Here is a 72,089-nt window from a genome sequence, read left to right as displayed (position 1 = left end):
GTGTATTTTTATTGCGAATTATTACTTTCTTTTCACTTACTGAGCTAGTGAGCTCATCCCATGTGTACACCACTTTTAGATGGTCTTGTAGGTTATCCGGCTAAAGAGCTATAGCCAAGACCCACTATGGAGTTTTCAACTGAGGACTGGTGGGTTCCTGAAGATCTTAGGCATGGGGCCGAGTGCCCATGCGAGAGTTATGTTGTGGGACAACAACACTAATACCTACACGGGATTCTTTTTTATTATTTTGTGATGTTACCCCCTTTGTGCTCTAGACGTCTAAATTGTAATTTTTGTGTATATACCACGCCTACGGGCCCACATGTAAATGCATTATGTATTATAATTTGGGTATCAATAGTATTGGGGTATTTACTAGTATATACATATAAGACTTCCGCTGAAATACAAAATTTGCTTTCTTTAGTTGTGGGTATGCTATGTAGTGGTTACTGTATCAGATGATCATGGCAGGCTTTGGGTTAATAGGTGTTAACTCGGTCATCGGTCCCGTTCTATATGAACGGGGTGTGACATCGGTCGTATCAGAGCTTGATGCTCTACCCACTCACAGCATACATGATAGATCCCTTAGAATCTTATAATAGGATCTCGGGGTTGGATAAACATAAAAGCTTTAAAGAACTAAAACTTATAATAAGATAAAAAAAGTCTAAAGTCTTGTATTTCATTTTATGCATGAGAGTAGGACTTAAATAGATTAACAAAAGGTCAATTAGTTGATTCCATAACCATCGAAATTCTTAAATTAATAAAAATTTTGGCAGAATAATGGCGCTATATTGAATTTCCCAAAAAAAAAAAACTACAAAGAAGTCCCTTGGTAAAGCAATTATACAACATAACGAACAAAAATAGGGGTGAGACACTGTCACTACCAAACCACAATAGAATAATCAAAGCAAATAAAACATATCCAAACAATTTCTAAACGTCCACATAAGTACTACCAAGCTCTAAACCATAGAAAGTATAAAAGTACTCAAACTACCATAGAGTTATCACCATAAAAAAGGATAGAAAAGAAGGAAAGTAGAGGATCTCTAGGGCACAGGCAAAGTAGAGGGAGAACTTGCCATTTCATCAATCATCATTGGGCACGGTGGATGTATTTTCCCTTTCAGGCCTCAAATTGTAATGGAAGTTATAGTCATAAAAGTCTAGCTGTTCGTTTGTCAGGATGACCTCCCTTTGCACTCGATGGAAGTTGGTGGTGATACCCTTGGAAACTTTGTCCAAGTCCTCTGCTAGCGTCTGGAAATCAGCCTCCATCCTCCCCAACCTATGCTGTATCATCAACTCCTGGACGAAACTCCTCCATGTGCTCCGAAATCTGATCTTGCCCGTCTTTTAGGGCACTAATGCTATCCACCAATCTCTGAAAATCAAAAGCCCCACCTGAAGGTGGTGGAGCTCTAAAGTGTGGATCAACTGCCCTGGTTTCTAGGGGCTCCTCCTTGAGGATCTCATCCTCATCAATCTCCTCTTCATCAGAATGAGGAATGTGGTCTTTGTCCTCCTCGCTAACATGCTCTCCCTCCATATCCTCTGGCCCTTGTTCTTCCGCCTCCTGTGGTGCACCCATCGGCATTGGTAACCCCATCCTTCTTAAGTTTTCTCTATTGAACCTGTCCCCTGGATACTTCCCCTCCTCACCCAAAAAATCCACTTGAAAGTACTTGAAGACCTTGGTGAGTGATCTTCCATAGGGGAAACTGGAGTCATCAAGGTGAGCAGTGTGGTACTTTATGGTCTTCATCATAACGTAGGGAAGGTAAAGTGGGAAGCACCCTCATCCAAGGCTACATAAATGCAAAAGGCAATGTAGGCTATCATAAAGCTCACCTGGTTCCTATGACCTACTCTGAGGAGTAGGTTAAACTGGGCTAGGCATGCAAACACTCGAGCATCGGCGGTATAAGCTGTCTCAGATGATGGACACTCCTTCCTACAACAAATAGTCCTATAGATATGATCCTGGATCTCTGGGATCAAGTCTGAGCCCACAACCTTTATCCTTGGGGGATTGTAGAAATAGGCACCGCAGCTGAGATACCCAAGATTCCTGCCAATAGATCCACAGTCAATATGATATGTACTCCCTTCACCAGGCTGGTGAGGGAGTACTCCCCATTCTCATAGGAGACTTCCAAATTGCAATAAAAGTATCGGACAAGGTCCTCATAGCATGGACTGTCAGGGTGGAGCATGGGTTGCCAACCCAAGGCTGTGAATTTCTCCATCAACTGAAAAGCTATAAAATCCTCTGTCACCATTGTTTTCTCCATCATAACTGAATGCTTGGAGAAGACCGGCCATGCCACAGCTACATCAAGGCTATGGAACAACCCCTCATCAAAGTCTGTGGGATCGACAGAAGGCTCCCTTGCGGGATGGGCCCACGATGAAGAGGAACATGGGACTGCATTTCTTCCCCTAGAGGTGGTGGTCTTCCTCCTTTTGGAAGATGAGGCATCCTCTTTACCCTTCCTTGACGACATCCTGAAAGCACCAAGGAAATGTTTAAGTGTAAATAACCAAGGAGTATGAAGAGAATGTGATAAGCAATATTATAAAAAGGGGGGGGTGAGATGAACCCTAAGAAAGGTGACATAAGTGATAAAACTTCAAAATTCGATTGCTAATGTCAAAATGCAATGATGCTAAGTGGTGAAATTTAAATGAAGCAAAGAGGTATATATATATATATATATGAAATGATAAATGAGTCAATAATGCTCATCAAATAAATGGAGATGAAAGAAAGTGAGGGCAAGGATATTTTCTCAAGGCCTAAATGCAATATATAGGTAACAGAGAGCACAATGGTGGCAAATGATTTCATTAATATTGAAGGAAAAATGGATAGAAATCCCAAAACAATAACTTGGGAAAAAGTAGGGGATTTTATATGAGTAAAGTTGAGACAATCATAAGAGAAAATTTATGTACTTGCAAGGAATTATTTGAGATAATGTACTACTAATTGAGAAAGGTGGATATGGTTGTATCCATTATTTATAAGAAAAAGGGAGGAAATGAGGAAAAACCCCCAAATTTTTTTTTTAAGGATTTGACCATAAAGGGGTAAATTCATGATAAAAGAAAGGAAAACCTAGGCACACACTAATGGTAATGATTTCTCTACTAATGTGTGTGCATTGGGAGTGAAGAATAGCATTTGAACCATTAATTTTCAATAAAGAAGAAAAATGTAAAGAAAACCCTAAAACAATTAGGGCAAGAATTTTTGAGTTTCTGTCTATAAATCAATCAATCAAGGCCAACAAATCATGGAAAGCATAAATGGATAATCACATTATCAAGGAGTACACATTCCGTGGAAGAAAATAAGCATATGATGAGATTCTAAGTTTCTAAAAGGAAAGAACACCGAAAAACATGATTCTCAAAGAGAAAATAGAGAAAGGGAAACTTACTTGAATACTGGAGGAGATGAAGAAGAATTGAATACCGATTTCGTGAGTGAGGTCTTGAGTCGAAGCGTGGGATAGGTCCCTCAAATCACCCTAGCTCTGAGTTAGAAAGAAAGAAAGAAGAAAGTGGGAAAAAGGGTTTTAAAAACCCCTTTTTAAGCAGCTCGGTTGCGATCGAAGGGCCGCCGATTGGTGGGCCCCAGCCTGACCTTACTCACCGGTCTTGCCCGTCGATTTTGGTATCAAGGCCCAGAATGGCCTGAGTCTAGAGATTTTCATGTTTCGCGCTTAGTGGGCCTCAATTGGGTGCCAATAGGGGCATTTTGCCGTGTCGTTAGGCATCGTTGTGTGACCAACTTATGCTTTGGCAAATAATTATGGGTGCGTTTGATCATGTGGTGTGGTGCATCAATGTAACCTATGATGTGAAGTGCAATTGATTATGAGCTTATACATATATACTGTGGCACTTAATCAATGTTACATTTTGGTATAAATCAGGTACAACTCATTATGGTACGCACTAGATCCGATGGTCGTGCCCATGGTACCTTTCATGGTCCCTGCCCTATTGGTCAGCCACCAATTTCCCTTGGACCTCAACCTGTGGGACAATCCTCACATCCACCACCATAAGTGGATCATGATCTGGAGGAAGTTCAGGGTAACCCACCCATGGATGAAATTCCGAGTCCCCCACATGTCATCACTCCTGGTGATGCTGCGAGACTTATACAACAGTCGCAGGGGCTTTTCAGCAGCAGTTGCTTTAGCAGTAACAAATGTTTATGGCTGCTATGCAATAGTACTTAAACCCTACCCAGTAGAGTCAGCCACCTAGGGTGGTTACTCCACAGAACCCTCCCATGGGGTCGGGAGTTGGGGTACAACTTAGAAGAACATCGCCTGGGGTTACACCTCAAGGACAACCAAGAGGCACCCCTCCGGTTCCACCATATGGCACTTCCCCATTCATGATGCCTCCACCCTACCCATACTTTCCGGCTTATCCACCTTATCAACCATCATCGACCACTACGGCAAAGGTGGTGGAGTCTTTTAAGAAGTACATGCCCCCTATCTTCACCAAGGTGGGTTATGACCCATTGGAGTTGGATCGATGGATACAAGAGTTGGAGAAAGTATTTGATATTGTAGAGTGCTCGGAGGCAGAGAAGCTTATCTGTGCAGGGTTGCAACTTAGAACTAAAGTTGATTCCTGTTGGAAAGCTTCCAAGCCTATATTGATGGCAACTCACCCAGAGCCTACTTGGGAACAATTCAAGGAATTATTCTTATCAAATTACTATCCAAAGAGCTTTAGAGACCGTAAAGAGGTGGAGTTTATGGCACTAACTCAAGGAAGCAAAATTGTTCTAGATTATCAGCAACAGTTTGAAAGCTTATTTTATTTTTCTCCTTGCCATATGAATTCAGCTGAGGAAAAAGGCCAGAAATTCTTGAAGGGGCTGAAGACATCTATTGGTATAGTGCTTGAGGTGTTGGACTTAACTGATTATACACAGATTGTGCAAAATTCCAAGACAATGGAAGATAAGTAGAAGGGAGAGCCACCCCTTACACCGTGACTGTGGAAGAGGGCAAACCCATATGCTGATTCGGGTAGTTCGAGAAAGAACTTTCATGGGTCATACTCTTATGGTCCCTCTTACTGGCAGCCTTACAGGCCATCGGGTTATCCTTCCCAACCAGCTAGTGGATTGGGCAATACATCTTTCTGTCCTAACACTAGTGTGGTGCCCACGGCTCTGAGGATTGCCGGTACCTAGCAGTGGCACCACCAAATTTGGCCCTTGTCCATAGACCTGCATTGACTCAGGGAATCAAGCCTCAGGGAAGGATGTATGCCTTAACAGCTGAGGAGGCTGAAGCCAGTACTGAAGTAGTAGTAGGTACACTTTAAATTAAAAGATTTTGTGATAAATTTTGAGTAATATGTTGTACTTATTTACAATGTAATGCTAGGTGTCTTATCTATATCAGATATACTTGCATATGTCTTGTTCGACTCCGGAGCTTCGCATTCATTTGTGTCTAAGAGATTTGTTAGGAAGCTTGTTGTGCCATCTAAGACCTTAGAATGCAAGTTAATTGTTAGCACACCTACAAGCACGATAGAATAGTTGAAAGAAGTGTGTGAGCCGTGTTCAATTGAGATTAATGGAAGGAAGCTGGATGCCCAGCATATCAAAATCAATATGTAAAATTCTGACGTCATTTTGGGCATAGATTAGTTGTTGGCTTATCGAGCAAATGTGATGTGTGCCCAGAAACAAGTTAAGATAAAGAATGATGAAGGAGTAGAGCTTTTGTATCAAGCTGAAAGGTCAAAGCGACCTAGAAAGACTATCATCTTTGCATTGCTGGTGGTGAAATTATTAGAAGATGGATGTTAGGGCTACCTTGCATCAGTACTAGATGTAGATGCGAAGGTTACGCCATTAGACGAATTGGAGGTAGTCAAAGAATTCCTTGATGTCTTTCCAGATGATCTGACCCAACTGCCCCTGTGTCCAAGGCTCCATATAAAAGGGCACTAGCCGAGTTAAAGGAGCTACAGAAACAGTTGCAAGATTTTTTAAAAAAGGGGTATATATGCCCAAGTGTCTCACCTTGTGGTGCACCAGTCCTATTTGTTAAGAAAAAGGATGGTAGTCTGCATATGTGCATTGACTATCGGGAACTGAATAAGTTAACCATTAAGAATCGGTATCCATTGCCACGCATTAATCATCTCTTTGATCAACTGCAAGGTGCTAAGGTGTTTTTGAAGATTGATCTCAGGTCTAGTTATTATCAGCTTAAGATTAATGGTAGTGACATACCAAAGACAACTTTTAGAACCCGATATGGTCATTATGAATTCCTAGAGCTGTCTTTCGGGTTAATCAATGCACCGGCTGCTTTGATAGATCTAATGACCCAGGTATTTCATGATGTCCTTGATAAGTGGGTCATCATTTTCATTGATGACATCTTGATTTACTCGAAGTCAAAAGAAGAGCATACAAGGCACTTGATGTCACACCCTGTTCACACTGAACCGGGCTAGTGATCGGGTTAACACCGGTTAACCCAACCAGCCAGGATCAACTGATACAATATTCCACCACAGCATACACACAACTAATAAAAGCTTATCAGACCAGCGAAAGACTTGGTTTACCTGTGAATATTCCCATAATACTTGATACCCGAATTGTGATACAATTGTTATATACATGTGGGCCCAAAGGCATGCTATTTACATAATAAAAGTACAATTCACATATCAAGTACATAAAAGAAATCATCAAAATCAGAGTATATAGCTCGGCTTGGTATCAGAACCTAGAGCTCAGCTCGGTATCAAAGGTTGAGCCCAGCTCGGCTTCACAAGGTAGAGCTCGGCTCGGTATCAAAAGTGGAGCTCAGCTCGGCATCAGAACTGCGGTCTCGCAGCACAACTCTCGCACGAACAATCAGTGTCGTGCCCTAACTCCTCAGGGGCCCACTAGTCCTCTTCAGGGAACTCGACTGTGGGACCTGCCCCGTGCTCTTCAGATGGGTGACCTACAAAATCATCTAAAAGAGGTGCACACATGGGATGAGATCACTAGCTCAGTAAGTAGAAAGATGGACCACACAGCAGTCCACACAACAAAACACAACCATATGCACTACATGCTATGCAATACATTTTAAATCGCATCCACCTAAGCAACATTACTAAGTCTTTGGTTTAGTGCTACTACAGCCACAGTGTGCGTATACTCTGGGTACGAGCCTCGAACTCCATCCCGCGATACGCCCATAGGCCTGTCGGAGAAGGCCCACCGTGAGTACTCGGAAAAATAAAAACATGCCGACCACCGGCTCTCAACATAAAATAAATGACAGAAATTAAAGGTGCTGACTCCAGTAATTTAAAAGCAGTACGATTGGCCCTCTTGAATATACCACCGGGGTTGCCGACTGTCCTAATGACCAGCCGGGCGTAATGTCTAACCGCCACAGTGACCCGACAACCGCGATCACTGCTTCCTCCCAAATGGTAACCCAACACCTTAACCCCTGTTGGGAAGGGTCGTAGCCCGGGAAGGTGATAATCCTAAACCGCATGCTCCTATATGACAATAGTATGATTGCATAATGCCACCACGTCCCATACCACGGGCCACTGATGCACTCGTTTCCAAGCCGACTACGGCATCTAGTCTATTGATGCGTCATGCACAATGATGTCAACATACATCACAGAAGCATATTATCACTTAGCATTTAGAAAATAAACACAACACCCATGCATAACCATGTGAGGATGACTAATCTACATAGTATTTTCATGATGGCATGACTAGACTAGATACAATTAAATGAATGCCAAACAATACCTTGAAACAAGGCCAAACGTCCTCTCCCCACTTACTTGTAGTGTACAAGGACTCCCGTTCGGTACAGGTGAGATCCGGTGCGAGAAGCGTAGGATTTGGTGAACCTAACATAAGTGAGCGGGGTTAGTATTTCACCATTTTAGAATCAAGATTAACATGATCCAATGACAAGATCATGTTTAGAATCCTAAAAGAAGGTCACATGTCCGATTTGGGTCCAATCGGATGCAAGAATCACATTTGGAGCCTCTCGGGTGGGTCGGACAGCCCACCTATCTGACCCACCAATCAGACCCATCGGTCTGGCCCGCCGATTGGGCCAGAGGGTCTGCTAAGACCGGCGGACAGGGTGGCCCACCGGTCTGGCCCACCGGTTGTGCCCGAGAGCCCTGCCCTTTCAGGCGGGTGCCCATAGGCGGGCCAGATGGCCCACCGGTCTTGGCGGGAAACCTACTGTTTCTTCCCAACTTTTCCCAATCTTTGGGGATTTAAATGGGGCTTTTCCAAACCCATTCTTTACACATTCAAGGTCTTATAGGATGGTTCTAACCTAGATCTAGGTTAGATTTAAGGAATGGGAAGCCATCTTACCTTCTTTGCTCAAGAACACCTTCAAACCCCAAAAATCACTTCAAATCCACAATGCTTCTCCAACCTTGTAAATACTTCTTCAAATCCTTCAAGATCAACACATAAATCATCTATTAAATCTTAGATTCATCATTTCAAGGGGGATTTACAAGATCTCAAGAAACCCTACCCAAATCAAGGGTTTTACTTGGGTATGGTGAAGGTTTAAGGAACCCAAACTTTGCTCACCTCTAAATGTAGATCTAGTGTTGAAGATCACTCTTCCGGCGTCAGAATGGGAAGATCAAGCCTCGGCGCTGCTGAATCCATCTCTTCTTCCTCTTCCTTCTCTTCTCTTCTTCTTTCCTTTCTTTTCTCTCTCCTCTTTACTCTTCTCACCAACGTACGAGTGTCATAAATGAGAAAAGAAAAGAAAAGTATAAATGCTATATATACTTCTTTAAAATACTAAGTAATTCACATGGGTGGGTCACTCAGGTGGGTGGATGCACCCACCTGTCCGCCCACTTCAGGGCCAAAACTTGGGATTTTGACAGAATTTGGCCCTCGGCACAAATCTCACTCTTGGCGTACGATGTAATATACGTATGCACCTTAATATATGGCTACATACCTGCTTTATCCATACATGGCCTTATGATAGGTGCATGTACATGGCTTGGGTATTCCCGTCTCTTCTGGCACTGGCTTGGACTTGTCGGGCCACCCGGTGTTTAAGGTCACCCTTGCCATCATAGTCCATAAGGAACCCGCTCTAACTCTCTCCGGTTCGGCTCCTGCATGGTTAAACCGGGTTAACCGCGTAATCAGGCCGGGTTTAAGATGTAGGGTATTACACTTGAGGATGGTACTGCAAAGACTAAGAGAACAACAGTTATATGCAAAGTTCAGCAAATGTGAGTTTTGGCTCAAGCAAGTTAGATTCCTAGGACATGTGGTGTCTAAGAATGGATTGAAGTGGACCTGAACAAGGTTAAGGTTGTAGTAGAGTGGGAGGCACCCAAGAATGTAACAGAAATCAAAAGCTTCTTGGGCTTAGCAGGCTACTACCAGCGCTTCATCAAAATTTTTTCTCTAATTTCGGCCCCGATGACTAAGTTGACCAGGAAAGGCGTGGAGTTTGAGTGGTCAGAAGAGTGTGAAAATAGCTTCCAAGAGTTGAAGAAATGGTTAGTGTCAGCTCCTATATCGACCATTCCAAATGGCATAGGTGGGATGATAGTCTATACTGATGCATCTAAGATAGGGTTGGGCTGTGTTCTCAAACACGGTAAGGTGGTAGTATATGCATCTAGGAAGCTCAAGGAGTATGAGAAGAACTACCCTACTTATGATTTAGAACTGGCAGCAGTCATATTTGCTTTAAAGATCTGGCGTCATTATCTGTATGGGGAGAAGTGTGAGATATACAGTGATCACAAAAGCCTTAAAAATACTTTTTCACCTAACGAGATTTAAATATGAGGCAGAGAAGATGGCTTGAGCTTATGAAGGACTATGATTGTGATATTCAGTATCACCTGGGTAAAGATAATGTGGTGACTGACCCTATAAGTCGGAAGGCTCAGACGGTATCTCTTTCTTACTTAGCTATCAGTCCATAATTGATACAAGAGGCGATACTGATGGATGAAATCCTTCTATATAAAGGGGTAACCCTAGAGTTAAAACATCAACCAGATGATGTTAGGTAGTTGACCATATCTCGGATAGCCTTACAGGCATATCCATCCATCAGACAAGAGGTGATAGCGAAACAATCCTTGGATCCTGAGGTACAAAGGATCAGGCTGAAAGATCAAGAGTAGACAATGAATGACCCTGACTTTACAATAGACAACGATAGGGCATTACTATTTTACAACAGGTTGTGTGTGCCTGATGACATCGATATACAGGACAAGATTTTGAAGGAGGCACACAGTTCTGAATACTCACTTCATCCCGGAAGCATGAAGATGTACAAAGATCTTAAACAAAACTATTAGTGGCCAGTAATAAAGACCACTATAGCCTTGTATGTGGCACAGTGTCTCGTGTGTCAAAAGATTAAGGCGAAATGACATCGACCATATGGCACCCTCTAGCCACTCCTCGTACCTGAGTGGAAATGGGACATTATCACTATGGACTTTGTCACAGGGCTATCCCATACACCCAAGGGAATGGATGCATTGACAGGCTTACCAAGACTGCTCATTTTATCCTGATCAGGACCAATTACTCCATGGACAAGTTAGCCTAACTTTATATGGATAACACAATCTGTTTACATGGAGTACTGTAAGCATTGTGTCAGATAGAGACCCGAGATTCACATCTAGATTCTGGAAGAGTCTCCAACAAGCCTTGGGGATATATGTGAATCTGAGTACTACTTTCCATCCATACACCAATGGACAATCAGAACGAACCATACAAATACCGGAAGACATGCTCAGGGCCTATGCAATGGAAATGAGTGGCAGTTGGGAAGAATACATAACTCTTATGGAATTTTCCTATAATAATAGCTATCAAGCCACAATTGGAATGGCTCCGTATGAAGCATTGTATGGCAGAAAGTGCAGAATGCCCCTATATTGGGATGAAGTACGTGAGCATCGGATACTAGGACCGGAGATGATACAAATGACACATAACAAGGTTAATGTCATTCGAGAGAGAATTAAAGCAGCCCAATCACGCCAAAAGAGCTATACAGACAACCGCAGGAAAGATATTGAATTCCAAGAGGGAGAGAAGGTGTTCCTCAAAATCTCTCCTACCAAAGGGTTGCATAGATTCCACAGGAAGGGCAAGGTAAGTCCGAGGTATATTAGCCCATTTGAAATCTTGGCTCAAGTTGGCTCCATAGTGTATATGTTGGCTCTTCCACCTTCCCTCTACAATATCCACAATGTGTTCCATGGTTTATACTGAAGCGGTACATCCATGATCCATCACATGTACTGCTCGTGGAACTGGAATATTTAGAAGCTGATATGACCTACAAAGAACAGCCCATTGAGATCCTAGACCAGAAAATAAAGACTTTTCGCAATCGCTTTATCACTTTTGTGAAGGTTCGATGGGCCAATCATTCACTTAAGGAAGCATCCTCGGAGAAAGAAGATGACATCCAATCCAAGTACCCTCATCTTTTTGGACAACAAGGTACTCAATTTTGAGGATGAAATTTTCAAAAAGTGCAGGTAAATGTGATACCCTACTTTTTAAACCCGGTCTAACTACCCGGTTGGCTTGGTGTGGTCTTGCAGGACCTGAACCCGAGCGAGCTGAGGCGAGTACCTTATAGAACATGATGGCAAGGGTGACTCTAAACTCGAGTTGGCCAGATGAGTTGGAGTCAGTGCCTAGTGAAGTCCGTGTGCCCAAGCTATGCACTTGCATGTATCACCGGGCCATTTATGCACAATAAAGGTACATAGCCATATTTTAGGTTAAGTACGCGTGTTAATCCATCATCGAGTGTGAAATACGTGTCAAGGTCGAGACCCATTGAAATCTCAATGATTCGGCTAAGTTTTGGCCAATTGGTAGGTGGTCATGGGTGGGTCAGACCCACCAGTGTGACCTACCACTCTGATAATTAGATATTTTGACCTAGGTATAAATAACATTTATTACTTTTCTTTCCCCTCATTTATTGTTTTTCAAAGTGGGTGAGCAAAGTAAATAAGAGAGAGAAACAAAGGAGAGAGAAGGAAAGAAGAAGGAAGAAATGAGGAAGAAGATGATTGTTGCGCGCTGCCAAGCTTGGATCCTTTGAATCCAACACCGGATTAGTGACCCTCGTCTCGAGATCTATGATTTAAGGTGAGTAAAGATGGTATTTCTTACCCCTTATGAAACCCTAAGTGAAATCCTATGATTTGGGTAGAAATCCTTTAGATCTTGTTAATCCCTCTTGAGAATGTGAATCTACAGTTTAATAAAGAACCTACATGTTGTTTATGAAGGTTTTAGAGAAAGAAATTGCAAGATTTGAGAAGCATTGTTGATCCCTTGAGCTAGAGAGAAGATTTGAGGTTTTTGAAGTGTTCTTGAGCAAAGAGGTAAAACCCAAGCTTAGAACTTTGTATCGATCCTAGATTTATGTTGGAATCATGATATTGAACCTTAGATTTATGAAAAATGTGATCGAATAAACCCGTGGTGGTTTCCCCAAGGTGGGAAGAAGAATGAGAGTGAACAGTAAAATCTCGGTTCTGAGTGGTGGTTGCCTAGAAATGGTTGGACCCACCAATCTGGAGACCGGACAGGTAGGCTAGTAGCTCAACCAATGAGCAAGACCGATGGGCACTTGGATTGCTGCTCTTAGCCCGTCGGTCCAGGCAAAGCCCCTGGGCCGAGTGGAAATGGAGGAATGGTGGGCATCTAGCCCATCGATCCTTACAGGACCCCTGTGTCGAGCGATGTGCAAGGATCGACGGGTACCTCACCCACTGGTTGACCTACCACTCTAACCCATCGAATTCTGATTGGGCCCATATTTATCAGGTAACCTTCTCTAGAAATTTTAAACACATTGGGTTCATCATACCTCATTGGTTATGAGCCTAAAGTGGAGATATACTAAATTTGACCTCTTTTATGATAAGTTGTACTAGAAACTTGTGTCATTGCACGCCAGATCTTCCTCGTACCAAGGGTCATCATTGTACACAACTAGATAGGTGGGAAGAGGACATTGACTTTATTTTTGGAGTGTTTTTACATCATTCCATTATTATTATAGACTACCCATGTCATCATTTCATTATTGTGTGTAGCCTAGTCATTCACGATTGCCATTTGCATGCATTGACGTGTGCATTATGAAACTCAATTACGACTTGATATGCTGGTATCTTTAATTGTTAAATGCTAATTCATACTTTGAATCATAATATGGATGACTTTAAATTATTGAATATGATGCATTGCTAGATTAGATGCTCTAGTCGGCTTGGAAACGAATGCATTGGTGGCTAGTGAAATGGGACGTGGTGGCACTATACAGTCGTACTATCTCATATAGGAGTATGTGGTTAGGAATAACATATCCTTGTGCTACGACCCTTCCCAGCAGGGGTTTAGGTGTTGGGTATATCACTGGGGGGAAGCCCGAGGTTGTATACCAATGGTGACAGTTAAAAGTACGTCCGGTCGATCACTAGGATGGTCTGCAACTTTGGTGATATAACAAGAGGCTAATCATACTTCTTTTAATTTAATGCAGAGTAAGGCCCATTTTACTTTCCAGTACCAATGGCTAGCCTTCTCCGACAATCCTATGTGCGTATGGCGGGATGGAGTTCGCGACTCATACCCTAGGCATACGTGCACTGTGGTTGTCAATAGCACATGACTTATGACTGAGATGTGATGTTTAAGAGGTTTAGGATAATAAAAAAAATAGACCTGCATACATCTAGGTGCATTTGTATTGCGATTGATTACTTAGTCTTTCTTTTCACTTACTGGGCTAGTGAGCTCATCGCACGTATACACCACTTTTAGATGATCTTACAGGTTATCCGGCTGAAGAGCTTGAGTCAGGATCCACTGTGGAGTTTTCAACTGAGGACTGGTGGGTCCCTGAAGATCTTGGGCATGGGGCCGAATGCCCTTTGCAAAAGTTATGTTACGAGACAGCAACATTGATACCTACATGAGATTCTTTTTTATTATTTTTTTTATGTTATTCCCTTTGCGCTATGGACGAATAAATTATATTTTTTTGTGTGTATACCACGCCTATGGGCCCACATGTAAATGTATTATGTACTACAATTTGGGTATCAAGAGTATTGGGGTATTTACAAGTATATACATGTAAGACTTCCGCTGATATACAGACTTTTCTTTCTTTAGTTGTGGGTATGCTATGTAGTGGTTACTATTTCAGATGATCCTGGCAGGCTTTGGGTTAATAGGTGTTAACTTGGTCACCGGTCCGGTTCTGTGTGAACGGGGTGTGATATTAAAGGTTGTCTCGAACATCGACTGGTAGGATATGGGGGGTGACTTAGTCGGCTACACAGATGAGGAAAGGTTTAAGAAGTCTGACTTCACCTGTACTCTATAGCGTAGTTCATCAGACCTACTGTAGGTTCAAGTCCTAAAGACACTTGCAATGATGTGTCCTACTATATTTAATATACTTAGTTATTTTGTTTTCAATTTTATCGATATTTTGAAACTTGTGGGGGAATTGTTGGAATTTAAGTTTCAAACTATGGTTAAATTTGTCTTTTCAAATGATCCTTTTGAAATTTAGCTTTTTAGTCTTTTCAAATGGTCTTCTTTTGAAATTTCAGCTTTCCCTCTAAAAGTGCTTTTTCTATTTTGTCTTTAACACTTGTGAAATAGTAATGAGCGAAGACTTCTTACAAAAGTTTAGTCTCCACATTGCTTAGGGATGAAAGAAAACTTGGATATATATATGGGAATGTTTTTTAAGGGTGCAAGCCCTTTGGAGAGGCACTCTCCCTTGTCATGTGTATGTGGGGGTTCTTGGGGTGCTTTTTAATCACGCACACGTGCCAGGCCGAGGCCGGTCGGGGTTAGGGTCTGGGTAAGGTTGGGTATGGGTGTGGGTGGTTCAAAGAGACACTTGTATACGTATGGGTACCTGTACAAGTATACCCATTCGTATACAGAGGCCTACATTCAATATATACGAGAAATCTTCTGTATTTAGGGACTGATATACTATTAGAGTTTTTAAGTTCTTTGTTTCCTGCAAGTGCTTCTGTTCACTGTTTTCCTTCTGTTATTGGTTTCCTTGAATTTATGAGTATTAACTTTGGACATACCTATGGGAATTGCTTATTGGAGTACAGCTTAAGCAATTGGAGAGTTGTTTTATCTTGGAGGTGAGAACATACGGTCAACTTGGTTGCATACAAATATACAGGGTATTCAAATACCTTAAGGAGAGTATATATATATATACAACTCAACTCTACTTAAGTGGGACGTTTTCTGCTACCATTTCATAGGATCAATTGAACAAGTAAGTGATCTTCTACTTATAATTATATTTCCATTAATATAATTGTTTTGTCAAAGTTTTGTACCTATTGCCTGGTTTCTATTTCTTAGAGTAAGCCAAGCCAAACCCAAACCAAGTGAAGCTACAAACCACTTTAATGGTTGGAAGACTTAGACATTTTTGGATGTCTGAGCTTAAACTAGCCGTCTAAGGGAAAGGGTCTTTTTGAGTGTTTTTTGCCTTTTAGTCTAAGGAGGTTTTTCCCCTATATACCTCCCTTTTGCCTATAAATAGCATTGGACTTCTACCCATTTACTACCAATTCAACGCCCCTCTCCCTCTCTACACCAATTCACCTCTCATCTTTATTTGAGAATTACTTAGACACAATCCATAGGAAGAGAGAAAAGAAAATCCGTGTGGAACCCCTAACAAAAAAATAAGATTTCTTCTCTGGGAAAATCTTGTCTGAGACTTATTCTTGTGACCACCCTTGCTTACTGACCTTAGTTTCTGTTTACTTGTATAAATCCTTAAATCGAAATCCATTAGAACCTAAGTTCAAAGTTAAGCTCTTGAGTGTTCTTGCCATAAAGCCGTGGAGTGGAAGTTATATATGCTCTTTCAAGAATCGAGGTGTCTCTTACTAGTCAGGTAAGGGACTTCACTAAACTATTTTCAATTTTACTTAAGTGAAAATCCTGTTTTCAAAAAAAGTGTGGGAGCTGCTCAATTTTATGTAGGATAAAACCCCATTATCAAAAGAAGCGAGGGAAGCGCTGCCCAATTTTATGTAGGGTAAAACCCCAATTCAAAAAAGCACAAGAGTGCTGTCGATTTTTAAGTAGACTAAAATTTCATTTTCAGAATTGCGTGGAAGCGCTAGTGAATTTTACATAGGGTAAAATCTTGTTTTTCAAAATAATGTAGAAGCGCTGCCAATTTACATAAGCTAAAAATTCGTCTTCAAAATAGTACGAAGCGTTGCTTGATTAACATAAAATAAAACACAATTTCCCAATCACGTGGAACCTTTGCCCATTTTTCTATAAATGAAAAACCTAATCAACATAACAAAGATGCGCTGCCCAAAAATCCTGAGATCTTAAGATACACCCATCAAACCAGAAGCTCTACAAGAAAAAAGGCTATTTCTTCCAAGAAAGGGGGAAGAAATCCGAGTTTCATCCCTGAGTTGGGGAAACTTGCCAGGATAATTGCACATCATATTTCCTCTTCCGTATTATATGTAGATAGGTTGAAATTACCTTGATTGCAAATTATATGTAGATAGGTCAAAATTACCTTGCTTGCAAATATGTATTTATTTTATGTAATTTCAAGATTTCATATAGTTATCTCCTGTGATTTCATAATTCTATGTGATTCAAGTAAGCATGGTATTATTTTGTATGATTTTATGCAAATTATATATATATATATATATATATCATTTCATGTGATAATTGATAGGTTTTTCTATCATTTTATGAGATTTAAGGATAATAACTTTCATCATTTCATGTGATCATACCATATAATTTGATTTAATTTCAACATTTCATGTGCAAGTGATAGGTTAATTCATTTTGTAAGCTTTCTAAATGCTCATTTTCACTATGATGATAACTTAGCAGCCAATGTATACATGTTGGTTAGGATAATTAAAATTCTTGGGGGAGAATATTTGAAATCCAAGCATCTGATAGAAAGACCAGAATTTTCGAGCGAGGTGGGTGCCTAACACCTTCCCACACTCGTAACCTGACACGGATTCACATCTCTGGAACAGACAAAAACTTGCTGTTAAATTTAGGGGTTCCAACCTTTCATAAGAAACCAACCCCCTACTTGAGCTCAATTCCTTGATCAGACTTGGGCTCACCAGTAAGGTTCTAGGCCCTAAATCCTAGATGGCGACTCCAAACAACATGTTTTCCCCAGCCCCTTTCATGTCACCTAGAATAGAGGGAACATAAAAGAATCCCTAGGTAGAGGGAACATAAAAGAATCCCTAGCAGACCTAGGGAGGAATAAGAGTAGGGATAGATAAATAAGAAACCTACTCCCCAAGAAATGGAGAGAGGGATCAAAAACCCCCGTTGAAACTTGATATCATCAAAAGGGTGAGAGGAATTAGAAAACCCTACAAAGGATTTCTCGATCTTTATCCTCACAGCTAGATAGGCTAAGACATGGATATGATGTGGTAGATGATGATTTTGGTATTGTATTCCATACTACCGGTATCTTTATAGAAGGCATGTAGCATATTGTAGTTAGGTTTCATTGTCTATACTACAGTCCCTTGCCAACAGGAAGTAAGGTGTTGGATAACCCAACTGTGGTATTTCGATGAACCCTTTCAGTATGTCACTTCCACAGTATAACGATATTGTTGTTAGAGGCAAAAACTAGTCCGACACAGCCCATGCTAATTTCAATGCCATGACTACTAGGAGGGGGTTATTAGGGGTTTATTCCGTGATCAATGGTCACATCCCAAGACCGATAGGCTCTGAATCATGACTAGTGTTTGTCTCACTGGGTAATATAATTAACATTTGTTGTTCTTCAACATATTTATGTGATTCCACTTATATTATACTCTGATTCCGCTGCAATGATTTTAGATGGTTCAGTTTGTGTTATGATTGTGATAGTTAACCTATCAAATATCCCGGTAGAGATATAAGACGCTTACTTTCACATTGCTGGTATCCTAGTGGAGTGAGGTGTGAGATAGGTACTGTTGTACCAATGAATGACACATCTCTTCTATGATCGACTATGGCATAGACTGGTGGACACCAAAGGCGGAGGAGTATGATAGGAATTGTGCTTGGAACATTTGAGCCTATAATGCCCCATGATGAGGGTTGTGCTACCCTCCTTCATTATCTGATATATTTTTAAATGTTATTATTTTGGATATATATCACTATTAACTAAACTGGAGATACAATTGTAGTGATATTTCAATATCACCTTCAATCCTCCCCAGTAATTGAGACTTGTTTATCTATATTTCTCATTTCTGTTACACTAGATTTTAGATTGGTTTTGGTTATGGAGTGTGATGGTTAAAGTACTTCTTCAGAGATCCTGGAAGTATTGTAGGACAACAGTAAACATCCTAGTCACATCCACATCATGCTGATGGAGGGTGGGATGTGATATATCATGCATTCTATATACTGTTGTTGCGGCAAAAAATCATCCTAGACTGCTCTCACGTCCTGCACAATAGAACTGACAGAAGAGAGTGAATGTCGGGCTGATCCGACGGGAGACTCTTTGATGCTAAGTTTGATCTCTTTGCAAACAAAAAATCTAGTAAGAATGAAAAAGTGTTGATCCCCTCAAAGGATGGGTTATCTGAGTATTTATAGTTGAGAAATAGCGGTCACGAAGAGAGTCTCAATCTGATAGACTTCCTAATGCTAATAGGAATCTATATATGGCAAGAGTTATATTAGGAGAGTGAATTGGGAGGCCATCTTGATTATGGGAGTTCCATCCATCCCACATATCCTGGGAGATACCGTGAGATATCCATCCCTTTGGGGAGGATATAAGATCCTCTTGAGAATCCTTTCTTGACTAGGACTATTTTCCACTTTACTTGGAAATCATGTATGGATTAGGAATATTCCTTAAGAGGGGCTTATTCAGTGAGGAAAAGCACAAGCATCACATATCGAACCCAATTTTGGGGACTCGATTGCCGATTAGTCTACTGAATGACCCGATTGTTGGGACTGGACTACTGAGCTACTTATCTTGAGCGCTCAATGATGAGTATTACTTACTGATAGGTTGAAGGTGTGACCTTAGGTCTGCCAAATGGTTATGGTTCTAGTGTTGTCTCGAGCTACTAGTTGTTTAGATTTGGCATGGCTCCCCACACACACCGTTTTTCCTATGCTGGTGCTGACTAGTCGCACAGTAACTGATCTGCTTCACTACTGTCGGTTGTCGCGCTACTCTCAATCTAGATAGCACCTGCTGACTGGGTATATAGTTCATTCAGGGATAGACCATTCATCTTGGGCTTGCACCAATGCCTTCTGCGCTTGCTCCCACCATCGAGTTCAATTAAGGTGATAGCATATTTTATCATAACATGTTCCCCCCTCATCCCTACAAGTCCTACCTATTTTTCTCCCCCTCCCTCCCTCCATCTATCCCTCTTCCACGCTCCTAGTCCTTGGAAAATGCATTGAAAACATAAAGACAAAACTATGATTTAGAAAAGCAAGAATCAAGTAAGAATTGTATCTTCTCATGAAAATGTATTTAGCAAGAAAAATCGTAGTAAGCAAGCAAATAATCCCTCCCGATCTAGCATGGGCAATACCTAGATTAAGTGGGGCGCAAAAAAACCATTGTACTCTAACACGACTCCTCAGTGGCCCCACATGCTAGGGTTGTTACGACTCACGACAGGGTTCTTCTGTATAATTTTATATTATATCATGAAATAAAAAAATAAAATTATTATTATTATAATATATATATATATACACACACACGAAATTAATGTTCAATGATGTACTTTTCCCCAAATAGTAATACTACTTTTTTTCTTTCTGAAACCTCATGTACCACTAAATCTGGATCAATTATGTACTGATAGTCTTTCTTCGATATTCTCCTTAAAGAAAATGGATTCTAGTTGAACATTTCTTTTATGTTCAATTAGATACTATGAATCCAAAAAAATATCAACCATTATAGGAAATTATGTGTCATAATATTGAGAGAGCAAACCTCAATGTCACCTTCTTCGTAGGAGATCAATCTATCACTTGTATGAAATTTTCCTGATACCTGCAACAAATATTGTTAGAAAAATTGGTGGTTGAGTTGTGTCACTTGACACTATCCTTAATATCGTAGATGCTCCCTATAGTGCAATCGAGAATACTGCAAGTCGACCTCGAAGATAAAACAGCCCAATAGCTCCCCCAATAATTGTGCACTCGACTACTAGACTCATTCGAATGCTACAAGGCTATGCTCAAACTAGAAAAAAAAATACTCAGTAAATGGACATGTGAAATCCAATAAAAATAAAGAAAATACGAAGCTTAATAACACACACTTGAATGCCTCAAGTGACTTGTTCTGTGTCTTGTAAATGCTAAATCTCCCCTCTATTTATAAGACAGTTGAGATGAGGAGTAAAAGAAAGGAACTAAAGAACTTTAAAATCAAAAGGAATAAATTGAAACTTAAAGATGAGAGATCAAGATCTCCTAAAACTGAAGAATTGTTGCCTCAATAAGCTTCTATATAGAGACATAAAGTGTCTCAACAAAAAAATTAAAAGAGAAGTTTTTCTTGAGGAGCCTTAAAGTTGATCTTGCGTTTTGGCTCCTTGAATCACCTCAAAACATGTGTTGATTTAGATGCATGATCTATTATTCAACCAAACATTAAACGAGAACGACCTCTTTAGCACCCTATGGCGCTGCTACTGTGATGCTCAGTGGAAGGTATTCCGTCAGGGCAGCTGCTGCTTCGATTTCGCCATTCCCAACACTAGAAAACTCCAGAAACAAGTAAGGGCCTGACTATATACAACGGCTAGCATGCCAGAACCACCAAGCAAGTCCTTCTGCGCATATTAGCACACGCCTGAGCTTTGCTATTTGTTTAGTGGTTTTCTTCGTATAGTCAGCTAGATTAACAACTTAAGGAGAAATTTTGTACTAGCAATTGTAGTGGTTAATAACAATTATATAGAGAGACTTAAAGAATCTCCAAACTGAAGTGCCTCTAGCTTCAACAATAGGCTACATAAATAAACTAGCCATTTAAGAAACAATTAAGGGGAGATGTAAAGAGTCTTCAAAAACTGAATGGGAAAGTGTTTTGAATCTTAAATTGTTTTAAAAATTTGTATTAAAACTAAGAATTCCCCCACAAAATTCAAAATACTGGTAAAAATAAACAAATACAAAACAAATATAGTTTGAGCACATTAGAATGGTAGGACACTTCATTGCAGTTATCTTTCGGACTTGAATCTACAGTCGGCCTAATAAGGCACGGTATAGAGTATGGATGAAGTCAGACTTCTTAAATCTTTCCTTATTGGTGTTGCTGACTGACTTACCCTTCATATCCTACCATCTGAAGTTGTAGTCTCTCTTTTTATATAATGAACATTTTGGCCTTATCCCCATCTTGGTTTCATGAATGTTTAGAGAATCTACCCATAAAAATTCTCATCGGAGGTGGCCTCACCCCCTGCATCCACTTAGGTCAGCCCACAGTATGCACCACAGTTAACATACTCCCATCTGACATAAGCCTTGGCCGATTAAGAGTTTTATAACTCTTCCTCATGTTCATTGTGGTGAGTACTATCTTTTATATCTAATCTGTTCATTGTAGTGAGTACTATCTTCCACATCTAATTCGGAAGATGCACATGATAGTACTAATCAAGTCATCCAGTGATTTCGTTTTTACCCTTTGAACCTAATTCTAGGGATCTCCTATGACATAGGTTGGGTGTCCATCACTTTGACTTATGATATGGGCCTTAATCTTATTCCTTTAGATGTCTTATAAATAACCTTGGTGGGTTGAAGCTTTGTAAGCATGTCTGCTATATTCCTCTTGGACTTTACAAAGTTGATAGCAATGCTACCATGATTTACATATTCCCTCACCAAGTTATGTCTAAGGCATATATGCCTTTTCTTACCATTATAAACTTTGTTTTTAGCCCTTGCAATGGCTACCTGACTGTCACAATATAGATATAAAGAAAGCACAAGATTAAGCCATAATGGTATATCTACTACTAGATTCCTTAGCTATTCAGATTCATATCCAACCTTTTCCAAAGCTATAAATTTAGCTTCCATGGTGGAATTTGTACCAAAAGTTTGTTTAACCGATTTCCATGAAATCGCCCCACCACCTAAAGTGAGCATATAACCACTAGTTGCCAATGTTTCATCTAAATCAAATATCCAGTTAGCATCACAGTATCCTTTAAGCACAATAGGGTTACCATAAAAATATAAGCTATATTTATAGTACCCTTTAAATAACTTAACAATCTTTCTAAGACGTCCCAATGTTCCATTCCTAGATTCTTGATATGTTGGCTTAATTTTTCAACAGCAAGAGCTATATCAGGTCTTGTGCAATTCATTAGATAAGAGACAGAACCAATAATTTGGGAATATTTTTTTGTGAAATCGGTTCTCCTTTATTTCTTTGTATATGACTTCTAACAACTAAAGGTGTTTTCATGATTTTGTTACCAAAATAACCATATTTTTTTAAATAAGTTTTCCTCATAATGGGCTTGAGATATAATTTTTTTTACCTTCTTTTCTAATAATCTTGATTCCCAAAATCACATCAGCCTCTCCCATATCTTTAGTATCAAAATAGGACATTAGGAAGGCCTTAGTAGATTTCACTAAATCAAGACTAGTGCCCATAATTAGCATATCATCAACATTCAAAACAATAAAAACACCTTTCTTGTTATGGAACTTACTATAAATACACCTATCATAATCATTTACTTGAAAATCATTTGAAATTAAAATATTATCAAAATTTTCATGCAATTGCTTAGGTGCTTGTTCTAAACAATATAATGATCACACAAGTTTACAGACTTTATACTCTTGTCCAGGAATGATACATCCTTCAGGTTGTTTGATATAGATTTCTTCTTCTAAATCTCCATTTAGAAATGTTGTCTTTACATCCATTTGATGTATAATAAGCTTATAGATTGATGCAATAGCAATCAATAAATTACGGTTGCAATTCTAGCAACTGGAGAAAAAGTATCAAAGAAATTTATATTATTCTTTTACTTGAAACCTTTAACCACTAATCTAGTTTTAAATTTATCAAGTGTACCATCAGGCTTTAGTTTATTTTTAAATATCCACTTGGTATCTAGAACCTTGGTTTCAGGTGGAAGATCAACTAATTCTCAAGTGTGGTTGGTAATTATAGAGTCTAACTCATTCTCAATTGCTTCTTTCTAGAATATAGCATCAGGAGATGTAATGACATGTTGGTATGTAATGAGATCACCATAAAAAAAAAATATGTAAACATACCATTACCTAAATTAAGTTCTCTCCTTTGCCTTTTACTACTTCTAAGTTGATTGTCACCACTAGGTTCAACAAGACTTGATGTTAAGAAGTCTTCAGTCACCTTTTCAAATGAGATATTATTATTGGCCAAATGTGTATCAACACTTTGTAATTCTTTTCTCAAAGGAAATATATACTCGAAGAAATCAACATCTCTAGATTCTATGATGGTATTTGCTTCAAAGATGCCATATTTAGATTCAATTACCGTGAATCTATATACCGCACTATGTTGAGCATAGCCAGTAAAGATATAGTCACAAGTTTTAGGTCCTAAATTCTTTCTCTTGGGCTCAGGTAATCCAACTTTGGATAAACAACCCCAAACCTTTAGATATTTAAGGTTAGGTTTTCTACCATACCATAACTCAAATGGTATAGAGCCAATTTTCTTATGAGGTATTATGTTGAGGACATAACAAACTAACAATATGGCTTCCCCCATAAGTTTAGAGGTAATCCCGAACTTATAAGCATAGAGTTCATCATCTCTTTCAGAAATCTATTTTTTCTTTCGAAAACTCCATTTGATTGAGGTTGATATGAGGCCGTTGTCTCATGAATGATCACATTATTTTCACAAAATTTTGATAGATATTGAGTACCATATTTTGTCCCTCTAGCAGTTCTAAGCCTTTTTATTTTTCTTTCTAACTGAATTTCAACCTTAGCTTTGTAGGCTAAGAATGGTTGTTCAACTTCATTTTTGGTCCGAAGAAGGTATACCTTAGTATACCTAGAATAATCATCTATAAAGGAAACAAAGTACCTCTTACCACCTCTTGACTCACTTGATTTGAAGTCACCTAAGTCACTGTGAACTAATTTCAATAACTCACTTTTTCTTTCTACAGAAATATGAGGTTTCCTGGTGAATTTTGCCTCCACAAAAATGGAACATTTAAATGATGGAGGTTCTGGGTTACCATCTATCGAGCCAACTTTACATAACTTCTTTATGTATGATGCACTGCAATGTCCTAACCTACTATGCCAAACATCATATGAATCAATCAGGTAAACATTACTACTAGCTTCCTGAGTTGTATCATTGTCCAACATATATATATATATATATATTGACAATAATTTTATTTGCCTCAAATGATAACTTAAGCCCTGCGAAGAACACCAGATACAAGATTCAACACTTACTTGAGAACAACGGTTTTTCCTAAAGTTAACTTCAGTTGAACTTGCCCCTTGCCATAGACCTGAGATGACTGGGAATTTTTCATGTATACTTGTTCACCTGATCCAACCATTGAATAGTTGAAAAAGACATTCTGATCCCCACAGATTTGCTTGGTAGCACCTGTGTCTATGATCCATTCTTTTAGTTTTTCAACCAAGTGTACCTCGATCACTTTGGGAGTGAAAATATCAGCCTCAGTGAGGTTAACCTTAGTTTTGTTCTTCCCTTTTCGGCATTCTTTCTTGTGGTGTCCAGGTTTGCGATATACGAAAAAATTTCTTTTATTTTTATTAAAGGATGTCCACTTCTTGGTCTTTAGACCTTTCTTAAATTGTTCATGTTTTTCCGACTCAACCAAATTCTTGTCTTCAATTTTAATCCGGACTAAGATTTGGTCCAGGGTCCAATCCTTTCTTTTGTGTTTCATATTCATTTTGAAGTCACTCCAGGATGTTGGTAATTTCTCTAATAGAGAACCAACAATAAAATCATCTAGCAATACCATCCCTTATTTCGCCAATTTTACCACTAGGACTTGAAATTCATCAACTTAGGCATATATGTCCTAATCATCATTTATCATAAATTTTAAATAACTTGCAACAACATATTTTTTTTGTTTCCAGCATCCTCTAGGGTATATTTTTTATCCAATGCAGTCCAAATTGACTGAGCCAAATCATAGAATTCATAAATATGGTAAAGTTCATTGGATAAAGAATTCAGAATGCAATTTTTGCATTGATAATTCACTTGGATCCATGCTTACCTATGAGCTTTGAGGATATGATCATCACTTTTATAAGGTAAGGGTGAAGTCAGGGCAAATGACACATTTAATTGTTCAAGGGTAAATAACAATCTCTGTTTCCATCTATTGTAATTTGAACTGTTAAATGGTTCAACATTGTCAAGGTCAGAAATGATCCTTAGGTTCTCCATTGCCGACACAATGTTATTAGCCATATCAAGTCTCTCAATAAATTGAGCATACGATCCTAAGAATTGTAGGAAATTATGTGTCAAAATATTGAGAAAGCAAACCTCAGTATCCCCTTCTTGGTAGGAGATCAATCTATCACTTGTATGAAATTTTCCTGATACCTATAACAAAGATTGTTAAAGAAATTGGTGAGCTAAATCATGTCACTTAACACTATCCTTAAGATCGTAGATGCCCCCTATGGTGCAACCGGGGATACTGCAAATCGACCTCCAAGACAGAATAGCCCAATGGCTCCCCCAGTAATCGTGCACTTGACTACTAAACCCCTTCGGATGCTACAGGGCTCTGCTCAAACTAGAAAAAAAAAAAAACACACTATAAATTTACATGTGAAATCCAATAAAATTCAAGAAAGAACAAAACATGACAACACACACTTGAATGCCTGAAGTGACTTGTTCCGTGTCTTGCAAATGCTAAATCTTCCCTCTATGTATAAAGAATTGAGATAAGTAAAAGAAAGGAATTAAAGAACTTTAAAATAAGAAAGAATTAAATTGAGACTTAAAGATGAGAGATTAAGATCTCCCAAAACTGAAGAATTGCTGCCTCAAGAAACTTCTATGTAGAGACATAAAGTATGTCAACAAAAATTAAAAGAGAAGTTTTTCTTAAAGAGCTTTTAAGAAGAAATTACATACTAGCAATTGTAGTGATTAATATCCATTATATAGAGAGACTTAAAGAATCTTCAAACTGAAGTAAGAACGCAATGCCTCTAGCTTCAACAATAGGCTACATAAATAAACTAGCCATTTAAAAAACAATTGAGGGGAAAAGTAAAGAGTCTTCAAAAACAGAATGGGCGAATGTTTTGAATCCTAAATTGTTTTAAAACTTGAATTAAAACCAATAACCATTAACATATTAAAACCCATAATGCCTTACTGCAACAATAAGAACCTCTCATATTTGTCTTAATGCAACAATAAAAACTTCAGATTTGCAGACCATTTGTAAGCTAGTAACGAAAACCTGATTCCTACAAAACTGTAGTGGTCCATTTCATATTCTCATATGATACACTAACACTTTGTCATGTAATCAATATACCTCAGGCAAACACTAATGCCCAATTTCTATCCGTAGCTGTGACTAATTTATGGGTTTAAAAGCTAGGAGAACCCATAGCCCATCACTATCCCTAGCTATGAATAATTTATAGGTTTAAAAGCTAGGAGAACCCGTAGCCCATCACTATCATGCAAACACACACAAAATTACACTTTAATAATTGATTCGATAGACACACTTCCAACACTTACTTAGAAAGAGGACACATTAAAATCATAGAATCCAAGGAACAGCCGACTCTTTGGAATTAAGAATACTAAAGAAGAACATATAAATAAAACTCATTACCATTTCTAGATTATAATATACCATATAAAACTCACCAACATGTCCAAATATAACACCTTAAGTTGAAGGACTAAGCTGTTCCATAGATGAACAAGGAAAATTTATTTTACCAAACCAGCACATGAAAGGAATCAACAAACCTACTTGACTCCTACTTTAGACATTAGAAACCGGAGTTTATAATTTACTTCTATGAGATCAGAGGATTCCTTAAATGAGGCTGGTGGCTCAACTCCAGTGAAGAGATAGAGAGCCTTGAGTTCCTCCAAGCAGGTCGCATGTGGAGTGGCTTTATAACCCACTATTGTCCTCATCGCATCAATCTGCTCCCATATCTTCTCCTCACCGAGGACCTACCATAGAAAAACATGCATACAAGTGAGCAACCTGTGATCCAACTGAACTACGGTAACAATAGTATTCCAATCTTATACAGTTTGTGAGTGAAGACTGAAGACAACTGGACCTCAGGACATTCAACTTTGTTAAGTTCCAACAGCCATCTTGTCTTCACTCAAAAAAATTCTTTTCAGCTCATGCAGTGCCATATGGCCATATGCCATAAGTAATACAATTTTGTCTTCCCTTTCAGTCATGCCAAAAAAATAAATAAATAAATAAATAAAGGAAACTCTGATGTTCTCTTCGTCACTTCTATTGATGATCCAAAGTATTAGCCCCAGACTGACATGGGTATTTGGGTTTCCACTTTGGCCCTTTAATTCTCTTCTTTGCAGTTCAATTCCTTCTAATTACTATTAAATTATGTTTTTTTTTTTTTTTACCATGCTCCATTAAAATTACAACTTCTAAGATGGATGCAACTATGGATGGAAAACTAAAACTAGCACCTCCAGCTAGTATAAAAATTTTCCATTTCTAGAGCTGTTAAAATCTATTTCCTACTCACTCTACTTAAGGGTGTCAATTTTTTACCCAAAGAAAGGTGTCAATTTGGAACTGAAACAGAAGACCAAAACCGATACCAACCATTGGAATGTGTACCGAATCGAACCGAACCAAATAAGAATCGGTAATAGTTTTAGTACCAAGAAAATGAATCTTATTTGGTACGATACGATTTTGGTATCTAAGGAAAAACTGTTTGGTACCTACTCTCTACCCAAATCAAGTATACACATGTATAGTATTTGTATATTATGTATAACATATGGTTTATGAAACCCCATAAAAACCATACCAAGCGGAACTGAACCAAATAAGGAACTGTTTCTGAAACAGAATAAAAACCAAGTCAGTATGGCTTCGGCATTGAAAATGCATTCGAATTCTCAGTACAGTTTTGGTTTCTCCTTTCTGCCTCCTGCACTGAACAAAAACAATACCAATCAACACCCTAAACATTTCTACTAAGCCGAAAAGTATTTAGTTCAAAATCTATTTCAATTCATATTTGCTTTCTAAAAAAGATAATATAATTGCTTAAGGAGAAAGCTTGGTTGAAGACAATCAATGGTCATAAATCTTCCCCATTGCACGAAATCTGAACTACCCACAAGTCCCATATCTTCACTGTGGGTGAAGAGAAACTTGGGCCATTGTTTAATTTGTCACTGGTACCTTGATCCATTGTTTAATCTCACTGGTACCTCTCCAGCACCCTCGCTGGAGAGTATCCTAATATGATTATGTAACCAAGTTAAAATTCTTACCATAAATGCTAGTTATACATTTCAAACAACCTTCATTTTTTATACTCTCAAATTAGTCACCCAGTGAAGGAAGGACACATGGCACCCAACCGAGGTTAACCCACTATGACCATGACTCCAGAGATCAGAAGGAGGGGGAGACTGGAGTCCCCCTCAACTGATAGAGGCCACGAGGACTCTAATGACGTGAGGAGGAGGAGATACCCGGATAGGGAATATTCCCCATGAAGGTAGGAAGACGTATCCCAGTAGGACTCGAAAAAGGGGTAATCCTATAAGAAGGAACCCTAAAAGACAGAACGGGTAAGTCAAGACGCTCACACCATTACTCCTGTGAAAACACTGTTCTACGGGTCTCTAACTTAGGCGTCAGAGGACTAATCCGAAGCCACCTCTGGGCCTCTACCTTCTGTGCTTGTGCAGGATTGGCGCTCAGCCTCATACAGGTTCTCAGCAGTAACAGATTGGCACCGTTTGTGGGAATGACAGAATAATGGTGGGGAAAACCTACAATCGTAAGAAAACAAGAGCAACGCCGAGCATAAATATGAATTAGGGGGAACCTTCAAAATCTCTCCCCCCTTGGAAAACATCGGTGAAGAATGGGGAAACAATGATCAGGAAGGTTCTGCGAGGGACCAACGCTTAGCTAGACATTCGGTGCGTAGAGACAGTAATCCTCCACCCCCTCCTAGGGCGCAGGAATATGTAACTAAGGAGTATTTTGATGCCCTTCAGGAGAAGTATGACCAAATGGCCGAGACGATGAAGGAGGTCTCCAAGACCGTCTCTCAGAATACCAATGGAGCAGCGCGAGGCTCCCATGTTCAGCCAGAGCGGGTTCAAGACGAGGACCAAAGTAGTTTAGGGTAGATAAGATCTGGCCAGAATCCTCGAAATCGAATAACAAGGGAAAGCCCCACACCCAAAGAAAGGATGAGGTGCGCCACAGGGGCTAGGCATGAAGAACCATGCCAAGGAGACGGTCAAAGACATGAAGACCTAGGGTTGAAGCAGATGATCCTAGACTTGAAGGACAAAATTTGAAAGGTAGCAAAAAACCAGACAAGCACTCGCGAGTCGGACCTCACTAATGACACAGCTCTAGATGATGAGGTTATGAGGGATCCGCTCCCGATTGGATTTCATCTGCCCAAGTACAACACGTACGATGGGTCTGGGGGCCCCATCGATCATCTGGAAGGCTTCAAGGTCATGATGTAGTTTCATTGAGTCTTGGAAAACATCATGTGTCGCTTGCCTTTGATGTTCAGAGGAGCAGCGAGGCTATGGTACAACTGCCTATCGACGAAATCAATTCACAGCTTCAGTGATTTGAGTTACTTCTTCATGAAGGGATTCTCTAGCAGCCAACCCCTTCAAAAGAACACATTGAACCTGACAAATGTCAAACAATATGAAGGGGAGTCACTGCGAAATTACATGAAGCGCTTCCAGTAGGAGAAGATCACGATCAAAAGTTTGGACCCAAGGGAAGAGTTTACGGCCCTGTTGGGAGGCATCAAAGACAAAGAGCTAAAAAGGTCTCTGGCGAAGCACACACCAAGGGACCTAGCTGAGTTGAGGGCTCGGTGCGATAAGTACATTTAGATGGAGGAAACCGGGATCGGTACGATAAGTACATTTAGATGGAGGAAACCTTTCAGCCTGACAAAGAAGCTGAAGGGAAGGCGGGGAGGAAAAGGACCTCAAGATGTAATGACAAGCCTTCTAAATGCAAGAGATGAAAGTTCGAACGTGATCAGGCACCCAGCCCAGTCCGCTGAAGAAGTTTGAAAGGTATGCACCCCTAAACCGGAGATGGACGGACGTGCTAATGTAGATAAAAGACTCCCCGGATGCCAGAGCCATAAAGTGGCCAGGGAAGATGGGAAGACATCCCGAGAGGCGAAACATGGACAAATATTGCCACTTCCACGGGGACCATGACCACGACACCAAAGATTGTTGGCACCTGAAGGGAGAAATAGAAAGAATGATCTGAAGAGGATATCTGAGCCGATTTGTAGACCACGAAAAGGAAGATGCCCAAGATGGCAATGACCGTAGGGACAACCACCAAAGGGACAGCAGAGGCCGCCGCGAAAGAAGGGGGCCAGACCGCAGAGGCAATCAGGAACGACAAAGGGACCGAACACCCAAGGAAGCTGACCATTGCCCCCAGGATGATCATAAAAGCCCAACTAGGGTTATAGAAACTATCAGTGGAGGCTTGGCTGCTGGAGAAAGTTTCATCTCGGCCAGGAAAGCAAAGGCCTATGCAAAAAGCGTACATGTGGACGAATGGTCAAACAAGAAGGCAAGGACAGGGATGGTTATCTCGTTCCCGGATGATGATCTGGAAGGGGTGCAGACACCACATGACGATGCCTTGGTAATCACCATGACCCTAGCCGATTATAGAGTAAAAGGATCTTGGTGGATAACGACAACTCAGCTGATATCCTGTTCCTCGAAGCTTTCCAGATGATGGACTAGACAGAGAAAATTTGAAGAAGGTTGAATACCCGTTACAAGGGTTCTCGAGTGCCCCGGTTAAAGTAGAGGGGTCAGTCAAGCTGCCAGTAAGGGTCGGCATCGAAGACCGCCACGTAACAGTCATGATCAACTTCCTGGTAGTGGACATCACTTCGGCGTACAACGCCATACAAGGAAGAGTTGGCTTAAACCTGCTAAAGACTGTCGTCTCCACACCACATCTCAAGATGAAGTTCTCAACCAAGAATGGGGTCGGCGAATGTCGAGGTGATCAAGAGGCGTCCTGGAAGTGCTACACCACCACCTTATAGGGAAAAGAAAAGGTAGGCGAGGTGCTCCCAATAGAAGATTTACGCGACGACACCAATTATCAAAGGGGGGAATCGGCTAAGGAGCTGATACAAGTTGACATCGAAGAAGGGGATAACACTCGCCAATTCCAAGTTAGGCCCTTAATGCCAAGGCAACAATGAGAAAAGCTCATCTCATTACTACGAGAAAATTCTAACGTCTTCTCCTGGTTAACCTTGGACATGCCTGGAATAGCTCGAGAGGTAATAGAGCATCGTCTGAGTGTTGACTCGACCAAGAAGCCAGTACAACAGAAGAAGAGGACCTTCGCCCCCGAGAGGCAGCAGAAGATAGATGAAGAGATAGAGAAGTTTCTAAAGGCTAAGTTCATCCATGAAATCCGATACCCTGAATGGGTATCCAATGTGGTGATGGTCCTGAAGGCAAACGGGAAATAGAGGATATGCATCGACTTCACAGATTTAAACAAGGCCTGCCCAAAGGACAGCTATCCCCTGTCGAAGATAGACATGCTCATCGATGCCACTTCAAGACATGAGGCATTGAGCTTCATAGATGCATACTCAGGGTACAATCAGATCAAGATGTGTGAGGCCGATGTCCCAAAGACGTCCTTTGTAACCAAAGGGGGGCTGTATTGCTATGAAGTGATGCCCTTCGGGCTAAAAAATGTAGGGGCCACTTACCAAAGGTTAGTGAACAAGATCTTCAAAGGGATGATTAGCAAGACCATGGAGGTATACATGGATGACATGCTTGTGAAAATCCTGAAGGCATAACACCATATCCAAGACTTAGAGAAGGCATTCCAAGTACTGAGGCAATACGACATGAAGCTGAACCCAATGAAGTGCACATTCGGAGTAGCATCGGGAAATTTCCTTGCCTTTATCGTCTCGAAAATGGGGATCGAAGCCAACTTGATGAAAATACAGGTCATTTGAGATATGAAGTCCCCACAAAATGTGAAGCAAGTCCAAGAATTGACAGGCAGAGTTGCCGCCCTGGGATGGTTCATATCTCGGTCTGCTGACAAGTGCCTTCCATTCTTCAGAACCCTTAAGGGATCCAAAAATTTGGAGTGGACGGAGGAGTGCGAGAAGGCCTTCGAGCAGCTGAAGGAGTACTTAGCGACACCCCCGCAAGCCCAACACTGGGGATACCTTGCAGTTATACCTAGCTATATCGGTAGTGGCAGTAAGTGCGGTATTGATAAAGGAAGAAGGAAGACAACAACGGCCAATATACTATGTTAGCCTAACACTTTTGGATGCAGAAACAAGATACAGGAAGATGGGGAAGGTGGCATATGCCTTTGCGATAGTGGCAAGAAAGCTAAGGCCCTATTTTCAATCACACACAGTAGGTGTGCTCACAGACGAACCCCTGAAGAAGATACTGCAGAGGCTGGATATGTCCGATCGATTGGTAAACTGGGCCATAGAGTTGGGAGAATTTAACATCCAATATAAATTGAGGATGGAAATAAAAGCACAAGCCCTAGTGAACTTCATAGCCGAGATACCAATCCCAGATGAACCCCAGGAGCTTATCGAGGATCGAAAGTCGAAGGCTTAGACATTGTATGTGGATGGTGCATCCAACAGAATGGGAAGCGGTGCAGGGATCATACTAATTAGTCCCAAAGGATTCAAGATCGAATATGCCCTACGGTTTGACTTCAGTGCCTCTAATAACGAAGCTGAATACGAAGAACTGATAGCCGAAATTAATCTGGCACGGGCTTTGATGGCACAAGAGCTGGTGGTGCACAGTGACTCGTAACTCGTGGTGCAACAAGTGAATGGAGACTATAAAGGAAAGAAATATAAGATGGCTGAATACCTGAGGACGGTGCGAGAGAAAGTGAAAGCCTTCAAGGGGTTCGAGATAAAGCAGGTACCGTGGGTGAAGAATGACAGTGCAGATGCATTGTCGCAATTGGCCACCTCTAACTTCATGAACCTCGGATGTTCGGTATATTTCGAGGTATTACCTCAACTAAGCACCAAAAGTGCCCAAGAGGTATTACCCGTTAATAAGAACAACCCTAGCTAGATGGATCCCATAATCAAGTACCTAAAGGAAGGAGTGCTCCCTGAGGATCGGGACGAAGTGAAGAAGGTACAAATGAGGTCAGTACGGGTCCTATTGAAGGATGAGACGTTGTACAAGATAGGGTTCACCACACCATACCTAAAGTGCTTAGACCCTGGTGATGCCGAATATGCTCTTCGAGAGGCGCACAAAGGGATATGTGGCCAACATATGGGAACCCAGGCCTTGGCCCACAAAGTGTTGAGGCAGGGCCTATTCTGGCCGACCATGAGGAAGGATGCAGAGGAGTTCGTCAGGAAGTGCATAAAGTGCCAAATTTTTGCCTCCATCCCATGGCAGCATGCCACTGAGCTTTCCTCCCTGTCAAGCCCTATACCATTTGTCATGTGGGGAATGGACATCCTGGACCCACTCCCCCTGGCCACGAAATAGAGAAAGTTTGTTGTGGTGACGATAGACTACTTCACAAAGTGGGCAGAAATTGAAGCACTGGCTACAATATCCAAAAAGAATATAAGGGACTTCTTTGAGAGGACGGTGGTCTATCGATAAAGGATCCCTCGGGTGGTGGTAACGGACAATGGAACTCAATTTGTTAACCCAACTTTTGGTTTGTTTTGTGAGGCCCTCGATATTGACCACAGGAAAACATCCATCGGTTATCCATCGACCAACGGATTGACGGAGGTAACCAGTCGTACCCTGCTCTAAAGAATAAAGAAAAGACTAGATGATGCCAAGGAATTATGGGCAGAAGAGCTACATAACATCTTTTGGGCCTACCGCACAACTGAAAGATCAGCCACCGGAGAAACACCCTTCAATTTAACTTACGACATTGAAGTTGTGCACCCAGTTGAGGTTGGAGCCATGACCCATCGAGTTTGGTACTATGATAAAGAAGAAAACGATAAAGGGCTCCGAGATAATCTAGACCTTCTGAATAAAGTATGAGAAACCTCACAGAAAGGATCGCAGCTTACCAGCAGAAGGTTGCAAGGCATTACAAATCAAAAATCTGAAGAAATGAGTTCAGAATGGGTGACCTCGTCCTAAGAAGGGCGGAGGTATCAGACCCGAAGCATCAAGGAAAGTTAGCTCCAAATTGGGAAGGACCTTACAAAGTCACCAGGATAATACGATCAGGGTCCTATCACCTGGAAACTACGGGGGGAGAAAGGGTACCCCGATCATGGTACTCGAAGAACTTGAGAGAATTCTATCAGTAGCTGTGGCGAGCACATTTGCACATTTTCTTAGTCGTTTTGTTAGTCATTTTTTACACTTAATATCGGTTGCTTGTTAAACACTTTCAATCTATAGTGTTCCATCCCCGAGCTTTTCAGAGGATTTTTTATATACAAGCTGGTTTACGACAATCAATTTAGGGTAATAGTTATGGTTAAAAAAGGGGTACCTCGGTTAGGTGCTCAGGCTAAGGCCGAGCAGACCTGGCCGAAGGTCCAAGGCTCTATTGGGTGCTCGACCAAGGCCGAGCATACCCAACAGAAGGTCCAAGCCAAAGTTCATGGTCTTTCCCTCGGATTAGGGGCTCATGCTAAAGCCAAGATAACCTAATCGAAGGTCCACATCTCGATTGTGTCCCTCAACCTTCAGATCCAAAGGAAATATCCTCGACTGAAGCCGAATGAAAACTCGACACTGGTGAAATTCTACTTATGAAGGAGCTTCGGCTTTCATCAGACCAAGAAACATACTAGGGCATCGTCCATGCTTCAGATAGCCCGAAGCACAAATTATACTTAAGAAAAATTGGCATAAAAGCTTCGACCTTCATCCCTATCTACGGGCCAAAGGACTCCTGACGGTCCTATGGATTCGAGACTGAACGTTGGGAATGCAAGAAAGAGAAAGGGAATGAAGACAATATGAAAAGTAGGAAGATCCATAAGTCCATTCATAAAGGCTCGAAGGCCGAAGTTACAAAAAAGGCCCGAAGGCCTAAGTTACAAAAAAGGCTCGAAGGCCAAAGAGAAAAAAGAAGCAGAAGAACGGCCGAAGGCCACCCAACTACACAAGTAGGACTGAAGGCTGAAAAGAATAAAAAGAAGTGCCTCATGGAGCATCTGTTGGAAGGATGGCCTCATCCTCGGCAGGGTCGGTGACATATCAATTGGAGTCTCCACGCCCAGGATTCAGGGGGACTTCATGAGACAGTTGGACCCCCTCTCCCTCACTGCCACTCTCCTCGTCGTCTGTGACCTCGATGGCTGTTGGAGCTGCACCGACATCCTCTTTCTCAAAGATGAGGCCGCTCCCCTCAAAAGATATCTCGAGGTGATGTTCAAGGACCCAGTCTCAAACATCGGTAGTGCCCATGATAAACCCAGGGGAAATGGCGTGCTTGACCACATGTCGAAAGTCCTCAAAAGCCTTATAGCTTTTAATGGCTCAAGCTTCGGCTTCTTTCAGCTTTACAGCCATCTGCGCCTCCAGCTCCTTGAGCTTCTAATCTCAATCCTGCTGAGTGTGGAGGAGGTCGGCCTCCAGATGCTCCACCTTTTCCAAGAGGACTGTACGCTCCTTTTTTAGGGTCAACTTCTCATGCTCGGACACTTCAAGGTCCAAGGGCCAGGGCCTCGGCTCGGATAGTCAGTTGGCCCACCTAGTTCTGAGCCTGAAAGAGATCAACAGTTAGAAAAAGATAGCAATGAAAAAGGAAAAATTCAAAGCTGAAAGCCAAAGATTACTGCTGCCATAAACACGTAAGTACTAATGACCATAGCCTTGGTCCCCTGGCTTTGGGCCTCGGTGGCATCTCCAAGTAGGCTCCCCTTCTGCACAAGCTCTCGAGTAACTCTCCCGATGGACAGTGTCTTATCCTCCTTAATGGACCACCGAGGGACAAAATCGACTTCAGCCTGAGATTGGCTCGCTCTCGAGCTTTAAAAATCTGTATCAGGAGAGGCAGCCCGAGGAGGGGATATACCGCGTCTGGGGGCCACTAGTGCCAGGACAGCCTCAGCAGTGGGACCGTCAGCTTTGGGCTTCTTCTTCGAGAGGGCATTGGAAGTAGAAGCCCCCCTTTTTCCCCCTTCTTCTGTTGTCTATGTTGGGCATCTTAGGCCCTAGCTTCCCTCAGTTGTGCCTGCCTCTCGGCCGCGGCCGCCCTGGCTTCCCTCAGTTGTGTCTGCCTCTCGGCCGCGGCCGCCCTGGCTTCTGCGCTAGAGAGTTGCACTGCAATGAAGACTGTCAAGATCAGTACGAGGAAAAGACAATCTGAAGCAAAAATAGTCTCAGGCAAACCTAGGACTCACCCAGGCTAAGCGCGAACCAAAACAGAAAGGCATCAAACTGGAGGCTACTGGACTCGATAGGCCGATGAAGGGTCTTGTCCTTAGCCATCGACAATGACTCTGTATCTGTACCGAAGAGGGCAGGTGCAGAGTTCACGTCCTTCAAATCAGGGATGTCCTAAGTATTACCGAGGGGGAACCCCTCTGGCACCCTCACAAAAAAATACTTTAACTTCCAACCATGTATTGAGGTCAGGTATTGGTTCAAAAGCCAGAGATATTTCCTAGGGCAGAAGTAGTACCAGCCCGAATTCCCCTTGCTAGAACCGAGAGATAGACAACTAAGGAAGAGAGGAAGGGAGAGGGGTCTCCCCATCCGAGAGAAGAAGATGATGAAGCTAAGAACCTATCGCCACCCATTTGGGGTCAGCTGGGCTGGACAAATGCCATAGTGCCGAAACACTTGGCTAAAGAAAGGATGGAGAGGAAGTCGAAGCCCATCTTTGAAGGCATCCTGATAGAAGCAAAGCTCCTTAGGGTTTCTGTAGCTAGCTCTATCCTCAGGCTTCGGTATTCGAAGGATGAACTTGTCCTCGATACTACAGGAAGCACGAAGCTCCGCTAGTTCGTCTTCGATCATGGTGGACACGATATTCCTGGCCTCAACAACCAGGAACTCGTTTGCCTAGGCTCGGGACTCGAGAAGCCCCTCCCTGATACCTTCACCACTCAGGTCACTGGTAGTGGAAGAAGAGGAGGCACCCAAAGATGTGGATGTGGAGGACGAGTCCGAGGACATCCCTCGGATCCACCCACAGCTTCGATGCCTAGACACTGCACCCTCAGAAGATGAGGGGCTACTACCTAAAGAGTTCAACATGAACTTACTTCTGAAATCACTGTGGCCGAATCGAAGATCGGAGGATGGTTAAGGATGAAGGACGAAAGGTCTGAGAAATGAGGAGAAGATGACAAAATGAGAGAAAGAGGCACTATTTATAGGCAAAGGGGCTGCGATACGACTCCCCATGTCACAACCCGTTCACACAGAACCGGACCGGTGACCGAGTTAACTCCGATTAACCCAAACCTGCCAGGATCATCTGATACAGTACCCCACCACAGCATACCCACATCTAAGATAAGTGTTCAAAAGTTCAGCGGAAGACTTAAATTACCTGTAGATATCCCCAATATACTTGATACCCAAATTGTAGTATATAGCTAAGTACATATGGGCCCGCAGGCATGATATTTACATAAAAAGAATAACAATTTATGTATCAAGTACCAAAAAGGGGGGTCATCAAAAGAATAAAAAAGCAAAATCTTGTACGGTGTCAATACTACGGTCCCGCAGCACGGCCCTCGTACATGCAGTCAACACCGTGCTCATACTCCTCGGGGACCCGCCAATCCTCAACGGAAAACTCGACAGTGGGGCCCAACTCCTGATCTTCAGGCGGTGACCTGCAAAATCATCTAAAAGAGGTGCGCACGTGGGATGAGCTCACTAGCTCAGTAAGTGAAAAGAAAGACCACACAACAATCACATCCATATGCACTATATGCTATGCAATTAATTTTAAATCTTATCCACCTAAACAACATTTCTAAGCCTTTGGTTATGTGCTACTTACAACCACAGTGCGCGTATGCCCTGGGTACGAGCCGTGAACTCCATCCCACGATACGCCCATAGGGTTGTTGGAGAAAGCCCACCGTGAGTACTTGGAAAAGTAAAGCATGCTGACTACCGGCTCTCAACAAAAAAGTAAATGACAGAAAAGTAAAGGTGCTAACCCCAGCAATTTAAAAGCAGTATGATTGGCCCTCTTGAATATACCACTGAGGTTACCGACTGTCCTAATGACCAGTCGGGCGTATGTCTAATCGCCACAGTGACCTGACAACCGCGACCACTACTTCCCCCCAAGTGATAACCCAACACCTCAACCCCTGTTGGGAAGGTTCATAGCACTGGAAAATGATAATCCTAAACCGTATGCTCCTATATGACAAAGTACGATTGCATAGTACCACTGCGTCCCATACCACGGGCCACCAATGCACTCGTTTTCAAGCCGACTGTGACGTCTAGTCTAATAATGCATCATGCACAGTAATCCAATCGCTCATCACATAAGCACATCAATCATTTAACATTGAGAATGTAAGGCACAACACACATATCATAAATCATTAATTTAAAATACACAAGCAAATGCACACGAATGGCATACGAGGATGACTAATCTACACATAATTTGCATGATGACATAGCTAGTCTAGATACAATTTAATGGTGCAAAACAATCCTTAAAATAAGGTCAAATGTCCTCTCCCCACTTACCTGTTGGGTACAAAAGCTCACATTCGGTACGGGTGAGATCCGGCGTGAGAAACGTAAATTCTAGTTGAACCTATCATAAGCGAATGGGTTTAGCATTTCACCACCTTGGGGTCAAAACTAACAATGTTTGATTTTTAAATCATGTTTAAAATCATAAAAGATGATTGCCCGTCCGTTTTGGGCCCATTCGGGCTCAAAAATCCGACCGAGGGGCCAACAGGTGGGCCAGACAGTCCACGTGACATCACCCACCGGTCTTCACAGGTGGGCCGAATAGCCTGCCGGTTGAACCGGTGGGCCCCATTAGGAAGGTGGCTTAGCCAGTCGGTGTTCGCCCACCTGTGGGGGCAGAAATTTACTTTCTTCCTTGAAACGTTTCTCAACCTTGGGGAAACCAAATGGGGCTATTCCAATCACATTTTCCACACATTTAAGGTCTTATAAGATGATTCTAACCTAGATCTAAGTTAGATTTAAGGATTGAAAAGCCATCTTACCTTCTTTGCTCAAGAACTCTTCCAAAATCTCAAAATCACCTCTTAACTCAAGAAATCCCCAATGCTTCTCAAATCTTGTAAACACTTCTTTAAACCTTCAAAATCAACACATAGACCATCTATTAAACCTTAGATTCATCATCTCAAGTGGGATTTACAAGATCTCAAGGAACTCTACCCAAATCAAGGGTTTCACTTGGGGTTTGGTGAAAATTTAAGAAATATAGCTATCGCTCACCTCAAATTGTAGATCTCGTGTTGGGGATCACTTTTCCGGTGTTGGAATGAGAAGATCAAACCTCAGCGTCACTTAAAATCATTTCTTCCTCCTCTTTCTTTCCCTTTCTTCTTCTTTATTCTCTTTTCTTCCTTTCTTTTCTCTCTCCTTTTTACTCTTCTCACCAACTCTCTAATGCAATAAATGAGAAAAAGAGAAACACAATAAGTACTATTTATACTTAGAGAATATCTAGTAACCACATGGGTGGGTCACTCAGGTGGGCGGGTTCGCCCACCTGTGACCGCCCACCTGCTGGTCAAAACTTAGCCAAACAATTGAGATTTCGATGGAATTTGACTCTCGGCATGTATCTCTCTCAGTACAAGATATATAATATGTATACACTTTAGGATATGGCTACGTACCAGCATAACCTTATGATACGTGCATGTACATGAATTGGGTACACCCGTCTCCTCTAGCACTGACTCGGACTTGTTTGGCCAACCTATGTTCAAAGTCACCCTTGCCATCATGGTCCATGAGGAACCCACCTTAACCCTCTCTGGTTCGGGTCCTGCATGGTTAAACCGGGTCAACCGTGTAATTAAACCAGGTTTTAAAAATGGGGTATCACATTTATCCCCCCCCTTTTTGAAAATTTTGTCCTCGAAATTGGCGTACCTGGTTGTTCGAAAAGATGAGGGTACTTGGCTTGGATTTCATCCTCTTTCTCCCAAGATGCTTCTTCAAGTGAATGATTATCCCATCACACCTTTACGAAGGAAATGGAGCAGTTGCGAAGGGTATTCACTTTTTGGTCCAAGATTTCAGCTGGTTGTTCTTTATAGGTCATATCAGCTTCTAGATATTCTGGTTCCACGGGTAACACATGCGATGGATCGTAAATGTATTGCTTCAGCATGGATACATGGAATACATTATGAACATTTCTGAGTGAAGGTGGAAGAGCAAGCATGTAGGCTACTGAGCCAACCCAAGTCAAAATCTCAAATGGTCCAATGTATCTCGGGCTCAACTTACCCTTTCTATGGAATCTATGTAACCCTTTAGTAGGAGAAATCTTGAGAAACACCTTTTCTCCTGCTTGAAACTTAATGTCTTTCCTGCGGGTGTCTGCATAACTCTTTTGACGTGACTGAGTTGCCTTAATCCTTTCTCGAATAACATCGACCTTGTCACATGTCATCTGTATCATTTCGGGTCCTAATATTCGGCGTTCGCCTGCCTCATTCCAATACAGAGGAGTTCTACACTTCCTACCATATAATGCCTCATATGGAGCCATCCCAATTGTAGCTTGATAACTGTTGTTATAGGCAAACTCCATAAGGGGTATATATTCTTCCCGACTACCACCCATTTCCATTGCACATGCCCTGAGCATGTCTTCTAATATTTGTATGGTTTGCTCTGACTAACCATCAGTCTGTGGGTGGAAAGCAGTACTCAAGTTCAATTGTGATCCCAAAGCATGCTGGAAACTTTTTCAAAATCTGGAAGTGAACCTTGGGTCCCTATCTAACACAATGCTCACTAGCACTCCATGCAAGCGCACTATGTTATCCATATAAAGTTGTGCTAACTTGGCCATAGAGAATTTGGTCTTGATGGGAATGAAATGAGCAGTCTTAGTAAGCCGATCAACTATCACCCAAATCGCATCCATCCCCTTAGGTGTGCATGGTAGTCCGGTGACAAAGTCCATCGTAATATAGGCTTAGAGGCTTGCCACCAAGAGTTGGCTTCATTCTTGAGTTGCAGCCCTGCATAAATAAGCTTCTGTGCCTCAGTGCACTCAATTACCGTAAATATCTTTTCCAGCTCTTGGATCCACTGGTCCGGCTTTAGAGGATCACTCCCCACCTTAGAGAATACAGGTGGTAAGTTCCTCTTGAAAGATTCCACTACTTTTGTCGTATTATTCATCGACAGGTAATTGGGTGCATATGCCGGATAGTAAGGGTACAGAGAGGGCACCATATACGGAGGAGTGCTGAGTGGTAGAATTGGAGGTGTACCTCCGACTTGTGGTCCCATACCAGACCCTACCGGTGGGTCTTGTGGAGTAATTATCCGAGGATGTTGACCAGGTTGAGGAAGGTCTAACTGTTGCTGTATAGCAGCCATAAATGTCTGTTGCTGCTGGAGCATTTGTTGCTGGAAGGCTTCCTGTGACTGCTGAACTATGGTCGCAACATCACTCGGGGTGATGACAGGTGGAGGATCTAGAAGTGTGGTCAATGGTGGGTCCCTTTGTGCCACACCCTGGTCAATGGTTTCTTGAGGTTGTGGAAGTGGGATTTTCCCCATAGAATGAGACCTTCAAGGATTTGGTGGTCAACCGATAGGACGAGGACCACGTGAGGTACCTCGTGCATTGCTACCGGATCTAGTGCGTACCATCGTGCCCTTGCACCTGGAACATACCATACACAAAACATTGGTTAAGTACCTTAGAATTTACATAAGCATATAATCATATGCCAACACACGGGGTATTGTAGTGTATGATGTCTTGCATCTAGCCACAGCTTAGCCCCGAAAGTACTGTGCTAGCGCTTCGACAAGCAGGACAATGGTCCTGATCGATTTTTTTTTCATTATTATATATATATATATATATATTATTATTACTTTTTTTTTCCTCCCAATCGGCGGGCTGCCACCGACGGGGCAACCACCGGCGGGTAGCTCAGGTCGGGCTCGTCGGTCCAACCCGAGGCGGAAAGGTAAAGGGGCTTTTAAGCCCCTTTCCCCCTCATTTCTCCCATCTTCTCCCTTGGCTCACTCAGGGCGATTTTTTGAGGGTTTCTTGGCGCGTCCACTAGCGATTTCACTCAACGATTCCAGGGATTTTGGAAGATCTAAGTGCCTTTCACTCTCAAGTAAGTCTCTTTTCCATTTCTCTTCTTGAAACATATGTTTTGGATGTTGAATCCATTTATACTTCCAAAAACTTGATTTTTTTCCATGTTTCTTTCCATAGAATAATCATTCCATGAGAACATGATGCTTCCTTTGTGACTCATTCATAGTTTTGGGCTTTAGCACCCAATCTATGAGAGAAAATCCCAAACCGTGCCCTAATTTCTCCAAATTTGGGGTTTTCTTCTATCTCTACCCTTTTCTTCCCAACTAACAACTCAAATGAGATTTCTTATCCTTGATTTGCACTTACAATGTTGGAAATATCATGGAAACTTGTATATGCTTGCAATCCCATCTCTTTTCCATGAAAATCCATCTCTTTTCCATGAAAATCCATCTCTTTTGTGTTAGGTTTCTTGAAAAAAAAAATTTCTGGGGTTTTTATGATTCTCTTCACTTCATTCCATACTTGTGAACAACTTTGAATCACTTACCATTAATTTTTGGTGCAATGATGTTTGTCTTACACTTTGAATCCATACTTGTGAACAACTTTGAATCTCTCTCATTCCTTGCACCTCAATGTCATAATAGAAAATTTCTTTGTATATTCTTGATTGTATAATGATAGGCATGACTATCATTGACATGTAAGATTCAAGTTCTACACTTTTATGGGATTTTCATTCTCTTGGATTGAACTTGCACATTGAATTTGGGGCTTTCCATCACTTCTCACTTGCCATGCTTTATACTCCTTTGTTACTTTTCTATTTTGCAACATGCTAGTGGATGTCATGTTTTGGGGGTTTCCTCCTATTCATTTCTCCATGGCTTAATCACCCCTCTTTTTATAATGATCCACATTATGTACTTAGGTGTATTTACATGTGCTTGCTCACCCACCTATTTATTTCCTTTGTTATGCCCTAATTTCTCCAAATTCGGGGTTTTCTTCTATCTCTACCCTTTTCTCCCCAACTAACAACTCAAATGAGATTTCTTATCCTTGATTTGCACTTATAATGTTGGAAATATCATGGAAACTTGTATATGCTTGCAATCCCATCTCTTTTCCATGAAAATCCATCTCTTTCCCATGAAAATCCATCTCTTTTGTGTTAGGTTTCTTGAAAAAAAAAATTCTGGGGTTTCTATGATTCTCTTCACTTCATTCCATACTTGTGAACAACTTTGAATCACTTACCATTAATTGTTGGTGCAATGATGTTTGTATTACACTTTGAATCCATACTTGTGAACAACTTTGAATCTCTCTCATTCTTTGCACCTCAATGTCATAATAGAAAATTTCTTTGTATATTCTTGATTGTATAATGATAGGCATTACTATCATTGACGTGTAAGATTCAAGTTCTACACTTTTATGGGATTTTCATTCTCTTGGATTGAACTTGCACATTGAATTTGGGGCTTTCCATCACTTCTCACTTGCCATGCTTTATACTCCTTTGTTACTTTTCTATTTTGCAACATGCTAGTGGATGTCATGTTTTGGGGGTTTCCTCCTATTCATTTCTCCATGGCTTAATCACCCCTCTTTTTATAATGATCCACATTATGTACTTAGGTGTATTTACATGTGCTTGCTCACCCACCTATTTATTTCCTTTGTTATGCCCTAATTTCTCCAAATTTGGGGTTTTCTTCTATCTCTACCCTTTTCTCCCCAACTAACAACTCAAATGAGATTTCTTATCCTTGATTTGCACTTATAATGTTGGAAATATCATGAAAACTTGTATATGCTTGCAATCCCATCTCTTTTCCATGAAAATCCATCTCTTTCCCATGAAAATCCATCTCTTTTGTGTTAGGTTTCTTGAAAAAAAAAATTCTGGGGTTTCTATGATTCTCTTCACTTCATTCCATACTTGTGACACTTTGTCACTTACCTTATGTTGGTGCTGATGTTTTGTTTACACTTTGATCCATATTTGTGAAACTTTGATCTCTCTATTCTTTGCATCCATGTCTCATATAGAAATTTTTGTATATCTGATTGTCTTATTAGGCTCTATCCTGAGTGTTAAGATTCAGTTCCACTTTTTATGGGTTTTCATTTCTTAGGATTGGACTTGCAATTGGATTTGGGGTTTCCTATTCTGCTTGCCTGCTTTTTACTCCTTTGTTCTTTTCTATTTTTGCAACTGCTATGTTGATGTCCTGTTTGGGGTTTTCTCTATTCTTTCTCCATGGTTATCACCCTCTTTTAATGATCCACATTATGTACTTAGGTGTATTTACATGTGCTTGCTCACCCACCTATTTATTTCCTTTGTTATGCCCTAATTTCTCCAAATTCGGGGTTTTCTTCTATCTCTACCCTTTTCTCCCCAACTAACAACTCAAATGAGATTTCTTATCCTTGATTTGCACTTATAATGTTGGAAATATCATGGAAACTTGTATATGCTTGCAATCCCATCTCTTTTCCATGAAAATCCATCTCTTTCCCATGAAAATCCATCTCTTTTGTGTTAGGTTTCTTGAAAAAAAAAATTCTGGGGTTTCTATGATTCTCTTCACTTCATTCCATACTTGTGAACAACTTTGAATCACTTACCATTAATTGTTGGTGCAATGATGTTTGTATTACACTTTGAATCCATACTTGTGAACAACTTTGAATCTCTCTCATTCTTTGCACCTCAATGTCATAATAGAAAATTTCTTTGTATATTCTTGATTGTATAATGATAGGCATTACTATCATTGACGTGTAAGATTCAAGTTCTACACTTTTATGGGATTTTCATTCTCTTGGATTGAACTTGCACATTGAATTTGGGGCTTTCCATCACTTCTCACTTGCCATGCTTTATACTCCTTTGTTACTTTTCTATTTTGCAACATGCTAGTGGATGTCATGTTTTGGGGGTTTCCTCCTATTCATTTCTCCATGGCTTAATCACCCCTCTTTTTATAATGATCCACATTATGTACTTAGGTGTATTTACATGTGCTTTCTCACCCACCTATTTACTTCCTTTGTTATGCAACATCCTTACTTATCATTATTTCTTCTCTTTTCTTACTAGGATGTCTTCTTGCAAGGGCAAGGAACCCGCATCTTCTTCCAATAGACGTAGGGCCATAACTTCAAAACGGAAGGGTGTAGGGACTAGTTCCCCAGCCCTTTGCACAAGGCAACAAGGACATGCCCCCATAGATCCTCTAGACTATGATGAGGGACTCTTCCGGAGTTTGAGGGCGGAAGCTAATTGGCAGACCTTTCTAAAGAAGTCTGTGATGATGGAAAAAACTGTGGTAACTTGTGATTTCAACAAGATTCAACTACAAGAACACCTGGTTCTTGTAGGGATTGGCTTGGCAGTCCATCCTGAACATTGACCACCCATGCTATGGACACCTGGTTCAAAGATTTTACTGTAATTTGGAGGTCTCTTACCAGTATGGGGAGTACTCAATCACCAGCATGGTGAAGGGGGTGAACATTCGTTTAACTATGGACACTCTTGCTAGTATTTTAGATATTTCATCAATTGGGCATCAATTCTATAGCCCCCCAAGGAGTAAGCCCGTGGGCCCATCCTTAAGTTCGGAGATGCAGGACCATATTTACGAGACCATTAGTGGCAGCAAGGTGCGTCCGGATTCCGAGATGACATTTCACCCGGAGGCTCGTGTATTTGCTCGCTTGGTTCAGTTTAATTTGCTCCCTAGAGGAGATCATAGGAACCAAGTAGGCTTCATGGCAGCCTACATAGCCTTCTACATCTACAAGGCCTTGGAGGGAGGTGCCAAGAATTTATGCTTGCCCTACGTTATACTTAAGACTATGGAACATCATGCCACACATCCTGAGGACGGAGGTTTCCCATATGATAGGACCCTCACCAGGGTTTTTGAGTTCTTTGGGGGGGATTTGAGCGGTGAGGAGGGAAAGACTCCAGTGGACAAATTTAACATGGAAAACCTATGCAGAATGGGTCTCCAAGCTCTTATGGATGTACCTCAGAGAGCAGGAGCTCAAGGAGGCAGGAACAGGGAAAATGTCCACAGGGAGGATGTCCACATAGAGGAGGAGGAAAATAGTGAGGAGGATGAGGATTATGTTCCTCAATTCGAGGAGGAGGACTTTCTGGACGAGGATATCCTCGAGGAGGAGCCTCTTGATTCGAGAGGTGCTGATCCTAACTTTGCTAGGGCTGCAGACCCACAGCATAGGGCCCCACCACTTGAGAGTGGCGCATTTAACTTTGAGAGTATGATGACTAGTATGAGGGCCTTGAAAGATGGGCAAGATCAGCTTCTGAGAAGACTAGATGAGAGTGCTACTAGAGAGGAAAATATCTTAGAAAGGCAGGCTACATTAGAGAATTCCTTCCTCATATTAAGCGAGGATTTGGACACAACGGCCAACGCTATTTCAGTGGATTTTACCCGACTCCGGTGGGATGTGCAACTATTGAATTCAAAGTTTGATTACTACGACCTTCAGTTCAATGTTAGATCGAGGCCTAGGAGGAATGGAGTAGTAGAGCTAGACGATGACGAGGGTCTCTAAGGACTTAGCTTGCCTATCCTAATCAGCTTTTTACTTGTCTCTATGTTGTTTGTGCGTTTATGGTGGACTATATTTTTTTTTTTTTTGTACTTTTCTTTGTAATTGGACTTGTTAGTATGGTGTTATGATGTTGTTGGTGACTCGTGGTTAGTTTTGTCTGCTTGATCACTTATTATAATTTGGTTGTAACAACATTAGTTAGTGATGAGCACATTTATGTGTGAAATCTAGGGTAGTAAAACATGCATTTTACATATTTAGAATGGAGCTACCTTGGGTTTTACTCTCTTTTTGCAGGTTTTATATTTTCAAGGCCTTAAGGACTATCGGGAGCTATATCTTCAATTTTACACGTAAAGAGGTCCTATTTCTTTCCATGGTTGCGAAGAGGACGAAATTCTGAGCAAGATGGACGTGTTCAATTAAAAGTACACATTCGTTTGGTCACCCGTACAAATGATTATTCTTTTTCGGGTCAGAAAAAGAATAATGGATCAGAACTGAACCGAGATGCAGAACCAGCCCGTTTGCAATTGTCCCAGAGGTACAAGGAATACTCCAAATGCCAACAAGGATCGATGGACCACATCTTTAAGTGATTAAAGATTTGTTTTTGGTAACAACAACTACCTAGCTTAGTTGGTGAGCTATGGTGTACAAAATTCTCTTGCTCACCAAGAGGTCTCAAGTTCGAATCTTATGGTTGTTTTTTTTAGAAGATTTTGTTGAAGATTTCCTGCTTTTCACTCACTTAAAGCACTAAGGGCATGGAGGGGATTTCCACATCAAGTTAGAAGCAAGCAAAATCGTGGAAGCAAGAAGATTTCCTGCTTTTCACTCACTTAAAGCACTAAGGGCATGGAGGGGATTTCCACATCAAGTTAGAAGCAAGCAAAATCGTGGAAGCAAGAAGAGAAGAAAAAGAAAAAAAAAAAGGAAAGCAAAATCGTGGAAGCAAGAAGAGAAGAAAAAAAAGGAAAGAGAAAAAAGGGGAGAACCAAAAATTGTCCAAATCTTCTCTCTCCTCCACATCATCACCAAAGATTGTCCAAATCACACAAAGAAAGAAAAAAAATCGTCCCTAGGAGAGAGAAAAAAAAGAAGAAAAATAAATTAGAAAAAAAAAAAGGAAAGAAAATAAGCAAAAAATTTTAGGAAATTTCTCAAAATTTATTTCTCTCTTCTCTCTCCTCCATCTTAGCACTTTTGGACTCAAAAGATCTCACAATCAATTGTGGGTTTCTCTCTTTTAGGAAAGAGAAAATTGTTACCCTACCTCTCCATCCCCTATAAATACAACTCATGTAAGAGGAGGAGACACAATTCATTCTTCTTCTAGTTTTTTTTAGTTGCTCTCTCTTTCTCTTGCTCTCTCTTTAGTTCTAGTTCTTCTCTATTTTTGCTTTAATCACTTTTGTAATAGTTTTTTTTTTATGTCAATTAATGCAAGCACTCTTTTATTCTTATTCAACCTTTTTTATGTTTATGATTTATGCAATTGAGTTGTAATTTTTTAAGTTATAGTTCTAGGCTTAGATCTAGGTGACAAGATCACGAGCCGTGGAGCAATTTTTTTTTTCAAGTTCAAGCATTGATTCAAGTAAATAGGTTCCTTCAGTAGTCTTCTCTCTCCCCTCTCATTCCCTCTTCTGACTACCATTTCTTTCTTAATTTAGGATTTTTATTCAGTCATTACATTATTGCTATCCCTTTCCCCCAAGGTTCATGGCTAGTGTATGTGTTGGCTTTGCCCCTCCTAGCCATAGAACCATCAATTTATTATTTTTATTTTAATTGTCTCCCTTTCCCTAAAGCCAAGTAGAGTAACCCTTGTAAGAGTGACTCTCTGGTCAAGTAGGGAAGCTCATATTATGATGCATCCCTCGGGCTAAGTAGAGAAACCTACTTGTGAGTCTCTCTCTAGCTTTATCCCCTTCTTTTACTTTATTTTTATTTCAGCATTTTTTTTCCTTTATTTATTTATTTAATTTTTAATTGCGTGGGTTGTTTATTTTTAGTTATTTATTTATTTAATTTTAATTGCGTGGCTTGCGTCTTTAAATTCTTAGATGACGAATGGTTAGGACGTTATTTTTAGGACGGTAATTAGAATTAGATCACAACCATTAATCAGTTCACTTTCGCATTATTAAAAGAAATAAAAAATAAAGTGGCTGCTCTCCCTGTGTTCGACCCGTAGCTACACTGATCCGTACGCTTGCGGTTACATTTTAAATCTCAAACAGTTAGCCTTTATCAATTATTCTTATTCTTATATATATGTTGTCTATCAGGTGCTTAAGTTCGAAAAATTTAGAAAATCTTGTTTTAGCATTGTTATGCTGTCAAAATTTTGTTAAATCCGTACTCTATGGGTTACGAAATCAAATAACTAATCTTTTATTTATTCCAAGTAAACTTTCTCTCATGCATGCCAGTATCATCTGATATAGTACCCCACCACAGCATACCCACATCTAAGATAAGTGTTCAAAAGTTCAGCGGAAGACTTAAATTACCTGTAAATATCCCCAATATACTTGATACCCAAATTGTAGTATATAGCTAAGTACATATGGGCCTGTAGGCATGATATTTACACAAAAAGAATAACAATTTACGTATCAAGTACACAAAAACAGGGATCATCAAAAGAATCAAAAAGTAAAATTCTGTACGGTGTCATTACTGCGGTCCCGTAGCACCGCCCTTGCACATGCAATCAGCACCGTGCTCATACTCCTCGGGGACCCACCAATCCTCAACGAGAAACTCGACAGTGGGGCCCGACTCCTGATCTTCAGGCGGGTGACCTATAAAATCATCTAAAAGAGGTGCGCACGTGGGATGAGCTCACTAGCTCAGTAAGTGAAAAGAAAGACCACACAACAATCACATCCATATGCACTATATGCTATGCAATTCATTTTAAATCTTATCCACCTAAACAACATTTTTAAGTCTTTGGTTATGTGCTACTTACAACCACAGTGTGAGTATGCCCCGGGTACGAGCCGCAAACTCCATCCAGCGATACGTCCAGAGGGTTGTCGGAGAAGGCCCACTGTGAGTACTCGAAAAAGTAAAGCATGTCGACTTCCGACTCTCAACATAAAAGTAAATGACAGAAAAGTAAAGGTACTGACCCCAACAATTTAAAAGCAGTACGAATGGCCCTCTTGAATATACCACTGAGGTTGTCGACTGTTCTAATGACCAGCCGAACGTATGTCTAACCGCCATAGTGACCCAACAACCGCGACCACTGCTTCCCCCCAAGTGATAACCCAACACCTCAACCCCTATTGGAAAGGGTCGTAGTACAGAAAAATGATAATCCTAAACCGCATGCTCCTATTGACAAAGTACGATTGTATAGTGCCACCGCGGCCCATATCACGGGCCACTAATGCACTCGTTTTCAAGCCGACTGCAACGTCTAGTCTAATAATGCATCATGCACAGTAATCCAATCACTCATCACATAAGCACATCAATCATTTAACATTGAGAATGTAAGGCACAACACACATGTCATAAATCATTAATTTAGAATGCACAAGCAAATGCACACGAATGGTATACGAGGATGACTAATCTACACATAATTTGCATGATGACATGGCTAGTCTAGATACAATTTAATGGTACAAAACAAGCATTAAAATAAGGTCAAATGTCCTCTCCCCACTTACCTATTGGGTACAAAAGGTCACGTTCGGTACGGGTGAGATCCGGCATGAGAAACATAAATTCTAGTGGAACTTATCATAAGCGAATGGGGTTAGAATTTCACCACCTTAGGGTCAAAACTAACGATTTTTTATGTTTAAATCATATTTAAAATCATAAAAGAGGGTTGTCCGTCCATTTTGGGCCCATTTGGGCTTAAAAATCTGACCGGGGGCCCAACAGGTGGGCCAGACAGCCCACCTAACATCGCTTACCGGTCTTCACAGGTGGGCCAAATAGCCCACCGGTTGAACCGATGGGCCCCCTCAGGCTGGGGGCTTCGCCCGTCGGTCCCTGCCCACAGGTGGGGACCGAGGGGCTGCCCTCCCTCAGGTGGGCGCCCTCAGGCGGGCGGCTTCGCCCGTCGATGGGAACAGAGGGGCTGCCCCCTCAGGCGGGCGCCCTTAGGTGGGCAGCTTCGCCCGTCGGTCTTCGCCCACCTGTGGGGGCTGAAATTTACTTTCTTCCTTGAAATGTTCCTTAACCTTAGGGAAACCAAATGGGGCTGTTCCAATCACATTTTCCACACATCTAAGGTCTTATAAGATGACTCTAATATAGATCTAAGTTAGATTTAAGGATTGAAAAGCCATCTTATCTTCTTTGCTCAAGAACTCTTCCAAAACCTCAAAATCACCTCTTAACTCAAGAAATCACCAATGCTTCTCAAATCTTGTAAACACTTCTTTAAACCTTCAAAATCAATATATAGACCATCTATTAAACCTTAGATTCATCATCTCAAGTGGGATTTCCAAGATCTCAAGGAACTCTACCCAAATCAAGGGTTTCACTTGGGGTTTGGTGAAAATTTAAGAAGTATAGCTATCGCTCACCTCAAATTGTAGATCTCGTGTTGGGGATCACTTTTTCGGTGTCGGAATGAGAAGATCAAACCTCGGCATCGCTTAAAATCATTTCTTCCTCCTCTTTCTTTCCCTTTCTTCTTCTTCGTTCTCTTTTCTTCCTTTCTTTTCTCTCTCCTCTTTATTCTTCTCACCAACTCTTTAATGCATTAAATGAGAAAAGGGGAAACACAATAAGTACTATTTATACTTAGAGAATATCTAGTAACCACATGGGTGGGTCACTCAGGTGGGCGGGTTCGCCCACCTGTTGGTAAAAACTTAGCTAAACAATTGAGATTTCGATGGAATTCGACTCTCGGCATGTATCTCACTCTCGGTACGAGATATATAATACATATACACTTTAGGATACGGCTACGTACCAGCATTACCCATACATGACCTTATGATACGTGTATGTACACGGCTTGGGTACAACCGTCTCCTCTGGCACTGACTCGGACTTGTTTGGCCAACCTGTGTTCAAAGTCACCCTTACCATCATTGTCCATAAAGAACCCGCCTTAATCCTCTCTGGTTCGGGTCTTGTTTGGTTAAACCGGGTCAACCGTATAATTAAACCAGGTTTTAAAAGTAGGGTATCACACCTCAACCTCCTTAATTATAGTACACATCATCTGTGCGAGATTCCCGAAGCACACTCGAGCAAAGCACATGAGCAAAGTACCAAACCTCGGATCCCACTACTCGGTTGGGGGCTTAGGCCAAGGCCGAGCTGACCTGACCAAAGGTCCACACCTCAGTTGGAAGCTGATGCCAAGGCCAAGCAGACTTGATCGAAGGTCAACACCTGGTTAGTGGCTCATGCCAAGGCCGAGTAGACTTGTCCAAAGGTCAACACCTCGATTGGGGGCTCTGACCAAGGCCGAGCAGACCTAATCGAAGGTCCAAACCTCGGTTGGGGGCTCAAGCCAAGGCCGATCGGACCTAACAAAAGGTCCACTACTCGGTTGGGTGCTCAGGCTAAGGCCGAGCAGACCTGATCAAAGGTCCACACCTCAGTTGGGAGCTCATGGCAAGGTCGAGTAGACCTGACCAAAGGTCAACACCTCTGTTGGGGGCTCATGCCAAGGCTGAGCAGACCTGACCGAAGGTCCAAACCTCGATTGGGGGCTCAGACCAAGGCCTAGCAGACCTGACCAAAGGTCCACTACTTGGTTGGGTACTCAAGCCAAGGCCGAGCAGACGTGACCGAAGTTCAACTCCTCGGTTGGGGGCTCAGGCCAGGGCCGAGCAGACCTGGCCGAAGGCCCACACCTCAGTTAGGGGCTCAGGCCAAGGCTGAGCAGACCCTAACAAAGGTCTTTGTCTCGAACAGGACGAAGGCCGAAGCCGAAGGAAGAAGGCCGAAGGAGCATATAAAAGAGAAGGAAAAGGAGGGAAGACGTGGTTACTCCCACTAAAAGGGTCTCCTAGTGGGAGTAAGGAGGCTATTGATACGCTCAAATTAGTCACCTAGTGAAGGAAGGACACTTGGCGCCCAACCGAGGTTAACCCACTATGACCATGACTTCAGAGATCAGAAGGAGGGGGAGACTAGAGTCCCCCTCAACTGATAGAGGCAGCGAGGACTCTAATGACGTGAGGAGGAGGAGATACCCGGATAGGGAATATTCCCCATGAAGGTAAGAAGACGTATCCCAATAGGACTTGGAAAAGGGGTAATCCTATAAGAAGGAACCCTAAAGACAGAACGGGTAAGTTAAGACGCTCACACCATTACTCCTGTGAAAACACTATTATGCGGGTCTCTAACTTGGGCATCGGAGGATTAATCCCGGAGCCACCTCCGGGCCTCTACCTTCTGCGCTTGTGCAAGATCAGTGCTCAGCCTCATATAGGTTCTCGGCAGTAACAATTTTTTTTTTAAATGTTTTGGATTGGTTAAATAATCCTTACTGGTATAATAAAGACAAAAGTTCTTAGTTTTTCCCTTTGAACCAGACAAAGCCCAAAGGTTGAGTCGTCTAACCCGAGTGGCTAGGATGTTTTAAGTTTTTTTATTTAAATCGGGCTTTAGTGTTTCATTGGTTCCTCCACCAAGAACTCAGAGGTGAATTTCTGAAATGCAATTCTATACAACATATTAGGTCTTGTAGGATAAATGAAAAATATTAACCACTCACTGCACCCTGAATATACATATTTGAGAAAGCAAAGAGTAAGCCACAACAGAACTTACCGTAACTCTTCCAAATGAAGTATTACAAGTTGAGAGTTCAAGAAGTGTTTTTTTCCCCCTAAGGGGAAAAGAACTGTCCTACACCAACACTCCCATGTGTCTATCTCTTCCCCCCCCCCAACCCCAACCCCAACCCCAACCGCAACTGCAACCCCAAAAAAAAAATTAAATAAATAAAAAGAGAGTGGGGGAGGGCTAGCATAGGCCTGCTTCCAAACAGAGAATCACCTTTTTTTTTTTTTTAATCAACTCTTACACTATAGGGGTGAAACAAGGCCTGGTTTCTTAAAACCCAAACCCAGCCCTAGGTCCTCAAAATTCAACCCAGGCCCAACCCAACCTTGTCGGGTTCATATTCAAGCTCAACCTTGTCGGGATCATACCAACACAACTTCACCCTAATTTACCCTATCAAGGCCAGTTGGGTTGACCCTATTTTCTGTAATGGTTGGATTAACTTTGATTGACTTATTTTTTCCATTCATATCTTATACATTAAAAAATTATAGAAAATGAAATACCAATAGGAGCCCTAAATTCTGATATAAAAATTCAAAGTTAAATTTTGGGACAGGACAGGTTGGGTTGGGTTGGGCCGAACTGAGGCCTCGACCCAAGCCCGACCCAACCCTGACCTAGGGTTTTTCAATCCTAACCCACCCTCAGGGTCAAAAAACTTGGCCCAAACCCTATTCGGGCTTAGGGCGGGTTCGGGTTGCAGGGCCAAAGTTTCAACCCTAATTCAGTTCATGTTGATTCTAGTTACACCTAGGGGTGAAACAGGACGAGTTTCTTAAACCCTAGCCCAAATCTACCAGCATCATGCCAATCCAACCCGGCCCTAAATTATCCTAATTGGGCCAGGTTGGCCTTAATTGGCCCTAATTTTTGTCAAGGTTAAGCAATCATTGACCCAACATTGACCCCATTTTTTCCCATGTGTGTCCTATGCACTAAAATAAAATAAAATAAAAAGAAGCACCAATAGATCAAATGATTAATACACAATTAGAAGTGAAACACAATATTAGATGTTCACCTTTTTTTTCCCTGACCATAAGAATCAATGGACAAAATTTCATTATTCTGAATAAAAAAAATAAGATAATAGCCATAAGTTATATTATATAAATCATGGTTAAAATCAAGGCCTAAGCCTCAACCCAAGCCCGACCCAACCCTAACCTACCCTCAGAGTCAGAAATCTTAGCCCAGCCCTATATGGGCTCAGAGCAGGTTGGCCAAACTTACAACCCTAGTTACACCTCTACCTGTGGTCCAAGATAACTGATTCTTGCCTAAAACGAAACTGAATTTCAAAATTATGTTTATTCTAGCTATACAGGAATAAAGAATTTTAAGTTCAGCTAATGGCATCCAACTTGCGGAGGAATTTTAATTCTTTAGACAAGGTACATAAAATTCATCTTCAGAAATTCGGACAACACAGTAAGACTTGAAACTTCGGACCTAGTGGCTATAAACATTGAATTCAAAGAAGGGATAGATTAACATATTTAAAAGAATCTGATGACAACAATAATAGAGACAACCGGATATAAACATTGAATTCTAAGAAGAAAAAGATAACAGTCTTGAAAGAATCTGGTGAAAGCAAAAATAGAGACAACAACAACACAAATACCACAATGGAAAAAAGATTGCCACGACACTAGTGTGCAGTTTCCCTCACATGAATTTTTCATATCATTCTCACCAAAATGGTGGACTGCAAAATGGATGATACCTTTTCAGGACACCCATTTGTGTGGCATGCAGATTCCTTCCCAAATGGTAGCATGGGGAACCCTCTCCCGTTGAAGGATATGAATAAATTAGCATGCAATATACGATATAAAGTAGCAGAGTATCAAAGGGCGTACCCAATGCACAGGCTCCTGCTACGACGGGGTCTGTAGAGGGTCATAATGTGCACAGCCTTACTTAACTAGTTTCATGGAGAATCTATTTTTTGACTTAAACCCACAACCACAAGTTCGCACTGGAGCAACCTTACCATTGCGCCAAGATCCACCCTCTATAAAGTAGTAGAGTATCACAGTAATATAAATGTAACAGGTTCTCGCATTGTTTTCTTTATTGAATCCTTTATTAGTGGGAAGTTTCATAGAGATGAATATAGTCCTGACCTCATTGGAAGGAATTATAGTCTCCTTTCGAGAAGCTCCTTTGGCAGCATTGAACTCTGCTGTGTCCGACGATACAGGATTTGCCAATGTCTCGAGTATTTTATCTCCAATATTGGACTTCTCTTGGAAAGCATTTTTTTCATCAACCATATAAAACCCATTTTTATCAGAAATCTCTTTCATATTTTCCACATAGCTCTTTCTCTTTGACTTCCCACCTTCTTCAACATTATTCAAAACTTCCTCTGTGCTCTCTTCCAGCATTGACACCTTCATATCTTTCGTTGGTTTGCCCACTACTGCAATATTAAGTGCATCTTCCTCAACCCTGCTTACTTTGGCCATTTTTTCCATCTCTTGAAGCTCTTTGTTGTTATATACATTTTCCTCAACTCTCTTTTCTGCTCTTCTCCCCTTAAAAAACTCTCCAACTAGTTTGTCCCTTTTGTTTGCGTGTTTCTTATCTCTCTTTTCAGCTGTTTTCCCTCTAGACTCATCCATTACCACTCCTGTTGGTCTCCCCTCATTTCCAATCTTGTCAAGATTTTGGCTATGTTGTGTCTGTTTCACCTCTTCTACAGAAATAGAAATATCCACTATGTCCACATCTCTACCTACTACCACTCCCTTTGTCTCTGTTATCTGTTTCACCTCTTGTTCAATGACTTCCACTTCCCTATCATCTTTCCTCTCTCCCATTCTTGCAACTTTGATCTCTTTTACTAGTTTCTCCTCTGCCTCTGAGGCATTATTCTCATTTATTCCATCTCTATTTTGTTCTATAACCATTGACGTCCTCAAGAGTGTCTCCTTTTCCTCAAGATTATCCATAGTTCCCTCACCTCCCCTTTCTTTCATGGTTTGCTCCTTATCTAGCATTGCTTTCTCCTTTTCTTGAAAATCACCCAGACTTTTATCACCTCCTTTTATGGGTTTTTCCTTGCCCCATCCAAGACCTCCCTGCTGCTGGCCTCCAATCTCTTCTGCAGCAATTTGTGCTTCATCATCCAGTGTGCCCTCCAGATATTCTTCATCTTCCTCATCCTCCCTATATATCCCCCCCTCTACGTAGTCACACTCTTCATCCTCATAGTATGTCATACATCCCAACAATGAAGGAGAAAAATAAGCAGGCATGGGAAATAACTTACTCATGATCTTCTCAGTACAAGCATAGGTAGCAAAAACAAACCCGAAAGGCACTGCAAAGACAACACCCAGTATGGAGAAAACAACAAGGGGAGGAATAACAAAAGGAGCAGATGAGAGTGCCACACCAGTGATTGCAATCTTCTTCCCCAGCCACCATCCCTTCTCGAAGATAAACCTCACTTTGCTTCCTTGGGATGGAGATTTCTCAACCACTCTCCATTCCTCACCCTGTTCCTCCATTCTCTGATCAAGAAAATCAATCTAAAAAAAAAAAAAAAAAAATGATCAGCATACCATGGAAGTTATAATTATTAGTTCAAAACAATCATAATTAACCCATAACTGAAGAAATGAAATGATACCTGCAAGTGTTGTTTCCTTTCTTAACTCATATCTCATTACATCCCTTGGTTTCTTCACTTTAGGCCTACTTGTTCATCCAGTTGAGGCCAGAAGGGTTTGCAGAAGAAGCGGTTAGATGGTGAGAGATGAACAAGTTTAATAAATACTTTGTAGGCCTGCTGCCTGCATCTCTAGATGAGATGCATGAAGAGAGATACGTGGCCGCAAAGGAGAAGGTGTGGTATCTGCAGGCTGTGACATCTGTAATGTTACCTTATGAGTCATGCATTCATTATTGTCTTTTGCAGTCTCTAGGTGGCTTTTGCTTAGGTAGCAGAAGATGTGACGCTGCTAATATACTTCCAATGCCATTGCCTATAAAAATTTCTAACCCCGCTGAGAAGAAAAATGCCTATTTAAAGCAAGGGTGGCAAGGAATTTCATCTTCAATAAAACGGTAAAACCCATGCAAGACCTTTCAAATGACAGTCGATTTCTCTCGCGTGCCAGTAATAGTCATTCTTTCACTCGTTCTCACACACATGTTAGAAGGAAAAGAAAACATCAAGAAATCATTCCGTCAAACGAACACGTATAACTTCTTTTTTTTTTTTGGTAGAAACGAACACGTATTACAATGAAAGAAAAGGTAACAAGTTGATAATTGATACCTTTCACAAACTTTTTTGAGAGAATCTGCTAGAGCTCCGTTTTGTTGTAAGAGGGGTTAAAGGGGAGGGAAATGAAAGTTTTCAATTGGAAGAGAGAAAATTTGTAACCATTAAATCAAATCATGTATATCTTTAACTCTAGTTATCAAAAGAAAAAGAAAATCTCTAACTTTAAATTATTTTATATTTAATTATTAAATTTCATTTTATTTTACATTCAAAATTTCTTATTATAAAATATAAAATAAAAATTATATGTAAAATGTATTATTATGAAATATAATCAAAATTTAAATAGTTTATAAAATCATATAGGTTAATTAATGATTTCAAAGTTTCTTTTTTTAATTTGAAAATTTCACTTCTTTTCTTTTCCCTTTAAATTTCCATTGCTACCAAGCATTGCCTATGAAAAAATGAAAAAATGTTAAGAAAAAATATTGCAATCCCAAAATTTGGGATTCTAACTCAAATTTCATAATTGTCAGATTTACTTTTGTTTTGAGTAAGGGTGGTAATTTTTAGCACAAACTGGTAGACCGATGAAGAAAAATAGAAACAAACCATTATTTGTTTGATTTTGATTTGGGTTTATACATGGCACCAGTAGAAAATTGAATTCGATCTAATGCACATAAAAAGGCCCACGAAAGCAATCAAAGAGTGGCAAAAGATAGCTATTGGCGATTAACCTAGAAGGAAATCAAAGAGACCAATAGATAAATAAATCCCCTTAGAACAAGGAATCGCATTAAGATTCCACTTTTCCTCATTGGTAGACTCATTGTTATACACATGCCCTAAATTTTCTTGTGTGATTGACTACAAGTGAACCACAAGAGAATTCCAGTATCAATGGTTACTGGGTAACAGCTGTCTTCTACTGAAGAGGGAGGAATGATCTCACATGCACATGCTACTCATTTATTAAACACTGGAAGTGTTACAAACCACTAAAGAAGAAGTCAGTGTAAGTCCCCTGCCATTGAAGGAAATTACCCAAACCCTAATAGTGAAATGCACCAAAATATGGCTCACATACTTGCACGTACCCTAGAAACCCTCTGTACAACATGGTGAAGTTGTCCCAACTTAATTGGGCACAACTGACCCACACCGGTAGAAGCATTGTGATAAAATAGGTTATTTGGTCGTGGGGCCTAGGCCTGTGTAGCTGTGCACCTCAAACCACCTCCACTAATTGGTACAACCTACCAATGAATTGATTAATATGTTAGATCACACTAAGGTGGGTCTGCTAGTGCTGATTGGGGAATTAACTCAATGGGAGAAACTATAAAACCCTGAAATCTGACTCAGGGGTATTTTCGTCTTTTGATCATTATAGGGTCAATGTGACTTAAAGTGGAAACACCAGACCATTGAGGGTGCATCAGTATTTGGTAAGCGCTAAAAATCATCCATTAGATGTAACTACATTGTAGCATAACTTTAGCATTTTTGCCTTCAAAATTACTATTTTGCCACTGGACCATAATTTGACTTCTCTTTTAATTTTATAGTTTTAATTTCAACCTTAATATTGAATTATTTAATTAAGAATAATATTTTATATATATATATATATATTAACTTATTATCCACATGGACAATTAACTAACTAGTGGATAAGACTTAACTAATTAACAACCTTAACTAACTAATTGTTGCTAATTAATAATTATAAGTGAAGTCTTTCCTAATAAATTTGGGGACTTTCCTTTTGAAATTTAAATAGTCTTGAGCATAAAGTAAGTAAGATAAAATAGGAAAGTGAGAGAAAGAGTTGGAGATCAATTGTGACTAGAATGAAGGAAGAGAGAGAGAGAGAGAGAGAGAGAGAGAGAGAGAGTTGGAGATGAAGTAGGAAAGGTAGAGACAGACTTAGAGATAAATTAAGAAAGGGAAAGAGAAGCAAAAAACGTGGCTCTATTGCCTCTCACCCTCTATTTAAGGAAAATCAAAAGGAAAAAAAATAGAGATAGAGAGAGAAAAAAAAAAAAGGTATTGTGGAGAAGAAAAAGGAGACAAGAAATCAACGGGTCGAACGATTTTCAAGGTAAGTTTTTAGCATGATTTAATAATTTCTTATGTTCTACTTGGGGGATAGATCTTGATTTAAAGGTATGGGATTTTGGATTATGAGTTTAATTAGAAAGAAAATAAGATTTTGACATGTTAAGAGTATTTTTTGGATTGGACAAAACAGTAGTCCAAAATTAGTCATATTATTGAATATAGTTAGGTATTATTTTATGATCTGAAAGAACAACCTACGAAAGGCCTCTAGCATTGATTTCGGCCAAATCCAGTCGTTCGTTCACCGCCTATATTAGGACCATAATATGGGAGCTACTAACTGGTTGAAGGCACAAAGCCGAGCTAAGCTAAGACTCTAAGAGAGATCGAGGTGGAATACATGTGTTTACGTGACCTCTTAAAAGTTTCATTAAATACAGAGTTGATTTGATACACCAAAAAATCATGTACTCAGATAGGTCATTATCTGGAGAGTTTTCTGTACCCGAGAATGGGGGTAGTGACAGAAAAATATAGACACCAAGTTTTAATCTGATGTTTTTACCATAAAAAATTTTATGAGTCTTCTAAATTCTTAAAAACGTTGGAAGTGATTTGAGTTTGAAAAAGTGGGTTAATGATTTTTTCAAATTTATTGGATAGAATATGTTACAGTCTAAAGATCGTTTTTTAGGGGAATTGATACCTAACCTAAGAAAGTTATTTTGACATTATTTTCGTATGAGACTTATATATATGAGTTAGGTTTCAATAGAATCTAATTTCAACTTATTTGGAATTCAAGAGGTACTTATTTTTTATTTTTCTATAGCAGTAGGTAGAATAGGTTAAGGCAAAACTTTGGGAATGACATCAAGGTTAGTGGAACCTCTACCCTAACTTGTTTACATTATAAGTGTTATCTAAAATAAAATTTTATCAATAGTATATCTATTCTAAACCTTGGATTTCATAGTGTTTTGTCATTAAAAATCTGATTTTTTTCAAATCTAATGTTATGTACATGAGAGAATGAGGAAATAAATTGAATTTTTTTCATGATTTACATTATATGTACAAAGCAGAATTTTCTAAATTGAGCATTGATTACATAATATTATGTGTTAAGTTGCAATTATAACTGCATGGAGTAATGTACTATCTGCATTACATGATTCTTATACCACATGAGTTTTTGTCTATGCATATTTTATTTTTAAAAAGAACATTAGTTTACATAAATTTAATATTTTGATGTATGAGATGTATTGTTTATTATGGTAATGATGTTTTACATTACTGGCCTTGATTGAGGAGGGATGTGAGACTTCCTTGATCATTGCTTTGTTATTTGTAGTTGTTGCTTTGATAACTTTTACAAAAACTGAAAATGATTTAATGTTCACATAGAGACTGACTAAGGTGGAATGAGAGTATTGATCACACTTGAATTCCAAACTTGTTTATATTTATATATATTTTTCGTTCTTGGATGACTTTATTGTTGTTGTCTCACCTTATCAACATTAACGTTAATAATGTTGAGGTGAGGATTGTTTCCTTGAACTTTTCCTCAGTGGAATTGTGAGCTACTAGATAACGCAACCTACCCTCTGCAAGATCTACCAATTGTTACTTAACCTTTGGGAGGTATGACTTGGTCTTTGGGAGGTTGGACACTAGATAGCTTCTATGAGTTTCTATATGTTGAGTGGAGGCAATGTGGTACTATGACACATTGGTCATTCATGGATGATACTGTGAATTCGTTGTTTAAATTCTTTTGAATCATCATATGTACTTATGCGCGATATAAATGTAGCAATGTAAGTATGTGTGATATGCTTGTTCTTTTGTTTTCTTAAAAAAAAATTATATTATACTATATATGTCTTTCCTTTTATTGGTTGTATGATCATGATTGCAAACATGTTTAGTGTTGTGGTTCTACTCACTAACTTTCTTCCTAGAGACTTACCTTCATAACTTGCAAATGACGTTGGTGAGTACTATTATGGAGAGGACATGAATGTTGAACCTATTATTGATCAGTATGAGGACATTGCTTATGGATTTAGAGAAGATAATGATTTTTATTTTTAGATGATGTAGACTTTAAGTTAGACTTTGAAGACATAATTTAATTCAACATTACTTTAAGTTTGAAATTTGAATTAGATAGTTGAATTTTAATTTTAATATTATATTAGTTTAGTTAACTCTTACTTGCACAAACATGGGTTAGCCAAACATTTTTTCAAACAAGTGATGATAAGGGGAGAACATCTTTGAATTTATCGATCGCATCTAGTGTTGGAAGTTTGGGATCAATCCCCAATGGAGTCACAATTGTAAGTGTAACGGTTAGGATTTGGATCCTTGCCCCTCTTTCATTTGCAGTGCATATTTCACTTTATTCTTTCATTGTATCAGAATTTTGGCAATCTCCCCCTCCCTCTGTATCATGTCTTTTTTAATGTTTTTTGCCAATGTCATTTTATCACAATCTTGGCTACATCCACCCACTTGTCTCTATAGGTATGTTTCTGTGGACTGCAAACTGTAGAATAATGGAAAATATATTTTTTTTTTCAATTGTCCTTTCATTCGAAAAAAATACTCAGGAGTGGCATAGGTCGCATTTGCAGAAATTATATTGTCCCCCTTGTAAAGCTAACGATTTTTCTTTCCTCAATTTCGGACATTTTCCCTTGTTGGAAACGTAGATACGTTTTAGCTCTTACACTTCTATTTCCTATATGATCATATTTGATTTTCACGAATGGGTACCACTTTGGAAACCCTTAATCATAATATCTTTGTGGGATTCTGGAATTTATATTTTTGTTCTTGTTATATAGCTCAAAAAAAAAATTATCAATGGAAAACCAAAATATTAAGTTCTCCATATCCATTTGAGCCTTGTCAAAAGAGTAGCATAAAGAAAGGTCTCATTGTATCATTTTTTCTGAAATTATCAATTAGTGCCTAGAATAGAGCCCTCTGATGCCTATCACCATTCTTCATCTGTCACTAGGTTTGTAACCTTTTTGTGTTTTATCCCCCTAACTCACTATCCCATGCTTATATTGTCATGTTTACTCAGAATTCTTTCTTGGGTGGTTTCCTGGCATCATAATAAGGGACAATATTTCTTGTTTGTACGATGTATGACAGTATGATTGAGTGGTGAAAATCAGGCATCTGAAGAATATTGATTGAGTAGATTACAACTTCCCTACCAGCCTACCCCCTGTTTAAACCTTCCCTTCTTAAGTGTTTATGGCATATTCTTCTAGTTTCCAACTCCCGCACCCAGTTGTGTTTTGTTTGTGGCTTCTTCCTTCGGTTTCCTTGAATAATATTTCACACTTGGATCTATCAAACTGTAGTCATATGCATCTGTATAATTTTATGCAAATTTATGCTCAATCTAAGCCTTTAAAGGTGCAACAATCCTAGAGATGAGGCCTTATGATGCAATAGCCTAACTACATTCTTGAAAGAAATGTTATATATAGTTAATAGTTACTGGATTCTTTTGTAGAATAAATATGGGAAAATCACAAGACATGAATTGTCTTTCTGTGTAGTTTTTTACCCCATTGTCATATCCAAACTTATTGATGATCGTGAAAATATAGGATGATAGAGTTGCTATTGAATGGCTGAACAATACAGTAGTTAGGAAAGCAATTCATGCTGAATAGGTAGTCTCATAGTTCATAGTGATTTGTCTCTGCATCATCTACACCTCAATTTGAAAGCAGTTGTTTTCTGGCATGCCCCACCATTTAAACTTCTTTATATATCTCTTCATGTACATTAGGATAGCGTCATTGGTGCCTGGGCGCTATGTAAAGGTCTCACTTATTATCATGATGCTGGAAGCATGATCAAGTATCACAAGAACCTCACTGCTCTTGGTTATCGGGCTCTTATTTACAGGTATCCTCTATAACTATGATGCTTAATTGAGTTAGGCCATGGCTGGAATACTTGACATGGGGAATTTCTTTGGAAGTTTTGTTTTTTTTTCTTTAAACCCTTCTCTTTACCCATTCTAATATTTTCCTGTTTTTTGTCTCCCCAACAACAAATGTACCATCCATTTTACTTACCCTCAACATGGTATTGCCTTGAGCAACTCTTTGGGACAGGAGACTAAAAATTGGTGTCTTCCCTACCTTGGGGTCTTGAGGCAATACAAGGAAAGAAATTCCACATATTAGCAAGCAAACCAGAGAAGGAGGCCCAGGGGGGGCAAGAACCAAGGCTAATGATGTCAGCTACCATTAGGGGTGAAATGGGTCCAGGTTTCTTAAAACCTTGGCCCAACCCTAGGTCCCCAAAACTATGAAGTGCAACATATTAATAGATGTTCAGTAAACCTAACCATAAGAATCATTGACCCAAATTCCATTATTCAAAATAAAAGGATAGGGTGATAGCCCTAAATTATATTACATAAATTATGGATAAAATCAGGGCCGGGTTGGGTCGGGCTGGGCTGGGCTGGGCCTAGGCCTCAACCCCAGCCCAACCCAAACCTAACCTATGGTCGGAGTTATTTTACCCTAACCTGCCCTCAAGATCAGAAATCTTAACCCAAACCTTATTCGGGCTCAGGGCGGGCTACGGCGGGTTCGGGCCGTCAGGGCCAAACTTACACCCTTAGCTACCATAAACTGCTTTGTGAGACCCGAGCAATATATAGCTCTAGCAAGAACCGTGTGAAGAAAGTTGTCTATCAATTAAGGAAGCTTTGTCCAAGTCAGAGGCCCTTGCCCGAAACAAAATGGATTTCTAGGGGTTTATGTAGAGGCATGATAGATTCTCAAAAACTAAAGACAAGACATAATGGTCTCCAGGGAAGTAATAAGCTTTGGAAAATATCATAAGGTCATCTCCATGGAGATGAACAGCTGATTTGTGCAACTTTGTATACTCTGGGAGAGGACTTTAAGATCCAATGTGAAGATATAAGGAGATAGAGGGCATCCCTGAAGGATCCCCACAGTTAGGGTGAATTATTTGGCACGTCTGCCACTGTCCAAAACTAAGAAGCAAGGAGCGGAAAAGCAGCAGATAATCCAATGAACATAGTTTACATGGGGAATCCCATCTTAAGCTAACTATAGAAGTAAAATCCCACCCCAAGAAGTCAAAGTCTTTATGGATGTCAATCTTCATGAGAGCCGTCAGAAGGTGGGATTTTGTGTCAAAAACAATCTCATTACAAAGGAGAATGTTATCTGAAATGCACCTTCATGGGATGAAAGTCGAAGGAACCCCAAACATAATATATAAAATGTTGGATACCTTAGCTCCAATTTCTTGAAACATTAGGTACCCTATGTTTCATTTATATATGGAAGAAAATTAACAAGTTTTCCGATTTAATTTTTTAATTTGGTGTATTTAATACATACAATCTTGGAAGACAATGAGAAATAGAAGTATGAAAGTAAAACTATAGGAAAATGATATTCTTTAATTTATTAAATTCAAATGCAAATGTTTTTCCTCTTTCCTGCTGGAAGGTGGAGCTTCTATTTGTAGTTAGGAACAGAATCTTTCCAATAGACTGCATGGTATTTCTAATGGACTAAGAGTGTGATTGTTGTGGCTTTCTTTATTCAAAGAAACAAAAGAAAATTGAAGTGGGTTCTGTTAATCCAAAAATTGAAGTAGTTTGTTTATCTTTTAATGCCCTTTTCTTAGTTTAATTGTTTTAAAATTTTAGTTCTCCTATAGTGAAAGAAACACTATGGCTGAAGATTTTTTGTGGGGGAGGGGGTGGTGGGAGGGGAAATTAAAAAATAAAAAAATAAAGAGGGAAATCCTTAGCTGAACTGGGTCCCTCATCCTTGTGTATATGGAGATGAATAGAAAAAAAAAAATGTAGCAGTTCTCAGACAATAATTGATTAACAATGGTATGCAGGAATGACAGGTGTACAACAGTTAATAATTCAATAGTTAAATAGAGTTACCATTTTAGTCTGTAAATTCTCCCTTATCCAAGTGATGTGCTACATGACTTCTACTCTGTAAATTCTCCCTTATCCATTGTGTCTCTCTTCCCTTAGGGGTTGCTAAAACGAATATTAATGATGATTGAAAAATATTAGGGATTTTGGAAAACATAATATTTCAGTCACCACCTAAGGTTAGGTCCTAGGACCCGATGGGTGAGCCCGATCCGTTAAGAAAAGGGCTCAAAGATTGGTATGATCCAGAGATAAGGGTAAGTTTTAGGTAATGGAGTTAGGAAGGTGTTAGGCACCTACTCCACCCGATTGAATTAGTGTTCCTACTAGTTTCTTAAGAACGAACATTCTTCCCTATTTAATCATATACTGTATGCATGGTTAAGTTATTGCTACACTACTATGTACACTATGGCATATGAACTAAGAGTCTACATTGTGCTTACATTGTTGAGAGGTTATATCTATGCTTTGTTATACCTATGTCCTAAAATTCCTTGGTGACTAGTTGTTGGTGAATCACAAGAGACTACCAGTACCAATAACTATTGGTTGGCATCTGTGTTTTGCCATGAGGGAAGAATTGTCGCACTTGCAAGTGTTTCTCATGTTAGGACAAGTGGAAGAATTTCAAACCATGGAAGAAGAATTAAGTAAAGAAGAATTAAGTGTAAGTCCTCTACCATTGAAGGGGGATTACCCGAACCCTAGGAGTGAGATGCACCAAGAAAGGGCCCACACACTTGCAAACACCTAAGGGGACCTCCAAACAGCCAACAGATATTGTGCCACCCAAAGTGGGCCAAAATGGCCCACACTGGCTGATGGTCACTGGGGTTCACCATCACCTAGTGAACATCCTCCAGTGAGGGTACTGGCCAGAATTGGGTAATTTGGTCATGGGGCCTGAGCCCTCACACCTGTGCACCTCAAATCACTCCCAATGGCTGGTACCATGGTTTAAAGTATCGGTCTGTATCGTACCGTATCGGCCGATACGTATCCATATCAGTCCTTACCGATAAGATACTGGCCGATACGATACATGAAATTTTTAAAACCCTTTTGTATCGATACGTATCTTACGATACACACCGATACGCACCGATACACCACCGATACGCATCGATACTCACCGATACGTACCGATACTCTATGAAAAATTCAAAATTGAAGTGAAATGTACGTTTCGGTATGTATCGGTATGTATCGATATGTATTGGTACGTATCGGTATGTATCGACTAATACACATTGATACGGTCATAAAATGGCCAAAATGGGTAATTTTTAGAAAAACACAATTTTTTGAGGTGTTTTTGTTCCAAAGTTGCTGCCAACCATTTTTCTCTCTAACTAAAGTGGAAATCAAGGTTGGGAACAAGGATTTTACATTTATGGGACAACTACAAACCTTAGATTCTTAGTGCGATACTCTTAATTTACTGTTTATGCATAATACATGTTATATATAACTTTTTTTAACTTTTTTTTATGCAAAACTGTATAAAAAAAGTGTTTCCTATCCATTTATGTGCGTATCTTTAGCGTATCTTAGTGTATCTCCGATACGATACGATACCCTCCGATACGTATCTTAATTTTGGCTGACCGATACACGACCGATACCGATACTTTAATCCTTGGCTAGTACAATCTACCAAGGGATGGATTAATGTGTTGGGACACCCCAAGGTGTGCTCATTAGTGACAGATAGAGAACTAACCCAGTAATGAGTGAAAAAACTCATTATTTCCCCAAACAATCCTTATTTGACTCAAGTAGCTATAAATAGAACCTCTTGCTCATTCTTTTCATTCTTACCAACTCAAGAGCAAGGGAAGGGAGAAAAGAGAAGAAGAAGGTGAAGGAGAACAAGGGAGGAGGAAGAAGAGGGAAGCAAGGGGATCACCCACCCAATTAAGGTGAGTTCTTCTTCTTCTTCTTCTTCTTCTTCTTCTTCTTCTTCTTCTTCTTCTTCTCTCTCTCTCTCTCTCTCTCTCTCTCTCTCTCTCTAATTGCAATGTAGCGTCTCTCACCTACTTCCCCATTCTAAGACCTAAGCTAAGGTAGGCAAACCCTAATCAATTTTCCCTCTAATCACCTACCCAACCTACAAATTAAATGGGGAAAATGGTGTAGGAGACCTGGTTTAGCATGTTGTATAAACTAGGATCTAGATTAGGGTAGATCATAACACCACAATAACATAACTAAAGATCAGAGGTCATATAAATATAAACAGTCCACCAATGAGATATATTACATCATTTCCAGTGTCACTATGTGATACGTTATATTTACAATTATCCGAATAAAAGTCATATACCTTACAAAAAGAATATTTACATAGTTGACAGTATCACAGTAGTAAACTATGTACATAAGAGTTAGCATCAGTGGAAGTATAAACACAAAAAGGCATCAGAATAGTATATCCTATTCCTTAGAAGAATTGACCTCCATAGGCACAGTATCGCATCTATAGTCGAGTCCATGGTTGGTTTCATTCTCTGAAAGATTGGCCAAGTAATCCATGGTCACTGTCTCATGATCAAAGCTAGCAATCGACAAAACACCGATCTCATCATCTAGAAAAGTAAATAAAAGGGGTGAGCATGTCATGCTCAGTGAGGGGGTGGGGGAAAGCAAGCAAACACAATACAAATGATGCAATGTATGGTCCACACCTTATATGATGCACATGAGTTCATTTAACATTACATTACTTCTTATTTCATTACTAAGTCTAGAATCAGTGGTATAGTGCTACGCAACGTAGGTGGTATTCCCTACCCCATACGTTGGGCCTTAGGGATACAAGCTCGTTGCAGGCAGGAGTCAGCCAGTCCCAGAAAGAACTTCGGTCCCCCAGCTAACCTCTAGGTTAGTAACCCCTGGTAGTCAAGTGTATAGTATGTCGTAGCCTACTGCTATCCATCTCTGGGTACAGTACATCATACCTTGGAATTGTACTGCTGATCAGGCTGCCACGGGTCGAGATTAGTTAGTACTTATCCCCTACTGAAAAGGGGTTGTAGCACTCGGGTGGTGATATCCTAGCCCATAATTTCTATATGATGCATATCCAATCATCATCCATTCACAACATGCATGCAGTAACCATTGGGCACGTACCAGTGTCCCATCTTACCTGTCTTACTTGTCTTACCTATTTCGACTTTCCGATCCACAAGTCAATATTAGAACAATAATAATTATTATATGCACACAACCATAATGCATGAGTTACATTTTTTTGCTTAAGATCAGCAAAGAATATATTGAAAATTAAAAAAGAATGAATGAAATACAAACTACCCAATAGGGCAAACAGGCTCAATTCCTACTCCACCTTCGGCATGGCCATCAATAGAGAGGAATTAAGCCCCACTAAATTGTCAACCAAAAACCAGAGTTTCAAAGAAAATGGAACCTTGGTCTCCCTATAGCATCCCACTCAATATCAGAAGCTATAAATCTAGGAGTAACATCCCAATCCACAAATGATTTACTCACTGCCGCGTGCTTAGCTAATCCATCACCACAGTGTTGACTTCCCGAAACACATGACAAATACTCCATTTGATCCTCTTCAAATACTCCCACTAGAAAAGCCACAATTGCTTAAAGTTCCATGGAATTTGACTCTTCTCAACATGCCAAACCACTACTCTTGAGTCACTGACCACTTCAATTCACCTTAAATCCATCATCTTAGCAATCCGGATGGCTTCAAAGAAAGTAGCAAATTCTGCTCTAAAGTTGGATGAAATTCCATAAAAAATAGAGAAGCAACGAATATTAACTCCCAAATGGTTTCTAACGATTCCCCCTACACCTGCATAGCCTGGATTGCCTAAGGAGCAACCATCTATGTTAACTCCCGTAATGCATGAGTTACAGGCAATATTTAAAATAACTAAGAACTCCATAAAAAAAGTCGGGGCACCCACTCACCTTGGTGTCCAAATTCCTGAATTTCAATTCCTTGCTTCAAATAGATTCCCATACTACAACTTATTTTTCCTATTTCACAAGATATTCAAATTATTATTTTCAAAATAAAAATCGTACAATTCTACCCCAATCTGCCTAAGTACATCATCCCCACTTCCTAAATATACGTGGGCATGTGACTATCCTTCTCTGTATAGTATAGGTATCCAGTTCCTTTCACTTCTGGATCACATGAAGGAATCACTAGTGGGTCCTACACTTAGGTAGAATATCCCAGAATTACATTAACAGTCCAAATCAGGGTTCCAAAATTCCAGTCATTGTATCCTCCTTGGGTTCCATTTCATTGAACCTTCATGACCCCAGTTCCCACACAGGTCCAAGGCATGCTGACCAATGGTATAGCAGAACTAGCCACTGAAACCCAAATCGGAAGGTTGCTTGGGCAACAATCAGCTGGCCAATCGGGACCTATTGGTTTCCCTATTTTCTGCAGAATCCGATTCTGCCTTACTGTGTTCTGTTGTCCCAGGTATTGTTAGGCTGAATTGAGCCTTTTCCTCTCTTCTATATTCCATTTTAGCACACTAGACAAGAAAGGTTGGGTAATTTTTCCTCAATGACCCACGTTTGGGTTTCAAACTATTAATATTGGAATTATTATATTAAATTCTGCATAATTTTAGTAGTCAACAAGGGTATATCAAATCTAAAAAACAATTGATTCAGTTCTCTATTCATTTTCTCAATTCATAATTGATATATTTGCCTACACATATAAAAGAGAATATATGAATTCAATTTAAGCTCATATTAGGATCTTAGGGAAGGGATTTATAAAACTAAAAATCTGAAATAAATTCCTATGTTAGGGTTTTAGCAGAATTCTGCCTTGGCTAATTTGGGCTCCAATCTCTTTCCTAAAGTCTGAATTGGTCAAGTGGGGTTTGAAGCTCAAGTTGGGTCTCCTATTGACCCATTTCTTTGACCCATTTCTTGGAGTCTGGGGTAATTAATTTCATTTTTACAGAAATTTTAGGGTTTCACAGGGACTTCCACAAATCTTGAGAATTGAACCCTTATTTCCAAGTTTACTTCATCAATTAAGGTTGGAAAAGAGAGTTTAAGATCATAGGGTTAAATTCCCTCCATAATTGGATTCAAGACTTTTAGGGAAGGAATTTATAACCCTACCAGCTGAAGCAATCCCCTACCTTAGGGTTTTAGTAGTATTCTACCTATACAACCATAATTCCATTCTAATTTACACTATTCCCTACTGAATTGGTAGAAACCTTAGGGTCTAGGGTTTAGCAGGGATGGAATCCTGCAAATTAGACCCCCACATCCCTTCTAAATTTAAGGCTTTCTTTACTGGGCAGCTTCTCAGCTCACAGGGACTTCCTGGCAATTTCCAATTAAGCTGAAACCCTAACCATGATTACCTAATTAAAGAGAACTACAAAATTACTTTACTGTAGTGGTAATAGAACTCACCTGTGGGTTGTGCTGATCCAAGCGCTGCCTCAAGTGAAAAAGCTCTTTCTTCACTTCTCTTACTTCCTC

The 72,089-nt window shown here is 40.3% G+C and overlaps 1 protein-coding gene across 1 annotated transcript; it reads right to left on the bottom strand.

The window, feature by feature from the left end:
* Positions 1-27,124: 27,124 nt before the first annotated feature.
* On the bottom strand, positions 27,125-58,005 carry LOC122062306. The gene is made up of 3 exons (XM_042625911.1): positions 57,902-58,005; positions 56,388-57,800; positions 27,125-27,494 (listed from the first exon to the last, which is right to left on the bottom strand). The coding sequence occupies exons 2-3, from the start codon at positions 57,777-57,779 to the stop codon at positions 27,282-27,284; spliced, it is 1,605 nt and encodes a 534-aa protein (XP_042481845.1). The 5' UTR covers positions 57,780-57,800; positions 57,902-58,005; the 3' UTR covers positions 27,125-27,281.
* Positions 58,006-72,089: the final 14,084 nt, after the last annotated feature.

The sequence above is a fragment of the Macadamia integrifolia genome, unplaced genomic scaffold, assembly GCF_013358625.1.
Source record: "Macadamia integrifolia cultivar HAES 741 unplaced genomic scaffold, SCU_Mint_v3 scaffold100, whole genome shotgun sequence".
Taxonomy (NCBI): Eukaryota; Viridiplantae; Streptophyta; class Magnoliopsida; order Proteales; family Proteaceae; genus Macadamia; species Macadamia integrifolia.
This window is presented reverse-complemented; position numbering and strand designations above follow the sequence as displayed.

Excerpts from the sequence above, each read along its gene's own strand:
- LOC122062306 (XM_042625911.1), bottom strand. The coding sequence starts at position 57,779 with ATGGAGGAACAGGGTGAGGAATGGAGAGTGGTTGAGAAATCTCCATCC. Across the intron at positions 27,495-56,387 it reads CTATAATTCCTTCCAATGAG|GTCCTCGGTGAGGAGAAGAT; the intron begins GTCAGGACTATA and ends TTTCTATGGTAG.